The sequence below is a fragment of the Salmo trutta genome, chromosome 39 (assembly GCF_901001165.1).
Source record: "Salmo trutta chromosome 39, fSalTru1.1, whole genome shotgun sequence".
Classification (NCBI taxonomy): Eukaryota; Metazoa; Chordata; class Actinopteri; order Salmoniformes; family Salmonidae; genus Salmo; species Salmo trutta.
The window spans coordinates 3,900,110-3,958,495 of NC_042995.1; the positions used below are offsets into that span (position 1 = coordinate 3,900,110).

The 58,386-nt window shown below is 50.5% G+C and overlaps 1 protein-coding gene across 1 annotated transcript; it reads right to left on the reverse strand.

Moving 5' to 3' along the window:
• Window positions 1–16,082: 16,082 nt before the first annotated feature.
• Window positions 16,083–50,354, reverse strand: LOC115179264 (BCL-6 corepressor; the record flags this gene model as incomplete). Its single annotated transcript, XM_029740644.1, is given in 6 exon segments — window positions 16,083–17,406; window positions 21,743–21,896; window positions 24,949–25,026; window positions 36,276–36,421; window positions 36,627–36,793; window positions 50,156–50,354. Coding segments are annotated over 6 exon segments (939 nt in total). The 3' UTR covers window positions 16,083–17,096.
• Between the last annotated feature and the right edge of the window lie 8,032 nt (window positions 50,355–58,386).

Sequence of the window (58,386 nt, forward strand, 5' to 3'; positions counted from 1 at the left end):
TGTGTGTGTGTGTGTGTGTGTGTGTGTGTGTGTGTGTGTGTGTGTACAGTCTCTAAATGGAGGACGGGGAAACATAGGAGGCTCGACCAGGCTCGACATCTGTCAACAGGGGACTGTGGTGATGCATTATGACAAGACTGTACAAACACACACACACTCCGAATACTAACACACATAGCTCGAATGTTAGTCAGTCAAATCTCCCATTGAAACCATTGCTGGATTTCAGTGAAAGTCTGTGTTACCATGACAATACAGACAGTACCTTACTATTCCAACAAAAGGGACACATTAAAAGCTGCAAAGTAGTCAGGAGAAATGGTTCTAGGTCGAACGTGGAGCTAAGAATCAGGAGAGAGGAGAAACACCGCTCTGATGGGAGTAGTGAGAGAACGTGTCTCCACACGGAGTTACCTCAGCGGTAACGTTTTCCAGACGCTTCGGTTTGGCCCGCGGCCCACGGCCATAAACCCCTGGCAGTGCTGCGCTGCGTTCTTGAGTGGCGGCCCGGCTTGAGCGCCCGATAGCACCCGGCGCTAACGGCTCACACAGCAACGCGCCAGGCAGGCAGGCGGACAGCCCAGAGAGAGGCTATGAGTGCTGGCAGGCAGAGAGGCAGGCAGGGAGGGAGGCAGGGAGGCAGGCAGGCGGACAGCCCAGAGAGAGGCTATGAGTGCTGGCAGGCAGGGAGGCAGGGAGGGAGGGAGGCAGGGAGGCAGGCAGGGAGGGAGGCAGGCAGGCAGGCGGACAGCCCAGAGAGAGGCTATGAGTGCTGGCAGGCAGAGAGGCAGGCAGGGAGGGAGGCAGGGAGGCAGGCAGGCGGACAGCCCAGAGAGAGGCTATGAGTGCTGGCAGGCAGGGAGGCAGGGAGGGAGGGAGGCAGGGAGGCAGGCAGGCGGACAGCCCAGAGAGAGGCTATGAGTGCTGGCAGGCAGAGAGGCAGGCAGGGAGGGAGGCAGGGAGGCAGGCAGGCGGACAGCCCAGAGAGAGGCTATGAGTGCTGGCAGGAAGAGAGGCAGGCAGGGAGGGAGGCAGGGAGGCAGGCAGGCGGACAGCCCAGAGAGAGGCCATGAGTGCTGGCAGGCAGGGAGGCAGGCAGGGAGGGAAGCAAGGAGGGAGGCAGGCAGGCGGACAGCCCAGAGAGAGGCTATGAGTGCTGGCAGGCAGGGAGGCAGGCAGGGAGGGAGGCAGGCAGGGAGGCAGGCAGGGAGGGAGGCAGGGAGGCAGGCAGGGAGGCAGGAAGACAGCTAGGGAGGCAGGCAGGGAGGCAGCTAGGGAGGCAGGCAGGAAGGCAGGCAGGGAGTGAGGCAGGCAGGAAGGCAGGCAGGCAGGCAGTCAGGCAGGCAGGACCCCCCTTCTTCTCTCCTTCCCTTCCTCCACATCACTCTTCCTGACAGTCATATTGATTGTTTTCCCTTGCTGTGCTCATGGCAGCGCAGCGCGCTGACTTGTTTTCCCAGGGGGAAAGAGGGGGAGAATGCATTTTCAAGTCATAACAGCTCGTAAAAGCAAGGGGGGTTGGAGGGTGGGGGTTTAGGGGGCGAAGGAGTGGGATGTAGGGTGCGAGCTGGCTAGGAGGAGACGTGAGGTCAGGTGTATAGAGTTGAGAGAGAGGAGACATGAGGTCAGGTGGGTTGAGTTGAGAGAGAGAGGAGACATGAGGTCAGGTGGGTTGAGTTGAGAGAGAGAGGAGACATGTGGTCAGGTGGGTTGAGTTGAGAGAGAGGAGACATGAGGTCAGGTGGGTTGAGTTGAGAGAGAGAGGAGACATGAAGTCAGGTGGGTTGAGTTGAGAGAGAGAAGACATGTGGTCAGGTGGGTTGAGTTGAGAGAGAGGAGACATGAGGTCAGGTGGGTTGAGTTGAGAGAGAGGAGACATGAGGTCAGGTAGGTTGAGTTGAGAGAGAGGAGACATGAGGTCAGGTGTATAGAGTTGAGAGAGAAGAGACATGAGGTCAGGTGGGTTGAGTTGAGAGAGAGAGGAGACATGAGGTCAGGTGGGTTGAGTTGAGAGAGAGGAGACATGAGGTCAGGTAGGTTGAGTTGAGAGAGAGGAGACATGTGGTCAGGTGGGTTGAGTTGAGAGAGAGAGGAGACATGAGGTCAGGTGGGTTGAGTTGAGAGAGAGGAGACATGAGGTCAGGTGGGTTGAGTTGAGAGAGAGAGGAGACATGAGGTCAGGTGGGTTGAGTTGAGAGAGAGAAGACATGTGGTCAGGTGGGTTGAGTTGAGAGAGAGGAGACATGAGGTCAGGTAGGTTGAGTTGAGAGAGAGGAGACATGTGGTCAGGTGGGTTGAGTTGAGAGAGAGAGGAGACATGAGGTCAGGTGGGTTGAGTTGAGAGAGAGGAGACATGAGGTCAGGTGGGTTGAGTTGAGAGAGAGAGGAGACATGAGGTCAGGTGGGTTGAGTTGAGAGAGAGAAGACATGTGGTCAGGTGGGTTGAGTTGAGAGAGAGGAGACATGAGGTCAGGTAGGTTGAGTTGAGAGAGAGAGGAGACATGAGGTCAGGTGGGTTGAGTTGAGAGAGAGGAGACATGAGGTCAGGTGGGTTGAGTTGAGAGAGAGGAGACATGTGGTCAGGTAGGTTGAGTTGAGAGAGAGAGGAGACATGAGGTCAGGTGGGTTGAGTTGAGAGAGAGGAGACATGAGGTCAGGTGGGTTGAGTTGAGAGAGAGAGGAGACATGAGGTCAGGTGGGTTGAGTTGAGAGAGAGAAGACATGTGGTCAGGTGGGTTGAGTTGAGAGAGAGGAGACATGTGGTCAGGTGGGTTGAGTTGAGAGAGAGAGGAGACATGAGGTCAGGTGGGTTGAGTTGAGAGAGAGGAGACATGAGGTCAGGTGGGTTGAGTTGAGAGAGAGAGGAGACATGTGGTCAGGTAGGTTGAGTTGAGAGAGAGGAGACATGAGGTCAGGTGGGTTGAGTTGAGAGAGAGAGGAGACATGAGGTCAGGTGGGTTGAGTTGAGAGAGAGAGGAGACATGTGGTCAGGTGGGTTGAGTTGAGAGAGAGAGGAGACATGAGGTCAGGTGGGTTGAGTTGAGAGAGAGGAGACATGAGGTCAGGTGGGTTGAGTTGAGAGAGAGAGGAGACATGAGGTCAGGTAGGTTGAGTTGAGAGAGAGGAGACATGAGGTCAGGTGGATTGAGTTGAGAGAGAGAGGAGACATGAGGTCAGGTGGGTTGAGTTGAGAGAGAGAAGACATGTGGTCAGGTGGGTTGAGTTGAGAGAGAGAGGAGACATGAAGTCAGGTGGGTTGAGTTGAGAGAGAGAAGACATGTGGTCAGGTGGGTTGAGTTGAGAGAGAGAGAAGACATGAGGTCCGGTGGGTTGAGTTGAGAGAGAGAGGAGACATGAGGTTAGGTAGGTTGAGTTGAGAGAGAGGAGACATGAGGTCAGGTGGGGTGAGTTGAGAGAGAGAGGAGACATGAGGTCAGGTGGGTTGAGTTGAGAGAGGAGACATGAGGTCAGGTGGGTTGAGTTGAGAGAGAGAGGAGACATGAGGTCAGGTGGGTTGAGAGGAGACATGAGGTCAGGTGGGTTGAGTTGAGAGAGAGAGAGAGAGAGGAGACATGAGGTCAGGTGGGTTGAGTTGAGAGAGAGGAGACATGAGGTCAGGTGGGTTGAGTTGAGAGGAGACATGAGGTCAGGTGGGTTGAGTTGAGAGAGAGAGGAGACATGAGGTCAGGTGGGTTGAGTTGAGAGAGAGGAGACATGAGGTCAGGTGGGTTGAGTTGAGAGAGAGAGGAGACATGAGGTCCGGTGGGTTGAGTTGAGAGAGAGAGGAGACATGAGGTCAGGTGGGTTGAGTTGAGAGAGAGGAGACATGAGGTCAGGTGGGTTGAGTTGAGAGAGAGAGGAGACATGAGGTCAGGTGGGTTGAGTTGAGAGGGAGGAGACATGAGGTCAGGTGGGTTGAGTTGAGAGAGAGAGGAGACATGAGGCCAGGTGGGTTTTAAGATATACTTTATTAGTTCACACGAGATGGAAATGTCTTCTGCTTTTATCCCTCTCCCCCGATACACAAACACACACACATTAGGTTGGAGAGGCTGGAGCAGAGGGCAGCTGCAGTGCAGAACCCAATGAGCAGTGTAGGGGTTAAGTTCCTTGCTCAAGGGAACATGGGCTGAGAGAGGACAGAGGTAAGAGGGGATCAAAGGGCTCTGCCGCTGGACTGAGGTTTCACATTTCAGACTTTTCAAGCACCTCCCCACCCTCCACACACACACTCCGCTGCATATCCTCAGGGGGCTCATCAAGCCCAGACCAAACACCTGTGCGTATGCATGCGTGCATAGCCTACTCTGGGGCCCTGGAGAGGGAGCGTGTATATGTGTGTCAATGTACATGTTTACGTATTCTGGGGTTGTGTGTGTGTGTGTGTGTGTGTGTGTGTGTGTGTGTGTGTGTGTGTGTGTCGGGCGGGCGGGACCTGCATTAACATGGCGCTTGCGGTCGCTGTGTCTCCAGAGGATAATGAGGACAGGCGCTGGCTGGCGTCAGGTCGCTGTTCCATCACACACACACACACACACACACACACACACACACACACACACACACACACACACACACACACACACACACACACACACACACACACACAACCTCCCCTTGCCACTCGTCAGCGGGACAGGAGCCCCCTCTCCATGTGCAGCCAGTCTAATATCATAGTTTTTTTCTGCCCAGAGATCCTCTGATAAGCAGGCAGCCTCGTAAACACAGCACTTTGTTACGCAGCCTGGCTCTCTCTTTCTCTGAGAAAAGAGAGGGAGGGCGGGGGAAGGGGAGGGAGAGGAGAGGAGGAAAAGGAGAGGGGGGCTGCTGCGAAATTGTCTCTGAGAGATTACCCTGGCGGCGTGGCTGTGGAATCAGATTATGCGGAGAAGAGGAAGAGGAGAGAGAGAGAGAGGGAGAGAGAGAGCTGAAGTTTGTGTATCTGGAAGGTCTAATCCTCGTCCTTTCCTCCTCAGCAACATATGAATCTGCCTAATTTAACTGTCTCTTTCTTTACCTCTCTCTCTTTAACTCGCTCTCTTTCTCTTCTCACCGTCCATGTTTTATCATCCGTAACCTACATCTCAAACTGGCAAAGGTAGTTACTGCCAACCATCTACACCTCTAACAGAGACCCATGCTTCACATTATGTTAGTTAGACCAAGTTTTATATAAAGGAACATTTAGAATTTGACTGTATATTTGTTGTACATTGTTCACGACCTGTCATACTTGAGCACGTAGCACTTTGGTTCTTGTTAAGATGTTGACAGAGTAATGAAGACTGATAGCAGAGCTCAACCAATAGATGAGGACTGATAGCAGAGCTCAACCAATAGATGAGGACTGATAGCAGAGCTCAACCAATAGATGAGGACTGATAGCAGAGCTCAACCAATAGATGAGGACTGATAGCAGAGCTCAACCAATAGATGAGGACTGATAGCAGAGCTCAACCAACAGATGAGGACTGATAGCAGAGAGAATGTGTTATGAGACTACCTGGGTGTATTTTACATTTGTGTGTTTCTAAATGTTTGTGTGTGTGTTTTCTCACATGGTGCAGACAACGGTTGGAAACACACTTCAGTGAGGTGACAGTGAACAGATAAGGCAAGAGTGTGTGTGTGTGTGTGTGTGTGTGTGTGTGTGTGTGTGTGTGTGTGTGTGTGTGTGTGTGTGTGTGTGTGTGTGTGTGTGTGTGTGTGTGTGTGTGTGTGTGTGTGTGTGTGTGTGAGAGAGAGAGAGAGAGAGAGAGGTTGACACAGACGGACTGCTCACCCTCCCCTGACCAGACTCAGGAGGACAGGGACCCCCTGGGGGAACAGGGGGTTGAGAGGGACGGATGGTCTCTGGAGAGGGAACAGGGGATGGATGGAGAAAAGACAAGAGCAATAACAGAGAGAGGAAGAGAGAGCAGGACAAAGGGAGAGAAAGAGAAAGGCCAGGGAGTGGCCTTTGTAGAACAGCGCACACTCATCCGTGTGTGTGTGTGTGTGTGTGTGTGTGTGTGTGTGGCAGCAGAGCCAGGCAGACACTGGGGACGAGCTGTCAGACTCCATTATTCATGGAAGCCTTTTAATATTTAATATCATCAAACTGCAGCTCCCCACGCTACCGCACAGCCATCACACACACACACACACACACACACTCCACCATCAGACATAGAGGACACATCACCATCACACCCAGAAAGAGAGAGAGAGAGAGAGAGAGAGAGAGAGAGAGAGAGAAAGATGGGATGATCCAGCAGAAGCCTATTCACCTATTCACAGGGCCGTCAGCGGACACCTTGACAGACCCTACAGCTGCTGCTGACTGACAGGCTGTTAGAGAGAGGGGGGGGGGGGGGTGTAAGACAGGAGGTAGGAGGAGAGGAGGGACAGAAAGAAAGCGAGAGAGAGAGGGAGAGATAGAGGCTAAGCCCTTATTGAGAGATACATCCTCAGATATCCCTCATTGGAGAGATTTTCCTACAAAGAACGCTGTTTTTCACTCAGAATAAGCAAGGCGTTGCGTATGGAATAATCACATCTAGCTGTCACAAAGAAAGAGTTATTCCTTCCGTATCGCTGCATGTGCTGTAATTGGATACAATTGAACATTCGCGGCAATGCGCCTGTCTGCACACACACACACCACAGATTCTATGTACTTTGCACTGATGCTGAATTATAGGAAGCATTGAATAGTTTTTTAGGCTCTCTTGTCGCACACGCTTTTACTAAGTAGCTCCCTTACCTTAGCTGAACACACTTTAGTCGCTCTGGATAAGAGCAGCTGCTAAATGACTAACATGTAAGTCCGTGTCGAGAGAATGGTCTGTATGAGTCTAAAGCTCAGGAATTACACTCCTCCCCCAAAGAATTCCACTCCCGGCCTCTGCTTCCGCAGCAAGACATGCAGTCACGGGCAGATTGGAAAATGAGGGGGAAGGAAGGGATCTTCTGAAAGCAGCGGCAAGGGAAAAAACAAAGTTGTATAGAAGCTCTTCAGGAGACTAATAGGCTAAGCTGTGCCATCCTCCCATATCTCCTTTGAGTTGATGACACTCCAGCTAACACATTTGGTTCCTTGGAAGTTGTGAGAACATACGTTTTTGGTTACCTGTTGGTTCTGGGAATGAAACCAGTAAAATGGAATGTTTTAAACATTCCGAGAACGGAAGTGTACATTTCGCTTGTTCTGGGAATGTTTTACTATGGTCCCCTGAACATTTAGCCTGTTTTGGGAATGTTTTACTATGGTCCCCTGGACATTTAGCCTATTCTGGGAATGTTTTACTATGGTCCCCTGGACATTTAGCCTGTTCTGGGAATGTTTTACTATGGTCCCCTGGACATTCAGCCTGCTCTGGGAATGTTTTACTATAGTCCCCTGAACATTTAGCCTGTTATGGGAATGTTTTACTATGGTCCCCTGGACATTTAGCCTATTCTGGGAATGTTTTACTATGGTCCCCTGGACATTTAGCCTGTTCTGGGAATGTTTTACTATGGTCCCCTGGACATTCAGCCTGCTCTGGGAATGTTTTACTATAGTCCCCTGGACATTTAGCCTGTTCTGGGAATGTTTTACTATAGTCCCCTGGACATTTAGCCTGTTCTGGGAATGTTTTACTATAGTCCCCTGAACATTTAGCCTGTTCTGGGAATGTTTTACTATGGTCCCCTGAACATTCAGCCTGTTCTGGGAATGTTTTACTATAGTCCCCTGGACATTTAGCCTGTTCTGGGAATGTTTTACTATGGTCCCCTGGACATTCAGCCTGTTCTGGGAATGTTTTACTATGGTCCCCTGGACATTCAGCCTGCTCTGGGAATGTTTTACTATAGTCCCCTGGATGTTTAGCCTGTTCTGGTCATGTTTTACTATGGTCCCCTGGACGTTTTGCCTGTTCTGGGAATGTTTTACTATGGTCCCCTGGACGTTTTGCCTGTTCTGGGAATGTTTTACTATGGTCCCCTGGACATTTAGCCTGTTCTGGGAATGTTTTACTATGGTCCCCTGAACACTTAGCCTGTTCTGGGAATGTTTTACTATGGTCCCCTGAACATTTAGCCTGTTCTGGGAATGTTTTACTATGGTCCCCTGAACATTTTCCTGGGAGGTTTTATTTACATTCTGAAACAGAATATATGGGATATTTGGAGGTCTTTGTATAACTTCCTTAAAACATTCACTGAATGTTTCAGCAATAACTCTGCTAGCTTAGGTTAACTTGTTGAACTGATAGGACACATGGTTAATGTATTTGCTTAGGCATTAATCATGCAAACGCATTTCTTTATTTATTGTGGCACGGCATCAGTGAGATTCAAACCTATGATCTTCTGTTCTCTAACCATGGAATTAGTTCACTACACCACCAGGAGGCAGCTAGCATGCAATATTTATTACTCATACAAGCTGTTCATTTTAGCCTATTCAAACAGACTCCACTTTAAAGGAAACAAGAACTCATTAAGACGAGGTGTGGCCAAATATTGGCCAACACACCTAAACACAATTAACAAGGTAGAGGATAGAGTTTTGCTGACGCTGAGAACCAAAAGTATACATTTTTAAATAACATTCTTTGAACGTTACTAATGTTTTCATAATGTTCTGAGAACATGACATTAAATAGAACCATGAGGAAAATCCCACAGAAGAGCATTGTTTCTTAACGTTCTCTGAACTATTCCCAATGTCAAACCAGTTGGAGAAAGTTCCTTGAACATAACCAAAAAATGTATTACATTTAACCAGGTTTACATTTTTAGGAAACACTCTGTTAAAGAAATGAAATACCAATAAAATACATTATTTTGTCAAGTTCCTTAAATGTGCTGAGAATGTTCCAAAGCCAAGCAACTATCTTGCACCAGTCCCAGATCTTTGTGGGAAGGTTGTATGCAAAATAACCATGAGACAACCACGCTCTCACCAAGCTCTAAGAAAAGTATGGTTCTCAGAACGTTATGTGCTAGCTGGGACAGGAGGTGGAGGAGGACTGTTTGCCTACTCAGCATATGACCCACTCTGCTGTCATATGACCTCTGAGAAATGCAGTGTTTAGTAATTTGTAACCACTTTCTCTTCCAAAGAGAGGTCAGAGCTGAAGGTTGTGTGTGTGTGTGTGAGTGAGAAGCGGAGGTTGTTCGGTGTACTATGCTCGAGTGATGAGTAGCCCAACCTTGCGTGAGAACTGAGAAATTGTGTTAGCTCCTAGACCTAGGCTTTAACTCAGTAGGCTAATACTACAGTGCCTTGCAAAAGTATTCACCCCCTTGGCATTTTTACTATTTTGTTGCATTACAACCTGTAACTTAAATTGATTTTTATTTGGATTTCAATGTAATGGACATACACAGAATAGTCCAAGTTGGTGAAGTGAAATGAGAAAAATTACTTTATTACTACAAAATAAAAAACAGAAAAGTGGTGCGTGCATATGTATTCACCCCCTTTGCTATGAAGCCCCTAAATAAGATCTGGTACAACCAATTACCTTCAGAAGTCACATAATTAGTTAAATAAAGTCCACCTGTGTGCAATCTAAGTGTCACATGATCTCAGTATATAGACACCTGTTCTGAAAGGCCCCAGAGTCTGCAACACCACTAAGGAAGGGGCACCACCAAGCAAGCGGCACCATGAAGACCAAGGTTCTCTCCAAACAGGTCAGGGACAAAGCTGTGGAGAAGTACATATCAGGGTTGGGTTATACAAAATATCAGAAACTTTGAACATCCCACGGAGCACCATTAAATCCATTATTAAAAAATGGAAAGAATATGTCACCATAACAAACCTGCCAAGAGAGGGACGCCCACCAAAACTCACGGACCAGGCAAGGAGGGCATTAATCAGAGAGGCAACAAAGAGAGTATCTGTCCATAGGACCACTTTAAGCCGTACACTCCACACAGCTGGGATTTACGGAGGAGTGGCCAGAAAAAGCCATTGCTTAAAGTAAAAAATAATCAAACACGTTTGGCGTTTGCCAAAACGCATGTGGGAGACTCCCCAAACATATGGAAGAAAGAACTCTGGTCAGATGAGACTAAAATTAAGCTTTTTGGCCATCAAGAAAAACACTATGAATGGTGCAAACCCAACACCTCTCATCACCCTGAGAACCTCATCCCCACAGTGAAGCATGGCAGTGGCATGCTTCCAGCAGGACAATGACCCTAAGCATACTGCTAAAGCAACACTTGAGTGGTATAAGGGGAAACATTTAAAGGTCTTGGAATGGTCTAGTCAAAGCCCAGACCTGAATCCAATTGAGAATCTGTGGTAAGACTTAAAGATTGCTCTTCACCAGCAGAACCCATCCAACTTGAAGGAGCTGAAGCAGTTTTGCCTTGAAGAATGAGCAAAAATCCCAGTGGCTAGATGTGCCAAGCTTATAGAGACACGCCAAGAGACTTGGAGCTCTATTTGCTGCAAAAGGTGGCTCTATAAAGTATTGACTTTGGGGGGGAGAATAGTTATGCACGCTCAAGTTCTGTTTTTTTTTGTCTTATTTCTTGTTTGTTTCACAAAAAATATTTTGCATCTTCAAAGTGGTAGGCATGTGTAACGACTGTCGTAGAGAGGGGACCAAAGCGCAGCGTATTGAGTGCTCATGATGAAATTTATTTTAACACAGAACACTAAAGAAAATAACAAAAGCAAAAACGATCAGCTCACAGTTCTGTCAGGTACATAGACTAAACAGAATACAACTACCAACAAACACAGGTGGAAAAAAACCCTACTTAAGTATGATCTCCAATTAGAGACAACGAGGACCAGCTGCCTCTAATTGGAGATCATCCCAAAAAACAACATAGAAATAGAAAACTAGAACTAAACATAGAACTACAAAACATAGAAAACACCCCCTGTCACGCCCTGACCTACTCTACCATAGAAAATAACATTTTACTATGGTCAGGACGTGACAGCATGTTGTGTAAATCAAATGATACAAACTCCCAAAAAATCTATTTTAATTCCAGGTTGTACGAAATAGGAAAACTACTTTTTCAAGCCACTGTACATGTAGGTGTGCAGAGGACCCAGGTGTACACTCATTGGCCTTCCAATAAATGATATCACAATCATGCTGAAGAAAACTTTTTCAGCAAACATAAGGAACCTTTTCAAATGACCAAACCCATTATTGCTTAGCTTTAGGCAGGAGTTAAGGTGAAGCGACCATCTATTGCAACTACTTTCAAGTTGCTGTTGCCGATCTTTGTTCCATTCTGCAGCAGTTGAATCAGTCCAAGGCTCTGCTTTTATTCGCTCAAACGCATGTAAATGCAAGCACACACACACACACACACACACACACACACACACACACACACACACACACACACACACACACACACACACACAGTCGGAGCAAGCGTAGAGGAGAGAGCGGGTGGTGGCGCTGTGTATTCAGTGCTGGCACTCGCATTATCACAACTCCCCCTCCGGCCCTCTTTCCATTTCCCCCTCGATCTGCCGCGTTTCTGATTGTTTTTGAGCACAGAGGAAGCCGAGCCAGCGTTATCTTGAAGACGGAAAGAGATGCCTGCGCTAACTTTCTTATAAATGCTGTTGTTTCTGAGGTGCCTGTAAACCGCTGCTGCTGAACAGTCATTCATATCAGTATGGTTGTCCAACGCAGCTCTCAAAGAAAGACCTTTACTGACCTTGTCCTATTCACATAGAACACCCTATTGGTAGACGATCAGTAGATTAATATAAAATAGCCTTGGTTAGAACACAGTCTGTGAAGAGAGAGACAAGGAGAGATGATATGGGGGGCAGTAAAACAAAGGGGGACAAAAGAGGGAGCTAAAGAGATGGATGAGGGAGCGGGAGAGAAAGAATGAGTTAGTGAGTGAGAGATCACGAGTGTGTGAGAGAGAACCCTTACTCACATATCATTACCCCTACTGCTACCACCACCACCACCACTACTACTACTATTACTACTGTTGGTCCCACCATGGTTGTTATATGTGGACTTTGACAATGTAAGTAATTTAACTTGCCATGACAATAAAGTCCTCTAAATTGAATTGAGTAAATTAAAGAGAGGGATGTAGAGGGGAGACTGGTCCTGAATGCATTAAGGGGCTTGTGATGACTGACAGAGGTCAGAAGGTCACTGGGATTAGGGTAATGGTCCATTGATAATAACATTATTACAAGGTTATAATAGCGAATAAGCACAGAGCCTAGCGTGGCCTATTGATGGGGCTGACTGGCGCTAGGGTAGGTGGAAGGATGAGTCATCACTAAGGCCTTAAGCCTTTCCTTAATTAAAAATACCTGTCGAATGAATTCAAATCAATCCAAATGACTACTGCCACCAACACATTTAATTAAGGTAGGCTTTTAATCATACACTGCCCCTGTTGAATCTGCGTTGGACTAGTCTTTGGAGGCTTCAACAGAACAGGCACAGATCCTGAAGTTTCCTTCGTTTTCTCGCACCTCTTCCCTCCGATCCTCTCCCATCCCATTATCTCCTCTCCTGTCCCCTCCTCTAGACCTCTCCCATCCCATTATCTCCTCTCCTGTCCCCTCCTCTAGACCTCTCCCATCCCATTATCTCCTCTCCTGTCCCCTCCTCTAGACCTCTCCCATCCCATTCTCTCCTCTCCTGTCCCCTCCTCTAGACCTCTCCCATCCCATTATCTCCTCTCCTGTCCCCTCCTCTAGACCTCTCCCATCCCATTATCTCCTCTCCTGTCCCCTCCTCTAGACCTCTCCCATCCCATTCTCTCCTCTCCTGTCCCCTCCTCTAGACCTCTCCCATCCCATTATCTCCTCTCCTGTCCCCTCCTCTAGACCTCTCCCATCCCATTATCTCCTCTCCTGTCCCCTCCTCTAGACCTCTCCCATCCCATTCTCTCCTCTCCTGTCCCCTCCTCTAGACCTCTCCCATCCCATTCTCTCCTCTCCTGTCCCCTCCTCTAGACCTCTCCCATCCCATTATCTCCTCTCCTGTCCCCTCCTCTAGACCTCTCCCATCCCATTCTCTCCTCTCCTGTCCCCTCCTCTAGACCTCTCCCATCCCATTCTCTCCTCTCCTGTCCCCTCCTCTAGACCTCTCCCATCCCATTATCTCCTCTCCTGTCCCCTCCTCTAGACCTCTCCCATCCCATTCTCTCCTCTCCTGTCCCCTCCTCTAGACCTCTCCCATCCCATTCTCTCCTCTCCTGTCCCCTCCTCTAGACCTCTCCCATCCCATTCTCTCCTCTCCTGTCCCCTCCTCTAGACCTCTCCCATCCCATTATCTCCTCTCCTGTCCCCTCCTCTAGACCTCTCCCATCCCATTCTCTCCTCTCCTGTCCCCTCCTCTAGACCTCTCCCATCCCATTCTCTCCTCTCCTGTCCCCTCCTCTAGACCTCTCCCATCCCATTATCTCCTCTCCTGTCCCCTCCTCTAGACCTCTCCCATCCCATTATCTCCTCTCCTGTCCCCTCCTCTAGACCTCTCCCATCCCATTATCTCCTCTCCTGTCCCCTCCTCTAGACCTCTCCCATCCCATTCTCTCCTCTCCTGTCCCCTCCTCTAGACCTCTCCCATCCCATTCTCTCCTCTCCTGTCCCCTCCTCTAGACCTCTCCCATCCCATTATCTCCTCTCCTGTCCCCTCCTCTAGACCTCTCCCATCCCATTCTCTCCTCTCCTGTCCCCTCCTCTAGACCTCTCCCATCCCATTCTCTCCTCTCCTGTCCCCTCCTCTAGACCTCTCCCATCCCGTCCTTTCCCGTTCTCGTGCCTGTTAGGGGGAGCAGATGGTAGCTGTTACCTACCAGAGAGAGCAGCGATGTGTGTGTGTGTGTGTGTGTGTGTGTGTGTGTGTGTGTGTGTACGTAGCCATACGTAAAGCCTTCTGTCTCACACCCTAGCCTACCCTCTGTGTCCGACAATGTGTGTGGAAGGGTGTGTGAATACCAATTGGTAAGTCATAAAGATTCTAGACTTCCAGAAGTCAATTTGTGTATTGGATATCATTCTATAGGTTAAACCATGTATGGCATTAATGTCAGTTTACTATCTGGCAGCTAAATCATGGAGATGCACACCAGAGGTGTGAGACAAGGACCCCCCCCCCCACACTGAGACATAGACGACCCCCCCCACACACACACACACACACATAATTCACACTTCAACTCAGAATCCCTCTCTGTCTGCTTCTCTCTCTCTTATAATATGCAGCCAAAGGCCCCTAGAGACGGCACTCTCCGATTTCCTTTGTAGAGCAGAATAATGCGATCCTTTCAGTGAGGCTCCCTCCCCCGCTTTAGTCTGCGATTGATTGCAAACACCTTAGTCCTGCTTCGTACTCCCTCTCTCTCTGTAGGCCTAGTGCTTCCGCACCGCATTGCGTAGCGTCCTGAAAGGCCTCCGCTGAATTTATTAGTTTCGAGGTTATTTAATCCACCTGAAAGTTTTTTTCCCCCCTCTCCCTGCCCAAACTAGAAATCTGTGCGTCTCCACTACAAGCACTTTGCTCACACAGCCCGACCTCCCTCTTGACAGACACATGCACATAAATACTGTATATAAGCCTAGGTTCGAGAATGTGTGTGCGCGCACGTCTTTATGACAGCAGTAAAAAATGTTTGTAGAGAGCGTGCAGATCCCCCTCCCTTCGCCTCTCAACAGATGCGCCCGGGCACTGCCGCCAAGGCTTCCTTTATCTCTCCCCCTTTATCTCTCCCCCTCACTCTCCCTCACTCTCCCCTCTCTATACGCCCCTCCGCGCTCCAGAGCCTCCAATGTCACAGCTAATAGATAAACGGGGGATTAGCCCACGTGGTAGCACCAATCTGATGACGGGAAGGAAATAATTACCCCACTAATGTAATTTATAGTTTTTTAATTAAGTAGTTTACACACGTTTCACCCCAAAAAAGTCCAGGAGAGGGAAAATCTTGCCAAACCTCGCTAATTGGTGTGGCAGAAGAGAAAACGTTACCGGTTCGCTTAATTGATGTTAGCCTACATCAAAACGGTTGGATTATTTCTAATATTGATGGCTGATTTTGGATATAGCCGTTAGCCTACATTTCAAATAAGCATACTTTATCGGACCATGCTAGCACACGAATACATTTGGGCTATACATATAGTCATTATTTTTGGAAATCAAATATGACGGGGAAACGTGTGTTGCCTAGGGGATACTTTCATATCCGTATACTTAGGACATAAAACACCGGAGGTAAATCAACAAGACCCACAAGCGTCAGAGCAAAGGTTTATTTTGATGAGCTAGAAAAGGACAACAGATTAAACAACATGCATCTGGCGCAAACAGGCTTTCCTGCGGATAATCAGGCGCTGCTTTGCAGGGGTAGATTGTGTCAATTTGTTGACGGTGTTTGTTAGTCTGCCTGGCTTTGTAAAACACTGATCTGGATATTACGCAAACACAAACCAGGAGATATGACTAGCAGCACACCACACAGATAATTCATCTTTCGCTATTTCAAGGCCAACAACAACCACGGAATAATAGGATAGGTCCTATTTCCCCCCACATTCTGACAGACTTCTACAGAGAGCGGTGTGTGAAGGGAAGGGCGTAGTAAAAATGTAAGCGTTTGCGATCCTGGGGACAAGGGTTAGCCTACTTAAGACTCGAACCAAAATATTCCTGCTGGCAAAAAGTCGCATCTTCTTAGTCTTTATAAAACAAGATCAACAAGGATGGAAAGTATAGTGAGCCGAGTGGAGCGAGAGAGCCAGCGTGGCAAGTTAAAACCAGGATTCAATACAAACAAACCACCAAGCCGACTGTAAGAGAAAAAACTGAAAGCTGTGTGGGAGCACTGTATTTCCAGACTAGATTATTCAAAATTGAGAGGTAGGTTATTCATAGCGGCAAATGTGAATAGTAAAGTATTTTTCAGACCAAATAAATAGGTGACAAACTGTTTTTCCATAGCCCTTGTTGGAAGAGTCCCAGAACAGGGACGAATCCTACAACCAGAATTTCTGGAAAAACTGGGAATTTGGGGAAAATTACCGGAATTTCACAAACCTAAAAAGGGAAATGATTAAGATTAATAAAATACGATAAAGGTTAACTTTTATTGCGATTTATTTAAAGGAACTTTTTTGTAAAATATAAATACAAATAGTGTATTTAATTACAAAGTTTAAACACTTACATTGCCAAAACAAACAAATCAATCAAACACCCCAGTCAGAAAAACAGTTACTGAAATGGTCATCTTATTTACAAGTTCAAGCAAGAATCTCACTCTTCAATTGACATGTCATGTAGTATCTTACATTTATATTTGACAAAAAACCCACATCAAATATCTTAATTCCTCATTGTCATAAATAAGAGACAAATAAAGCTAGGTTTTTAGACACAATGTCGAAAATAAAAATCCCCAAATCTTTGGGATGAGCCATGAGTGCTAAAATGTTTTTGTCACAGTTCACCTCTATATATATCTATCTAACACCTGACAAAGTCCGATGGGTCGGTAAAGCTCAAATCAAGTGCACTGCCATGATCCAAAGTCAAACAATAACCTTCACCTCAGAGGTCCACATTCGACTCACATTGCTCCTGACCTGTTCACTAGCCTAGTCAACCCAAACAGTGTCAAAACCGACAACCTGACCACAACATGACAACCAAAGCAGCAGATATACAGTATGGATATACATACATACATATATTTATATATATATATATATAGAACAAATAAAATTGGCTGTTAATGTATACATATATAATATATTTCTTTTAAAAATGCAGTTTGTGTGGTGCTGGGGTCTGTTTCCTCTTTGAAGGGATATTGTCCAGTATTCAACGTCCAGTCCTCACAGGGCATGGGAACGTACACTAGATACACATGGAGCATGTGTGTGTGTTGGCTACGTCCCAATACTCTCTCCTTCCTCCCAAAGTGTTCACTTCCCTTCACCGATTTGAAAGGAAAGGACTGGTGTAAGAAATATGGTGGAAAACTACCACTAGCCAAATAACTGCACCAGATTTGTGGGAACTAGTGAAGGAGTGCCCACTTCAGGAGAAAGTAGATCTTATTGAGTCACCCTCTGTGTGTGTATCTCAGGGTCACGAGCGGGCTTTAGCTTTGACCCGGGCCCCTTTGGGCTCCCATCGGTTGTCCAAACACTCTAGCGAGGAGCCCAGCAGCGCAGCCAGCTCCGAGCTGGTCTCAACCAGGTCCAGCAGCTCCTTGCTGTCGGGGAGGAAGGCGGCGAGCTCGTCGGGGCACAAGAAGAGCTGCGACAGTGACGCCTGCTTGTAGAACTCTGCCTCGGCGATGGTTGCTACCTCCAGATGGGCGAAGGCTGCCCTGAACGCCCTGGAGGACATTCTGAGTCTCTTCAGGACGTCTGATAGGAGCAGCCAGTTTCTGGGACTGAGGGGGGGGGGGGGGGGGAGAAGGAGAGAGAGAGAGGGAACGGGTTAGCACGGCTCTACACTTGTGATGTGACACCAGTGGCTCCAGCTTTTCAACACTTGCTGTAATTATGGGCTGTAGCACCGTGGTTGGGGTTTTCAACATCTGTCACACACATATAAACACAAAGGCTTTTAAGGGGGCGCTCTGTGAATTCAGTTGGTGTGTGAATAATCCTTATGTGAGAATGGATGTGTGTAACCTCCCCCTCTCTCACACACACACACACACACACACACACACACACACACACACACACACACACACGGTAGGGCATGTGACGAACAACAGGCGCTGTTCAATCGATAGCACTTGAAATGGTTAGCTGTGTAGCGCTGCGGCTGGGGAGCAGCTGAATGGGGAGAGGAGTGTAAATGCAAGCGCTGCCGAGAGCCTCCGTGTGTGTGTGAGAGAGAGAGAGCGCAGGCCGGCCTCACAGCCCAGGAGATCCATTAATACTGCATCAGCCAGAAGAGCAGAGCGAGCCGAGAGAGACAAGAGGAGAGAGAGAGAACGTGAGCAGAGCGAGAGAGAAAGAAAGAGTGGGGGAGGGGAGCTCCGCTGAGAGAGAGAGAGAGGAGCGGTGCTCAGACTGAAGATTACACAGAACAGTGCTCTGCAGCCAAGACGGAGAGAACGAGAGGGAGGGGAGGAAGAGAGGGAGGGGAGGAAGAGAGGGAGGGGAGGAAGAGAGGGTGAGTGACGAGGCCGGGAGGAAAACGGTGTGGGAGGCAATTAGCGCTGTCTGCATTCACACACGTCTCCAGCTAACGGCAGCCTGCCGTGCTGTGTAGCGTCAATCTCCATCTTCTCCTCTATAGTTCTCTCTACCATCCTTCTACCAAACCTCCTCTCTCTACCATCCTTCTACCAAACCTCCTCTCTCTACCATCCTTCTACCAAACCTCCTCTCTCTACCATCCTATCAAACCTCCTCTCTCTACCATCCTTCTACCAAACCTCCTCTCTCTACCATCCTTCTACCAAACCTCCTCTCTCTACCATCCTTCTACCAAACCTCCTCTCTCTACCATCCTATCAAACCTCCTCTCTCTACCATCCTTCTACCAAACCTCCTCTCTCTACCATCCTATCAAACCTCCTCTCTCTACCATCCTCTCTTTCTCTACCATCCTACCAAACCTCCTCTCTCTACCATCCTCTCTTTCTCTACCATCCTTCTATCAAACCTCCTCTCTCTACCATCCTCTCTTTCTCTACCATCCTTCTACCAAACCTCCTCTCTCTACCATCCTATCAAACCTCCTCTCTCTCTCTACCATCCTATCAAACCTCCTCTCTCTCTCTACCATCCTTCTACCAAACCTCCTCTCTCTCCCTCTCTACCATCCTCTCTTTCTCTACCATCCTTCTATCAAACCTCCTCTCTCTACCATCCTCTCTTTCTCTACCATCCTTCTATCAAACCTCCTCTCTCTACCATCCTCTCTTTCTCTACCATCCTTCTATCAAACCTCCTCTCTCTACCATCCTCTCTTTCTCTACCATCCTTCTATCAAACCTCCTCTCTCTACCATCCTCTCTTTCTCTACCATCCTTCTACCAAACCTCCTCTCTCTACCATCCTATCAAACCTCCTCTCTCTACCATCCTTCTATCAAACCTCCTCTCTCTCTACCATCCTATCAAACCTCCTCTCTCTCTCTTCCATCCTTCTACCAAACCTCCTCTCTCTCCTCTCTACCATCCTCTCTTTCTCTACCATCCTTCTATCCACCCTCCTCTCTCCATCCTCTCTTTCTCTACCATCCTTCTATCAAACCTCCTCTCTCTACCATCCTCTCTTTCTCTACCATCCTTCTATCAAACCTCCTCTCTCTAACCATCCTCTCTTTCTCTACCATCCTTCTACCAAACCTCCTCTCTCTCCCTCTCTACCATCCTCTCTTTCTCTACCATCCTTCTATCAAACCTCCTCTCTCTACCATCCTCTCTTTCTCTACCATCCTTCTATCAAACCTCCTCTCTCTACCATCCTCTCTTTCTCTACCATCCTTCTATCAAACCTCCTCTCTCTACCATCCTCTCTTTCTCTACCATCCTTCTATCAAACCTCCTCTCTCTACCATCCTCCTCTTTCTCTACCATCCTTCTATCAAACCTCCTCTCTCTACCATCCTCTCTTTCTCTACCATCCTTCTATCAAACCTCCTCTCTCTACCATCCTCTCTTTCTCTACCATCCTTCTATCAAACCTCCTCTCTCTACCATCCTCTCTTTCTCTACCATCCTTCTATCAAACCTCCTCTCTCTACCATCCTCTCTTTCTCTACCATCCTTCTACCAAACCTCCTCTCTCTACCATCCTCTCTTTCTCTACCATCCTACCAAACCTCTCTCTCTACCATCCTCTCTTTCTCTACCATCCTTCTATCAAACCTCCTCTCTCTACCATCCTCTCTTTCTCTACCATCCTATCAAACCTCCTCTCTCTACCATCCTCTCTTTCTCTACCATCCTATCAAACCTCCTCTCTCTACCATCCTCTCTTTCTCTACTATCCTTCTATCAAACCTCCTCTCTCTACCATCCTCTCTTTCTCTACCATCCTTCTATCAAACCTCCTCTCTCTACCATCCTCTCTTTCTCTACCATCCTTCTACCAAACCTCCTCTCTCTACCATCCTCTCTTTCTCTACCATCCTACCAAACCTCCTCTCTCTACCATCCTCTCTTTCTCTACCATCCTTCTATCAAACCTCCTCTCTCTACCATCCTCTCTTTCTCTACCATCCTTCTATCAAACCTCCTCTCTCTACCATCCTCTCTTTCTCTACCATCCTTCTATCAAACCTCCTCTCTCTACCATCCTCTCTTTCTCTACCATCCTTCTATCAAACCTCCTCTCTCTACCATCCTCTCTTTCTCTACCATCCTTCTATCAAACCTCCTCTCTCTACCATCCTCTCTTTCTCTACCATCCTTCTATCAAACCTCCTCTCTCTCTACCATCCTCTCTTTCTCTACCATCCTACCAAACCTCTCTCTACCATCCTCTCTCTACCATCCTCTCTTTCTCTACCATCCTACCAAACCTCCTCTCTCTACCATCCTCTCTTTCTCTACCATCCTATCAAAAGCCTCCTCTCTCTCTACCATCCTTCTACCAAACCTCCTCTCTCTACCATCCTCTCTTTCTCTACCATCCTACCAAACCTCCTCTCTCTACCATCCTCTCTTTCTCTACCATCCTATCAAACCTCCTCTCTCTACCATCCTCTCTTTCTCTACCATCCTTCTACCAAACCTCCTCTCTCTACCATCCTCTCTTTCTCTACCATCCTATCAAAAGCCTCCTCTCTCTCTACCATCCTCTCTTTCTCTACCATCCTATCAAACCTCCTCTCTCTCTCTACCATCCTATCAAACCTCCTCTCTTTCTCTACCATCCTATCAAACCTCCTCTCTCTCTACCATCCTATCAAACCTCCTCTCTCTCTCTACCATCCTATCAAACCTCCTCTCTCTCTACCATCCTTCTATCAAACCTCCTCTCTCTCTCTCTCTCTACCATCCTTCTATCAAACCTCCTCTCTCTCCCTCTCTCTCTCTCTACCATCCTTCTATCAAACCTCCTCTCTCTCTCTCTCTACCATCCTTCTATCAAACCTCCTCTCTCTCTCTCTACCATCCTTCTATCAAACCTCCTCTCTCTCTCTACCATCCTATCAATCCTCCCATCGTTCTCTCTAAAATCCTCTATCCAACCTCCTCTCTCTGTCTCTTTACCCACCCTCTCTGTTCCTCTCCATCTCTCTAACCCCCTAATTATTCTCCTCCCTCATATCAGAGCAACCCACAGTATTAAAGAGTCTCCCTTCTTCCCTCCACATTAATCATTTCCTCCTGTGGCGAGCCCCCTGGCTAATGACCCCCCCTCCCCCCTCCTCCCCCCAGGTCGGTGTGACTAATGACCCTCCCCCCTCCCTCCCCCAGGTCGGCGTGACTAATGACCCTCCCCCAGGTCGGTGTGACTAATGACTTTATCGATACCCTGATCATAATGATCCCTCCTCTCGTCTGCTTAATAACACACTGGAACGGGGAGAGGAGGGACGGATGGATGAATCCAACATGCAGTGAAGTGTAGGGTTACTGGTGAGAACAGCAACACTGTTATAATGTAGCTGGGCTGGGTAACCGTGACAATACTGTAATATAATGGCGGTCACAGGTGGACAGACTAAAGCTCATTATTTTGCTTACTGCAGGACAGAAACCTATTCAAAACTAGAGTCAGAACCGGAAGGAAAAACTCCACACACACACTTACCCCTGTGAGAGGGACAGCTGAATGTTGTAGCAGGGCAGGAGGGGTCGGTCAGAGAACTCAAACTCAAACCCCTGCCTCGTGTCCTCCTCCTCCTCCTCTCCTGGGCCTGGGGGGTTAGCCAGGATGTCATAGGCTGCTGGGTCCTCACCTGACTCTGCAACACACACACACACACACACTGTTACAACACTATTCTGGAGCGATGACCAAACACACTGTTACAACACTATTCTGGAGCGATGACCAAACACACTGTTACAACACTATTCTGCATCAGTGGAGATGACAGGTGAGTAGTCGACATGCCAGGTTACAGAACTCAAACAGGTGGACACACAAACATTCCAAATGAAACGCACATGACTGTCTACACCTGCACCACCCCCCACAACACACACAGCCAGGGTTGAGCTGGAGATAAATGGCTGTGGCAGATAAGGTCAGCCTCGTCAAACAGGCACAGTCAGAGCATTGTACTGCTGGCTGCACCCCCCTCCCTTCCTCCCTCTCTCCAATGATCGCATGAAGCAGCCAGGTGTTGCCCTGGGGCGCCTAGCTCCACTCAGCCCACCGACCCGACCGCAGGGGGGGGTGTGTGTTTGTGTGTATCAGTGTGTTGAATAATGCAGGTGTGGAGAGATCCTAGCAGCCATCCACCCCCACTTCATCCACTGCTGCCTTCGCCGGACTAGCTGTAGTATTAGCATGGAATATCTAGTTGTGTTCTTGCGGGAAGAGGGAATGAACAATTAGCATTGTCCATCAGGCAACATCTGAAACGACCTTGAAGAATTTCCACAAAGTTGTCAACGGTGACACTCAAATCACAGAGAAAGATGAATTATGACCTTCAACTTCCGTTTGTAATATGATGCAGGAATGTAATGCGGTTGTCTGTCCTCTCCAGCTGGAAGTCCAACCTCTCCCTGCTGTTCTGTTCTAACACGGGGGTCGGCTGTGGTCTGAGGGACAATTCTCAATTTGGAGAAAGGGAGGGGATGAGGGGAGGGAGTGAGCAGAGGGGGATTAATTGGTAGTTTGTTGTGGGTCTCTAATAGACCCTCATGACTCACATTCCTGTGATTCCAGGACTGGAGAGAGGAGGACAGCGGGAGTGGCGAGAGGAGGACAGCGAGAGTGGCGAGAGGAGGACAGAGGGAGTGGGGAGAGGAGGACAGCGGGAGTGGGGAGAGGAGGACAGCTGGAGTGGCGAGAGGAGGACAGCGGGAGTGGCGAGAGGAGGACAGAGGGAGTGGGGAGAGGAGGACAGCGGGAGTGGCGAGAGGAGGACAGCGGGAGTGAGGAGAGGAGGACAGCGGGAGTGGGGAGAGGAGGACAGAGGGAGTGGGGAGAGGAGGACAGCGGGAGTGGCGAGAGGAGGACAGCGAGAGTGGCGAGAGGAGGACAGCAGGAGTGGGGAGAGGAGGACAGAGGGAGTGGGGAGAGGAGGACAGCGGGAGTGGCGAGAGGAGGACAGCGGGAGTGGCGAGAGGAGGACAGAGGGAGTGGGGAGAGGAGGACAGCGGGAGTGGCGAGAGGAGGACAGCGGGAGTGGGGAGAGGAGGACAGCGGGAGTGGGGAGAGGAGGACAGAGGGAGTGGGGAGAGGAGGACAGCGGGAGTGGCGAGAGGAGGACAGCGAGAGTGGCGAGAGGAGGACAGAGGGAGTGGGGAGAGGAGGACAGCGGGAGTGGCGAGAGGAGGACAGAGGGAGTGGGGAGAGGAGGACAGAGGGAGTGGGGAGAGGAGGACAGCGGGAGTGGGGAGAGGAGGACAGCGGGAGTGGCGAGAGGAGGACAGAGGGAGTGGGGAGAGGAGGACAGCGGGAGTGGGGAGAGGAGGACAGAGGGAGTGGGGAGAGGAGGACAGCGGGAGTGGGGAGAGGAGGACAGCGGGAGTGGGGAGAGGAGGACAGCGAGAGTGGCGAGAGGAGGACAGAGGGAGTGGGGAGAGGAGGACAGCGGGAGTGGGGAGAGGAGGACAGCGGGAGTGGCGAGAGGAGGACAGAGGGAGTGGGGAGAGGAGGACAGCGGGAGTGGGGAGAGGAGGACAGCGGGAGTGGGGAGAGGAGGACAGCGAGAGTGGCGAGAGGAGGACAGAGGGAGTGGGGAGAGGAGGACAGCGGGAGTGGGGAGAGGAGGACAGCGGGAGTGGCGAGAGGAGGACAGAGGGAGTGGGGAGAGGAGGACAGTGGGAGTGGGGAGAGGAGGACAGCGGGAGTGGCGAGAGGAGGACAGCGAGAGTGGCAAGAGGAGGACAGCGAGAGTGGAGAGAGGAGGATAGAGAGGGTGGAGAGGGGAGGATAGAGGGAGTGGAGAGGGGAGGATAGCGGGAGTGGAGAGGGGAGGATAGCGGGAGTGGAGAGGGGAGGATAGCGGGAGTGGAGAGGGGAGGATAGCGGGAGTGGAGAGGGGAGGATAGCGGGAGTGGAGAGGGGAGGATAGCGGGAGTGGAGAGGGGAGGATAGCGGAAGTGGAGAGAGGAGGATAGCGGGGGTTGAGAGAGGAGGATAGAGAGACGAGGATAGCGGGAGTGGAGAGGGGAGGATAGAGGGAGTGGGGAGGGGAGGATAGAAGGAGTGGAGAGGGGAGGATAGAGGGAGTGGGAGAGAAGGGAGTTTGCTTTCCTAACAGCTGGAGTGGGGCCCATTCTGTAGTAGCTCCTCCTCCCTCTCTCTCTCTCTCTTTGGAGCTCAAACCTCCATAGCATCACTAGTTAAAACCGGAGACCTTTCTGAGCGGCATTGAGATCCACGTATCTCAGTTGGTTGGAGCGCGGTGGGTGTCGGCAATGCAAAGGTTGCAAGTTGGATTTCCACATGGGCCATCAATATTGATCGTAAGCAATACATGGGAGAAACTTGTGGTTTGGAGGGAGGAGGTGAGTCAGGCAGGAGAGGAGGGAGGCAGGAGAGGAGGGAGGTAGGAGAGGAGGGAGGCAGGAGGGGAGGGAGGGATGAAAGCGTAGCTCGCTCCGTAGCTGGGAGGGAAAATCTATCGGATACAAGAGAAGCCACTGTTCTCTTTTTCTGATTTTGTCCTCCTGGATCAATGCTGGTCTACTCCGAGAAGACTCCCACAGAGATTTACCTGAGGGTCTTTCTCTGTCTTCTTTCTGCTGCTCCTTTCGCTCCCTCTCTTCTCCTGTCTGTGTGTGTGTGTGTGTGTGTCTGTGTGTGTCTGTGTCTGTGCGTGTGTGTGTACCCACCACACATGGCGCTGCCGTAAAACTCCCAGTAGATGCCTTCGTCAGTGTCTTCACGCCCCTTCAGGTCGGAAAAATACTCTAGAGAGAGATGGAGACACGTTACAGCTATAAACAGGGACAGAGCAGAGAGATGGAGACACGTTACAGCTATAAACAGGGACAGAGCAGAGAGATGGAGACACCTTACAGCTATAAACAGGGACAGAGCAGAGAGATGGAGACACCTTACAGCTATAAACAGGGACAGAGCAGAGAGATGGAGACACCTTACAGCTATAAACAGGGACAGAGCAGAGAGATGGAGACACGTTACAGCTATAAACAGGGACAGAGCAGAGAGATGGAGACACGTTACAGCTATAAACAGGGACAGAGCAGAGAGATGGAGACACGTTACAGCTATAAACAGGGACAGAGCAGAGAGATGGAGACACCTTACAGCTATAACAGGGACAGAGCAGAGAGATGGAGACACGTTACAGCTATAAACAGGGACAGAGCAGAGAGATGGAGACACGTTACAGCTATAAACAGGGACAGAGCAGAGAGATGGAGACACCTTACAGCTATAAACAGGGACAGAGCAGAGAGATGGAGACACCTTACAGCTATAAACAGGACAGAGCAGAGAGATGGAGACACGTTACAGCTATAAACAGGGACAGAGCAGAGAGATGGAGACACGTTACAGCTATAAACAGGGACAGAGCAGAGAGATGGAGACACGTTACAGCTATAAACAGGGACAGAGCAGAGAGATGGAGACACGTTACAGCTATAAACAGGGACAGAGAAGAGAGATGGAGACACGTTACAGCTATAAACAGGGACAGAGCAGAGAGATGGAGACACGTTACAGCTATAAACAGGGACAGAGCAGAGAGATGGAGACACGTTACAGCTATAAACAGGGACAGAGCAGAGAGATGGAGACACGTTACAGCTATAAACAGGGACAGAGCAGAGAGATGGAGACACCTTACAGCTATAAACAGGGACAGAGAAGAGAGAGAGATGGAGACACGTTACAGCTATAAACAGGGACAGAGCAGAGAGATGGAGGACACGTTACAGCTATAAACAGGGACAGAGCAGAGAGATGGGACCACGGTTACAGCTATAAACAGGGACCAGAGCAGAGAGATGGAGACACCTTACAGCTGATAACAGGGACAGAGCAAGAGATGGAGACACCTTACAGCTATAAACGGGACAGAGCAGAGAGATGGAGACACGTTAGCAGCTATAAACAGGGACAGAGCAGAGAGATGGAGACACGTTACAGCTATTAAACGGGGACAGGAGCAGAGAGTGGAGACACGTACAGCTAAAAACAGGAACAGAGAGCGAGAGATGGAGACACGTTACAGCTATAAACAGGGACAGAGCAGAGAGATGGAGACACGTTACAGCTATAAAACAGGGACAGAGCAGAGAGATGGAGACACGTTACAGTTATTAAACAGGGACAGAGCAGAGAGATGGAGACACGTTACAGCTATAAACAGGGACAGAGCAGAGAGATGGAGACACGTTACAGCTATAAACAGGGACAGAGCAGAGAGATGGAGACACGTTACAGCTAAAAAACAGGAACAGAGCAGAGAGATGGAGACACGTTACAGCTATAAACAGGGACAGAGCAGAGAGATGGAGACACGTTACAGCTATAAACAGGGACAGAGCAGAGAGATGGAGACACGTTACAGCTATAAACAGGGACAGAGCAGAGAGATGGAGACACGTTACAGCTATAAACAGGGACAGAGCAGAGAGATGGAGACACGTTACAGTTATAAACAGGGACAGAGCAGAGAGATGGAGACACGTTACAGCTATAACAGGGACAGAGCAGAGAGATGGAGACACGTTACAGCTATAAACAGGGACAGAGCAGAGAGATGGAGACACGTTACAGCTATAAACAGGGACAGAGCAGAGAGATGGAGACACGTTACAGCTATAACAGGGACAGAGCAGAGAGATGGAGACACGTTACAGCTATAAACAGGGACAGAGCAGAGAGATGGAGACACGTTACAGCTATAAACAGGGACAGAGCAGAGAGATGGAGACACGTTACAGCTATAAACAGGGACAGAGCAGAGAGAATGGAGACACGTTACAGCTATAAACAGGGACAGAGCAGAGAGATGGAGACACCTTACAGCTATAAACAGGGACAGAGCAGAGAGATGGAGACACGTTACAGCTATAAACAGGGACAGAGCAGAGAGAGAGATGGAGACACGTTACAGCTATAAACAGGGACAGAGCAGAGAGATGGAGACACCTACAGCTATAAACAGGGACAGAGCAGAGAGATGGAGACACCTTACAGCTATAAACAGGGACAGAGCAGAGAGATGGAGACACGTTACAGCTATAAACAGGGACAGAGCAGAGAGATGGAGACACGTTACAGCTATAAACAGGGACAGAGCAGAGAGATGGAGACACGTTACAGCTATAAACAGGGACAGAGCAGAGAGATGGAGACACGTTACAGCTAAAAAACAGGGACAGAGCAGAGAGATGGAGACACGTTACAGCTATAAACAGGGACAGAGCAGAGAGATGGAGACACGTTACAGCTATAAACAGGGAAGGAGCAGAGAGATGGAGACACGTTACAGCTATAAACAGGGACAGAGCAGAGAGATGGAGACACGTTACAGCTATAAACAGGGACAGAGCAGAGAGATGGAGACACGTTACAGCTATAAACAGGGACAGAGCAGAGAGATGGAGACACCTTACAGCTATAAACAGGGACAGAGCAGAGAGATGGAGACACCTTACAGCTATAAACAGGGACAGAGCAGAGAGATGGAGACACGTTACAGCTATAAAAAGGGACAGAGCAGAGAGATGGAGACACGTTACAGCTATAAACAGGGACAGAGCAGAGAGATGGAGACACCTTACAGCTATAAACAGGGACAGAGCAGAGAGAGAGATGGAGACACCTTACAGCTATAAACAGGGACAGAGCAGAGAGAGAGATGGAGACACATTACAGCTATAAACAGGGACAGAGCAGAGAGATGGAGACACGTTACAGCTATAAACAGGGACAGAGCAGAGAGATGGAGACACGTTACAGCTATAAACAGGGACAGAGCAGAGAGATGGAGACACCTTACAGCTATAAACAGGGACAGAGCAGACAGATGGAGACACGTTACAGCTATAAACAGGGACAGAGCAGAGAGATGGAGACACGTTACAGCTATAAACAGGGACAGAGCAGAGAGATGGAGACACGTTACAGCTATAAACAGGGACAGAGCAGAGAGATGGAGACACGTTACAGCTATAAACAGGGACAGAGCAGAGAGATGGAGACACGTTACAGCTATAAACAGGGACAGAGCAGAGAGATGGAGACACGTTACAGCTATAAACAGGGAAGGAGCAGAGAGAGATGGAGACACGTTACAGCTATAAACAGGGACAGAGCAGAGAGATGGAGACACGTTACAGCTATAAACAGGGACAGAGCAGAGAGATGGAGACACGTTACAGCTATAAACAGGGACAGAGCAGAGAGATGGAGACACGTTACAGCTATAAACAGGGACAGAGCAGAGAGATGGAGACACGTTACAGCTATAACAGGGACAGAGCAGAGAGATGGAGACACGTTACAGCTATAAACAGGGACAGAGCAGAGAGATGGAGACACGTTACAGCTATAAACAGGGACAGAGCAGAGAGATGGAGACACCTTACAGCTATAAACAGGGACAGAGCAGAGAGATGGAGACACTTACAGCTATAAACAGGGACAGAGCAGAGAGATGGAGACACGTTACAGCTATAAACAGGGACAGAGCAGAGAGATGGAGACACGTTACAGCTATAACAGGGACAGAGCAGAGAGATGGAGACACCTTACAGCTATAAACAGGGACAGAGAAGAGAGAGAGATGGAGACACGTTACAGCTATAAACAGGGACAGAGCAGAGAGATGTAGACACCTTACAGCTATAAACAGGGACAGAGCAGAGAGATGGAGACACCTTACAGCTATAAACAGGGACAGAGCAGAGAGATGGAGACATGTTACAGCTATAAACAGGGACAGAGCAGAGAGATGGAGACACGTTACAGCTATAAACAGGGACAGAGCAGAGAGATGGAGACACCTTACAGCTATAAACAGGGACAGAGCAGAGAGATGGAGACACGTTACAGCTATAAACAGGGACAGAGCAGAGAGATGGAGACACGTTACAGCTATAAACAGGGACAGAGCAGAGAGATGGAGACACGTTACAGCTATAAACAGGAACAGAGCAGAGAGATGGAGACACCTTACAGCTATAAACAGGGACAGAGCAGAGAGATGGAGACACGTTACAGCTATAAACAGGGACAGAGCAGAGAGAGAGATGGAGACACGTTACAGCTATAAACAGGGACAGAGCAGAGAGATGGAGACACCTTACAGCTATAAACAGGGACAGAGCAGAGAGATGGAGACACCTTACAGCTATAAACAGGGACAGAGCAGAGAGATGGAGACACCTTACAGCTATAAACAGGGACAGAAGCAGAGAGATGGAGACACGTTACAGCTATAAACAGGGACAGAGCAGAGAGATGGAGACACGTTACAGCTATAAACAGGGACAGAGCAGAGAGATGGAGACACCTTACAGCTATAAACAGGGACAGAGCAGAGAGATGGAGACACCTTACAGCTATAAACAGGGACAGAGCAGAGAGATGGAGACACGTTACAGCTATAAACAGGGACAGAGCAGAGAGATGGAGACACGTTACAGCTATAAACAGGGACAGAGCAGAGAGATGGAGACACCTTACAGCTATAAACAGGGACAGAGCAGAGAGATGGAGACACGTTACAGCTATAAACAGGGACAGAGCAGAGAGATGGAGACACCTTACAGCTATAAACAGGGACAGAGCAGAGAGATGGAGACACGTTACAGCTATAAACAGGGACAGAGCAGAGAGATGGAGACACGTTACAGCTATAAACAGGGACAGAGCAGAGAGAGAGATGGAGACACATTACAGCTATAAACAGGGACAGAGCAGAGAGATGGAGACACGTTACAGCTATAAACAGGGACAGAGCAGAGAGATGGAGACACCTTACAGCTATAAACAGGGACAGAGCAGAGAGATGGAGACACGTTACAGCTATAAACAGGGACAGAGCAGAGAGATGGAGACACCTTACAGCTATAAACAGGGACAGAGCAGAGAGATGGAGACACGTTACAGCTATAAACAGGGACAGAGCAGAGAGATGGAGACACCTTACAGCTATAAACAGGGACAGAGCAGAGAGATGGAGACACCTTACAGCTATAAACAGGGATAGAGCAGAGAGATGGAGACACCTTACAGCTATAAACAGGGACAGAGCAGAGAGATGGAGACACGTTACAGCTATAAACAGGGACAGAGCAGAGAGATGGAGACACGTTACAGCTATAAACAGGGACAGAGCAGAGAGATGGAGACACCTTACAGCTATAAACAGGGACAGAGCAGAGAGATGGAGACACATTACAGCTATAAACAGGGACAGAGCAGAGAGATGGAGACACGTTACAGCTATAAACAGGGACAGAGCAGAGAGATGGAGACACCTTACAGCTATAAACAGGGACAGAGCAGAGAGATGGAGACACGTTACAGCTATAAACAGGGACAGAGCAGAGAGATGGAGACACGTTACAAGAATACAGGGACAGAGCAGAGGAGATGGAGACACCTTACAGCTATAAACAGGGACAGAGCAGAGAGATGGAGACACGTTACAGCTATAAACAGGGACAGAGCAGAGAGATGGAGACACGTTTACAGCTATAAACAGGGACAGAGCAGAGAGATGGAGACACGTTACAGCTATAAACAGGGACAGAGCAGAGAGATGGAGACACCTTACAGCTATAAACAGGGACAGAGCAGAGAGATGGAGACACGTACAGCTATAAACAGGGACAGAGCAGAGAGATGGAGACACCTTACAGCTATAAACAGGGACCAGAGCAGAGAGATGGAGACACGTACAGCTATAAACAGGGACAGAGCAGAGAGATGGAGACACTGTTACAGCTATAAAACAGGGACAGAGCAGAGAGATGGAGACACCTTACAGCTATAAACAGGGACAGAGCAGAGAGATGGAGACACCTTACAGCTATAAACAGGGACAGAGCAGAGAGATGGAGACACGTTACAGCTATAAACAGGGACAGAGCAGAGAGATGGAGACACCTTACAGCTATAAACAGGGACAGAGCAGAGAGATGGAGACACCTTACAGCTATAAACAGGGACAGAGCAGAGAGATGGAGACACCTTACAGCTATAAACAGGGACAGAGCAGAGAGAGAGCAGAGAGAGAGAGGGAGTGAGAGAAAGAGATGCATATTTTTGTAGAGGCGTCTGGCTCTGCATTGGTGAGACAGACAGTGATAAAAAGAAAGGAAAAACCAGGATAGAGAAAGCCGCTGCTGCAGATGAGAGGAAAAGAGGCCGTATAAACCTTCCCCCGCCCCCCACCCTGGCCCCCCGCCCCCCACCCTGGCCCCCCGCACCCCCACCCTGGCCCCCCGCCCTGGCCCCCCGCACCCCCACCCTGGCCCCCCACCCTGGCCCCCCGCCCTGGCCCCCCGCACCCCCACCCTGGCCCCCCGCCCTCCCTGTTCCCTCTGACACACACTGCCTCACGGTGGAACAGGCGGAGCGCGGCAGTGTGTGTGCGCGCATGCATCTCTAATCAGATTCCACTCGGGAGCCTTCAAAGCCGCTAGAGAGCCATGCACACTCTCTCACACACACACACACTTAAATCACCGGGTGTTCATTCCACCGAGCGTTCATTTAAAAACGGCTCCGGCTGCTTGGACAGCAGGTCACTATGTTTGCATTCTGTGTGTGTGTGTGTGTGCTCCCACAGGGAGTGTTGTGGGAGTGGGGGCAGCTGTGCGGGGGCTTGGCGTTGGGTGGGTAGTGTGGCAGTGCCAGAGGCAGCAAGGGAGTGTTGTGGGAGTGGGGGCAGCTGTGCGGGGGCTTGGCGTTGGGTGGGTAGTGTGGCAGTGCCAGAGGCAGCAAGGGAGTGTTGTGGGAGTGGGGGCAGCTGTGCGGGGGCTTGGCGTTGGGTGGGTAGTGTGGCAGTGCCAGAGGCAGCAAGGGAGTGGTGTGGGAGTGGGGGCAGCTGTGCGGGGGCTTGGCGTTGGGTGGGTAGTGTGGCAGTGCCAGAGGCAGCAAGGGAGTGTTGTGGGAGTGGGGGCAGCTGTGCGGGGGCTTGGCGTTGGGTGGGTAGTGTGGCAGTGCCAGAGGCAGCAAGGGAGTGTTGTGGGAGTGGGGGCAGCTGTGCGGGGGCTTGGCGTTGGGTGGGTAGTGTGGCAGTGCCAGAGGCAGCAAGGGAGTGTTGTGGGCGTGGGGGCAGCGGTGCGGGGGCTTGGCGTTGGGTGGGTAGTGTGGCAGTGCCAGAGGCAGCAAGGGAGTGTTGTGGGAGTGGGGGCAGCTGTGCGGGGGCTTGGCGTTGGGTGGGTAGTGTGGCAGTGCCAGAGGCAGCAAGGGAGTGTTGTGGGAGCGGGGGCAGCTGTGCGGGGGCTTGGCGTTGGGTGGGTAGTGTGGCAGTGCCAGAGACAGCAAGGGAGTGTTGTGGGAGCGGGGGCAGCTGTGCGGGGGCTTGGCGTTGGGTGGGTAGTGTGGCAGTGCCAGAGGCAGCAAGGGAGTGTTGTGGGAGTGGGGGCAGCTGTGCGGGGGCTTGGCGTTGGGTGGGTAGTGTGGCAGTGCCAGAGGCAGCAAGGGGGTGTTGTGGGAGTGGGGGTAGCTGTGCGGGGGCTTGGCGTTGGGTGGGTAGTGTGGCAGTGCCAGAGGCAGCAAGGGAGTGTTGTGGGAGTGGGGGCAGCTGTGCGGGGGCTTGGCGTTGGGTGGGTAGTGTGGCAGTGCCAGAGGCAGCAAGGGAGTGTTGTGGGAGCGGGGGCAGCTGTGCGGGGGCTTGGCGTTGGGTGGGTAGTGTGGCAGTGCCAGAGGCAGCAAGGGAGTGGTGTGGGAGTGGGGGCAGCTGTGCGGGGGCTTGGCGTTGGGTGGGTAGTGTGGCAGTGCCAGAGGCAGCAAGGGAGTGGTGTGCCAGCTACAGCCATTCAGGGATTCAGCAGTTAAGCCTCATTAAAAACTCCACGGAATGAGAGAGAAAGAGAGAGAGAGGTAAAGAGAGAGGCAGAGAGGGAAAGGAGAGAGAGTGGTAGAGAGAGAGAGAGAGGTATTCGGGAGATGGAGAAAGGAGAGAGAAAGAACGAGGCGAAGGAAAGTAAGATAGTGTGTGTTGTGCTAGCTGCTGATTAGAGCGCCCAGGGAGAGGGAACACATTGGGGGAGGAGGTGGAAATCAGACTGGCAGACAGCACATCCAGACAAACCTGCCGATTTACCACGCCCCCCTTCTCTCTCTTCCTCTCTCTCTACTTCCTATCGCTCCATCTTTCATTCTCTCTCTAGCTCCTTCACGCTTGCTCAGCCTCGTTCCAGTTCTCTCTGTCACACTCCCCCCCTCTATATTTCATTCTCTCTCTCTAGCCCTTCACGCTCCCTCCATCTGTCTTTTAGTCGTACTCACTCTCTCTGTTTCACACTCTCACTGTCTCTAGCTTCCTTGCGCTTGCCGTGTCTTTCGCTCGCTCGGTCTCTCTCTAACGTGGTCTTACACAAAGCCTGAGAGTTGAGACGGAGAGAGGAAGGGAACGAGAGCACGGAAGGAAGGATGAAGAGGATATTACCCTGCAACGCCACTGACTGTGTTCATTTGTTAGTGCTGGCTTGTTGTATATATGCCTCTCTGCAGTGTGTGTGTGTGTGTGTGTCTGTCAGCAGGGTATAGCTGAGCACTGCGCTCCCAATAGCTCTAAACGTCAGGCTGGCTCTGTGGCCGTGCTGCTCTGTGGCCGTGCTGCTCTGTGGCCGTGCTGCTCTGTGGCCGTGCTGCTCTGTGGCCGTGCTGCTCTGTGGCCGTGCTGCTCTGTGGCCGTGCTGCTCTGTGGCCGTGCTGCTCTGTGGTTTGCGGGGGAAGCAGCCGTTTTAAATGCTAAGTGGGAAGTGGTGATTAGGGGAGGAGAGCGGAGGGAGAGCGGAGGGAGAGGGAGGGAGAGCAGAGAAGAGAAGAAAAGAGAGGTGCTGGGCTCTGATTGCTACCCCCGTCCACCCCTCCTCTCCCCCATCCTCTCCCCCGGCTCTGATTGCTACCCCCGTCCACCCCTCCTCTCCCCCATCCTCTCCCCCGGCTCTCTGCTCTCCCTGGGTAATGTGGGTCACGATATTGCAGCACTCAGCGCTCAGGGCAGTGTGTGTGTGTGTGTGTGTGTGTGTGTGTGTGTCAATGGAGATACGTCTCTCTACAGACACACACCGCCTCTGTATTACATCACCACCATACTTCCAGCTCCACACACAGACACACACGGCTATTTCAGCTGTTTTCTTGTTTCCCTGCTCAGTCCGCGGCATTCGAGAATAAGGGATCTACCTCGCAAATAAACAACAGGATTAGGAAACAAAATCCCAGAGAATCCCTGTAGAAGGCCTAGAGGCCAGGGAGGAGAAAGAGAGAGGAGAGTCCAGGGAGGGAGAGAGAGGAGAGTCCAGGGAGGGAGGAGAGGCCAGAAAGGCCAGAGGGAAGAGAGAGAGGAGAAGACAGGGAGGGAGAGAGAGGAGAGTCCAGGGAGGGAGGAGAGGCCAGAAAGGCCAGAGGGAAGAGAGAGAGGAGAGTCCAGGGAGGGAGAGAGAGGAGAGTCCAGGGAGGGAGGAGAGGCCAGAAAGGCCAGAGGGAAGAGAGAGAGGAGAGTCCAGGGAGGGAGAGAGAGGAGAGTCCAGGGAGGGAGGAGAGGCCAGAAAGGCCAGAGGGAAGAGAGAGAGGAGAGTCCAGGGAGGGAGAGAGAGGAGAGTCCAGGGAGGGAGGAGAGGCCAGAAAGGCCAGAAGGAAGAGAGAGAGGAGAAGACAGGGAGGGAGGAGAGGAGACGACAGGGAGGGAGGAGAGGAGACGACAGGGAGGGAGGAGAGGAGAGGACAAGGAGGGAGGGAGTGCTCCTAGAGGGTTCTGGGGTGCTCCTAGTGGGCAGGCTTATGTAAAATAGTATCAACTCATCAACACTTGAGGATTAGTGAGTGGAGAGAAGCAGAGAGGCAGAGAGGCAGAGAGGGCTGGAGCTGAAGCAGCACTGTGGGCCACCGTGGAATTCAACTGAAGGGGGAAATTCTAATCCCCCCTTTTGCCTAAATGAATTGGATTTGTTGTGCGTTCTCTCTCTCTCTCTCTCTCTGGGAAGCACAGATCAGGTTAGGTGAGTGGAGTGAACTAGGCACCGTTTGGCAATCGCTGCTGGAGTGTGTGTAAGAGAAGTGTGTGTGTGTGTGATAGTGTGTGCGCCAGAGCAGGGCTGATTAATAATGCCCTAAAATAGCCGGGGAGGAGAACGGATGGAGGGAGGAAGAGAGGGAGGAAGATAGGGAGGGAGAGAGAGGGAGGAAGAGAGAGAGAGGAAGAGAGAGAGATGCTAGCTCACTGCGGTTCTCTCAAGCACTCAATGGAGTCCTCTACTTCCCCTTGGTATATCTCCTCACCATCCATTTAAACTGTGTGGTGTCTGGGTGTGTGTCTGGGTGTGTGCCTGGGTGTGTGTCTGTGTGTGTGCCTGGGTGTGTGTCTGGGTGTGTGTCTGGGTGTGTGCCTGGGTGTGTGCCTGGGTGTGTGTCTGTGTGTGTGCCTGGGTGTGTGTCTGGGTGTGTGTCTGGGTGTGTGTCTGGGTGTGTGTCTGGGTGTGTGCCTGGGTGTGTGTCTGTGTGTGTGCCTGGGTGTGTGTCTGGGTGTGTGTCTGTGTGGTGTCTGTGTGTGTAATGAGGCTGTCAGTTCCCTGTCCTGGCCCCCAGAAGCCGCTGGGTTGGGCCAGAGTCAGAACACATGTAGGCAAAGCGGTGTTTTGAAAGTTCATCATTGGCTTTGATACACCGATTGGTTAGCGATGATCCAATTGCCGGTGACTTTGTTTTGTACAACAACCCTCATTTTGACGTCCCCAACAACGACCTCCCTGACGGCAGTCTCAGACTAAAGTATGTAGTGAGCATGGAACAGTGGCAGTATTCCGTTTGAGTCGTCAGGCAACCTCTCTCCCCCATCACTGCACCGCTCACAAGGGCCAGCCCTTAGAGGACGACCCCTCTACAGCTGTTGCTAAGTAACCTGATAGTGGGGTAACGCGGGGCAACTCCCGAGGATGATACTGTGTCCCCCACAGATGAGGAACACAAACACACACCATCTCTAAAGCGGTCTCACCAGAGAGGAATCCCTCCATGCCGGGGGAGTGTGTCATGCGGAGGAGGCTGCGGCCAGAGTATGTAGCCAGGGTGGGGTCAGCTCCGTAGGACAGCAGCAGACGGACCACTTCCAGATGGTCATTCTCCACGGCGTCATGGAGGGGCCTGGTGGGGGGGAGGAGACAGACACGCCACACACACACACACACACACACACACATACACACACACACACACACATCCACACACACACACACACATCCACACACACACACACACGTTATTTACAGAGCCTTGGAATGTAACTGCCCATGTCCATATGTCTGGCCTGTGTGTTAGTGAGAGAGTAAGTGAGTGTCCATGTGTCTACCTGGTGCCTTCCTGGGCGCTACAGTTGACGTCGGCACCGTGCTCCAGCAGGTGCTGAGTGATAGCAAGCCAGCCACGTGCACATGCCTCGTGCAGCGCACAGTAGCCCGCGTTGTCACGGTGATTGATGTCACACACCCTGTTCTCCAGGCAGTACAGCACTACGTCCTAGATAGGCCACAGAGGACAGAGGGGTTAGGGTCTCCAGAGACAGAGGGGTTAGGGTCTCCACAGACAGAGGGGTTAGGGTCTCCACAGACAGAGCGGTTAGGGTCTCCACAGACAGAGGGGTTAGGGTCTCCACAGACAGAGGGGTTAGGGTCTCCACAGACAGAGCGGTTAGGGTCTCCACAGACAGAGGGGTTAGGGTCTCCACAGACAGAGGGGTTAGGGTCTCCACAGACAGAGGGGTTAGGGTCTCCACAGACAGAGGGGTTAGGGTCTCCACAGACAGAGGGGTTAGGGTCTCCACAGACAAGGGACAGAGGGGTTAGGGTCTCCACAGACAGGGGACAGAGGGGTTAGGGTATCCACAGACAGAGGAGTTAGGGTCTCCAGACAGAGCGGTTAGGGACTCCACAGACAGGGGACAGAGGGGTTAGGGTCTCCACAGACTGGGGACAGAGGGGTTAGGGTCTCCACAGACAGGGGACAGAGGGGTTAGGGTCTCCACAGACAGAGGGGTTAGGGTCTCCACAGACAGAGGGGTTAGGGTCTCCAGACAGAGCGGTTAGGGACTCCACAGACAGGGGACAGAGGGGTTAGGGTCTCCACAGACAGGGGACAGAGGGGTTAGGGTCTCCACAGACAGAGGGGTTAGGGTCTCCAGACAGAGCGGTTAGGGACTCCACAGACAGGGGACAGAGGGGTTAGGGCCTCCACAGACAGGGGACAGAGGGGTTAGGGTCTCCACAGACAGAGGGGTTAGGGTCTCCACAGACAGGGGACAGAGGGGTTAGGGTCTCCACAGACAGGGGACAGAGGGGTTAGGGTATCCACAGACAGAGGGGTTAGGGTCTCCAGACAGAACGGTTAGGGACTCCACAGACAGGGGACAGAGGGGTTAGGGTCTCCACAGGCAGGGGACAGAGGGGTTAGGGTCTCCACAGACAGGGGACAGAGGGGTTAGGGTCTCCACAGACAGAGGGGTTAGGGTCTCCAGACAGAGCGGTTAGGGACTCCACAGACAGGGGACAGAGGGGTTAGGGCCTCCACAGACAGGGGACAGAGGGGTTAGGGTCTCCACAGACAGGGGACAGAGGGGTTAGGGCCTCCACAGACAGGGGACAGAGGGGTTAGGGTCTCCACAGACAAGGGGACAGAGGGGTTAGGGTATCCACAGACAAGGGGACAGAGGGGTTAGGGTATCCACAGACAGGGGACAGAGGGGTTAGGGTCTCCACAGACAGGGGACAGAGGGGTTAGGGTCTCCACAGACAGGGGACAGAGGGGTTAGGGTCTCCACAGACAGGGGACAGAGGGGTTAGGGTCTCCACAGACAGGGGACAGAGGGGTTAGGGTCTCCACAGACAGGGGACAGAGGGGTTAGGGTCTCCACAGACAGGAAACAGAGCGGTTAGGGTCTCCACAGACAGGGGACAGAGGGGTTAGGGTCTCCACAGACAGGGGACAGAGGGGTTAGGGTCTCCACAGACAGGAAACAGAGGGGTTAGGGTCTCCACAGACAGGGGACAGAGGGGTTAGGGTCTCCACAGACAGGGGACAGAGGGGTTAGGGTCTCCACAGACAGGGGACAGAGGGGTTAGGGTCTCCACAGACAGGGGACAGAGGGGTTAGGGTCTCCACAGACAGGGGACAGAGGGGTTAGGGTCTCCACAGACAGGGGACAGAGGGGTTAGGGTCTCCACAGACAGGGGACAGAGGGGTTAGGGTCTCCACAGACAGGGGACAGAGGGGTTAGGGTCTCCACAGACAGGGGACAGAGGGGTTAGGGTCTCCACAGACAGGGGACAGAGGGGTTAGGGAAGTTCATAGGGCTCTGAATGGAATACGGTGCTTTAGTCCACATCTTCCAGTTCCATTCAAAATTCCATTCAATGAAGCTGAAAAGAAACATGGGTACACACTGACAAGGGTGAAATTCATCAACAGCTGTAGGAAGTTAGATTTAGATCAAACCGACGACACATTTGAATGAGAACAATCTCTTGGGTTCATTAGGTTCATTCTAAGATCCAACTTAACCCTAGACCCCGTGTTATTCCTCAGTATAGTACGTACGACACTATCTGTATCAGACTGGCTCAACCCTACCTAGCCCCTCTTAGCCAGTCCTTCTAATATCAGAAGATGGTGTCCAAGAGAGATCGAACTGGAACTGGTCCAGAGAACTGGATCTGTGCGGTTGTCATCCCTCATCCTCTCAACCAGGGCAGTGGAAGGTAAGCCATTACAGGAGCCTCCGCTCTGATTCCCATCTCTATGCAAATGCTGTGGAGTGGTCGCCGAGCCTTTCATTTTTCAATAAGTCTTATCAAACGGCTGCCTGGGCGGCTCAAAATAGCCCAGTCAATCTGTCCCTCCTGAACGGTCCCATATATTTTCTACTAACATCTGGGTAATGGATTTGGATGGCTGTGTATGATGGCTCAGGCTGGCCAGTTATGGACCATATCCACAATGGCTGCGCAGTTGCTCCTAAAAACCTGGGATTCTGAGCCACTGGAGAGTATGTTTGAGCCGGAATGCCTCCTAGCAGAGAGATCCTTTAACCCAACAGCAGGGAAGCAGGGGCCATTAAATAGTTTCTCCCCACCCAACTCCATTCAGTAAAGGGGATTAAACCAAATTGAATTCATGTTTGGAATTTAAAAAAACTTCAAATTATTTTTCCATTGAGGAGGGATTCAATTTCAATTCACTTACTTTTACTTTCTGTGCCTGGCCTTAAGAGGATACTTCGTGATTTTGGCAATGAGGCCCTTTATTTACTTCCCCAGTCTCAGATGAACTTGTGGATACCATTTGTATGTTTCAGTCCATTATGAAGGAAGTTAGAGGTAGACACTTCTAGGCATTGCGATAACTCTAGTTAGCAATTACAATTGCGATAGTTAGAAACTTCGTGGTATCCACGAGTTCTGCTGACTCCTGGGAAACATTGCCAAAATCCTGAAATATCCCTTTAACGTGAGTCACAGTGGCAAAGAATTATAATTAATTGCATTTCTATAGACAGTTTGCTGACTCCAAGGCCTGACCAAAACAAGGTGACTGTGGCTAACACAAGGAGAATATTTTATTTATTTATTTAACATTTATTGAACTAGGCAAGTCAGTTAAGAACAAATTCTTATTTACAATGACGGCCTACCAGAAGGCAAAACGCCTCCTGCGGGGACAGGGGCTGGGATTAAAAATGTAAATATAGGACAAAACACATCACGACGAGACACCACACCACTACGTAAAGAGAGACCTAAGACAACATAGCATGGCATATGAATGTATATACCTAAAAAGTCCTCGATAACGGAAATATGTAGTCCTGTAGTATATTGTTAATGATAGAATCCAGTCAGAATGAGAGCAGCAGAATAAAGCCAAATAAACATCAAGTCAACAGCGGTCTCTCTTCTGTCTTGGTGCTCATTTACCTGTGTCAGACAGCGCTGCGCAGCGCGGCTAGCATCGTTAACAAACCACACACACCCTACCAGTCAGCCCAGTGTGGCTAGCATCAAACCACACACAACCCCAGACAAACAGAAGGAACCTGGGTAGCGAAGCGTGGAAAGAGAGACAGGTCCAGAGAAAGAGAGCGAGAAAGACAGAGACTAGCAGCAGCGCTCCACACATGAGCAGAAACAGACATTAGCATTCAGCTAGCGTAGCGCTGCTTTGACGTGCCCTCCCTCCCGACCCGTATTCATAGAATTCATTCACAGCTCCCCACCGCCGTGCTGTGAGCTGCGCGCACACACACAGTGTCTGTATCTAAAGATACAGCGTGGTCGTGTGGCTGCCGTGGCAACAAATGAGTCCAACTCCTGTTACAGCCAGTGCCGTGGCAACATAAGCGCTAAACAGCGAGAGCTGGCATTGCGGTTGGCATGCCTGGTGGACAACAAAATAGACCATAACACAGTACACAGTGTTCAAACGACCAGCAGCCCCCACTCATCTCAAATGGACTCTTCTCCAAAAAACAGCTCACCAACAGTACTCAAAAATAGGCCCTACAGTCCCTCTCCACTCAAACACACTACTTCAACTCCAACACTTCAGCGCTGAAAGCAAACGGTGTCCTCCGCCTTGTTGCTCAAGAGCTGCTTTATAGTTGTCTACTACTGTGGTGTGGTAGCCACTAGTCTACTACTGTGGTGTGGTAGCTACTAGTCTACTACTGTGGTGTGGTAGCCACTAGTCTACTACTGTGGTGTGGTAGCCACTAGTCTACTACTGTGGTGTGGTAGCTACTAGTCTACTACTGTGGAGTGGTAGCTACTAGTCTACTACTGTGGTGTGGTAGCCACTAGTCTACTACTGTGGTGTGGTAGCTACTAGTCTACTACTGTGGTGTGGTAGCTACTAGTCTACTACTGTGGTGTGGTAGCTACTGGTCTACTACTGTGGTGTGGTAGCTACTGGTCTACTACTGTGGTGTGGTAGCTACTAGTCTACTACTGTGGTGTGGTAGCTACTAGTCTACTACTGTGGTGTGGTAGCTACTAGTCTACTACTGTGGTGTGGTAGCTACTAGTCTACTACTGTGGTGTGGTAGCTACTAGTCTACTACTGTGGTGTGGTAGCTACTAGTCTACTACTGTGGTGTGGTAGCTACTAGTCTACTACTGTGGTGTGGTAGCTACTAGTCTACTACTGTGGTGTGGTAGCTACTAGTCTACTACTGTGGTGTGGTAGCTACTAGTCTACTACTGTGGTAGCTACTAGTCTACTACTGTGGTGTGGTAGCTACTAGTCTACTACTGTGGTGTGGTAGCTACTAGTCTACTACTGTGGTGTGGTAGCTACTAGTCTACTACTGTGGTGTGGTAGCCACTAGTCTACTACTGTGGTGTGGTAGCTACTAGTCTACTACTGTGGTGTGGTAGCTACTAGTCTACTACTGTGGTGTGGTAGCTACTAGTCTACTACTGTGGTGTGGTAGCTACTAGTCTACTACTGTGGTGTGGTAGCTACTAGTCTACTACTGTGGTGTGGTAGCTACTAGTCTAACTACTGTGGTGTGGTAGCTACTAGTCTACTACTGTGGTGTGGTAGCTACTAGTCTACTACTGTGGTAGCTACTAGTCTACTACTGTGGTGTGGTAGCCACTAGTCTACTACTGTGGTGTGGTAGCTACTGGTCTACTACTGTGGTGTGGTAGCTACTAGTCTACTACTGTGGTAGCTACTAGTCTACTACTGTGGTGCGGAAGCTACTAGTCTACTACTGTGGTGTGGTAGCTACTAGTCTACTACTGTGGTGTGGTAGCTACTAGTCTACTACTGTGGTAGCTACTAGTCTACTACTGTGGTGCGGTAGCTACTAGTCTACTACTGTGGTGTGGTAGCTACTAGTCTACTACTGTGGTAGCTACTGGTCTACTACTGTGGTGTGGTAGCTACTAGTCTACTACTGTGGTGTGGTAGCTACTAGTCTACTACTGTGGTGTGGTAGCTACTAGTCTACTACTGTGGTGTGGTAGCTACTAGTCTACTACTGTGGTGTGGTAGCTACTAGTCTACTACTGTGGGTGTGGTAGCTACTAGTCTACTACTGTGTTGTGGTAGCTACTAGTCTACTACCTGTGGTAGCTACTAGTCTACTACGGTGGTGTGGTAGCTACTAGTCTACTACTGTGGTGTGGTAGCTACTAGTCTACTACTGTGGTGTGGTAGCTACTAGTCTACTACTGTGGTGTGGTAGCTACTAGTCTACTACTGTGGTGTGGTAGCTAACTAGTCTACTACTGTGGTGTGGTAGCTACTAGTCTACTACTGTGGTGTGGTAGCTACTAGTCTACTACTGTGGTGTGGTAGCTACTAGTCTACTACTGTGGTGTGGTAGCTACTAGTCTACTACTGTGGAGCTCTAGTCTACTACTGTGGTGTGGTAGCTACTAGTCTACTACTGTGGTGTGGTAGCTACTAGTCTACTACTGTGGTGTGGTAGCTACTAGTCTACTACTGTGGTGTGGTACCGTACTAGTCTACTACTGGTGGTAGCTACTAGTCTACTACTGTGGTGTGGTAGCTACTAGTCTACTACTGTGGTGTGGTAGCTACTAGTCTACTACTGTGGTGTGGTAGCTACTAGTCTACTACTGTGGTGTGGTAGCTACTAGTCTACTACTGTGGTTGGGTGGAGCTACTAGTCTACTACTGTGGGGTAGCTACTATCTACTACTGTGGTGTGGTAGCTACTAGTCTACTACTGTGGTGTGGTAGCTACTAGTCTACTACTGTGGTGTGGTAGCTACTAGTCTACTACTGTGGTGTGTTAGCCACTAGTCTACTACTGTGGTGTGGTAGCTACTAGTCTACTACTGTGGTGGGTAGCTACTAGTCTACTACTGGTGGGTGTGGTAGCTACTAGTCTACTACTGTGGTGTGGTAGCTACTAGTCTACTTCTGTGGTGTGGTAGCTACTAGTCTACTACTGTGGTGTGGTAGCTACTAGTCTACTACTGTGGTGTGGTAGCCACTAGTCTACTACTGTGGTGTGGTAGCTACTAGTCTACTACTGTGGTGTGGTAGCTACTAGTCTACTACTGTGGTGTGGTAGCTACTAGTCTACTACTGTGGTGTGGTAGCTACTAGTCTACTACTGTGGTGTGGTAGCTACTAGTCTACTACTGTGGGTAGCTACTAGTCTACTACTGTGGTGTGGTAGCCACTAGTCTACTACTGTGGTGTGGTATGCTACTAGTCTACTACTGTGGTGTGGTAGCTACTAGTCTCTACTGTGGTGTGGTAGCTACTAGTCTACTACTGTGGTGTGGTAGCTACTAGTCTACTACTGTGGTGTGGTAGCTACTAGTCTACTACTGTGGTGTGGTAGCTACTAGTCTACTACTGTGGTGTGGTAGCTACTAGTCTACTACTGTGGTGTGGTAGCTACTAGTCTACTACTGTGGTGTGGTAGCTACTAGTCTACTACTGTGGTGTGGTAGCTACTAGTCTACTACTGTGGTGTGGTAGCTACTAGTCTACTACTGTGGTGTGGTAGCTACTAGTCTACTACTGTGGTCGGTAGCTACTAGGTCTACTACTGTGGGGTAGCTACTAGTCTACTAACTGTGGTGCGGTAGCTACTAGTCTACTACTGTGGTGTGGTAGCTACTAGTCTACTACTGTGGTGTGGTAGCTACTAGTCTACTACTGTGGTGTGGTAGCTACATAGTCTACTACTGTGGTGTGGTAGCTACTAGTCTACTACTGTGGTGTGGTAGCTAACTAGTCTACTACTGTGGTGTGTAGCTCCTAGTCTACACTGTGGTGTGGTAGCTACTAGTCTACTACTGTGGTGTGGTAGCTCACTAGTCTACTACTGGGTGTGGTAGCTACTAGTCTACTACTGTGGTGTGGTAGCCACTAGTCTACTACTGTGGTGTGGTAGCTACTAGTCTACTACTGTGGTTGTGGTAGCTACTAGTCTACTACTGTGGTGTGGTAGCTACTAGTCTACTACTGTGGTGTGGTGGCTACTAGTCTACTACTGTGGTAGCTACTAGTCTACTACTGTGGTGCGGTAGCTACTAGTCTACTACTGTGGTGTGGTAGCTACTAGGCCTAATTTTGCTATGAACGTGTACATGGTACAGTTCCACATATTAAAAGCACAGCGGGTTGTAGTGAGCTGTGGAGGTCTGTCTGTTTTCCAGCCGGCTGGTCGGTCAGGGGCATTAAACACATGATAAAGCACAGCTTTAATGGCCGCCAGAGGAGAGGAGTGCAGTGGAGAGCACAGGGTTGTTGATTTCTTTCCCGCCGCAGTAAAACACCCACCTCCCTCTCTCCTTTCATAGTTCCTCTTTAATCTCTTCCTCCTCAGGGTGGATGGCCTTCCAGCTCACTCCCCCAGCCCCCCCCCCCCCCCCCCCCCCCCCCCCACAGACTGTTAACCCTCTAGCTACTCTATCACCTAGAGAACACAACCACACACTACCTACCTAACTCCCTCACAAACTCACACATAAGGTATGATAGATAAGTCTCACAAAGAAGTGTTAGAATTTAAATGCATATGGAGGTTAGAGCGAGAGAGAGATTCCAACCTTGAGAATGCTGAAGCCTTGTTTCTCATCTACTAACACTTGACAGACTGGGACACACACGCACACTCGGACATACACACACGCTACACAGGCATACTGTCCATTTTTCACTGTGCCCTAAGCGTCATCTAGGCCGGTGCCGTTTAGATAATCAGGAAGTGAAAAACAACAGCGTGGTTTAGAGCTCTCTCTGATGCTGGTTCTAATTTTACCCTGCATTCACCAGCAGACAAAGACTAGGAGACCACACAGTGTATTACGATGGAGAGAAAAGAACAGAGGAGCAGGGAGAAGCGGGAAAAAAAGAGGGGGAGAGAGGAGCGTGAAAAGGCCGGGGCACACTAAGTGGAGCTTTTAATTGAGCGGGCGTGATCTCTCCTTTCTCCCTCTCGTTTCTCAGGCTTTTTTCTTGTACTCATTCAGCCAGTGAGTGGGAGTACAGCGTTGAAGGGGGAGTGTTGCGAGGGGGGGCGTCGAGAGAGCAGTGGGGGGCCTGGGGATATGGAGAGGGTGTGTGTGTGTGCGTGTGCGTGTGTGCGTGCACGGACTGGGGATGTGTCTGAACGGCTGTGTCTCTGAGGTCTGGCAGACAGACAAGAGAGGAGGATACAAGCTGCGATAACACCCTACAGCACTCTCACATCAGGGCCTGTGTGTGTGTGTGAGTGAGTGAGTGAGTGAGAGCGAGCGGGTGAAAGAGATGGCGTGAGCATGCATTTTTAGAGGGCAGAGCTATAGGTGTTTGTTAGCCTTTATGAGTGTCTGTATTGAATGTGCTGCACGTGTGTTTTTAAAGGTCATTCGTGTGAACTCTTGAGGAAGTAAAACCTACAGTGTTTTTTATGGATAGCATGTGTCAGGCCAATCAGTTACTTTGGACACGTAAGCATGCAAATGAGTACAATTAGGTGTGCCCATCCCGGTGTGTGTGTGTGTGTTATTAGTTCTGGCAGGTACAGGACAAAGCCTTGACTCATTTTCAACCCAGCCTCATTAACATATCCCATTGGCATCCTCGGCACGGCAGGATTGTGAAGAGAGAGAGAGAGGAGAGAGAGAGAGAGAGAGAGGAGAGAGAGAGGAGAGAGAGAGAGGAGAGAGAGAGGAGAGAGAGAGAGAGAGACAGAGAGAGAGAGAGAGAGAGAGAGAGCGACTACTCGTGTCGCGACACGCATCGCAAAGACTAAAGGATTCTGAAATATGCAGGAAGTGAGTGTTTGTGTATATGCATGTCAAAGGGCTTTTGGCTGGTCCCCGTGTGGGTTCTATTCCCATGGAGGACAAGTAAAATTAAAATACAAAAATATTATATTAAATGCATGTAAGTCACTCTGGATAAGCGTTTGCTAAATGACTAAAATGTAAAATGGAAGCGCGACAGCCGGCAGGGCTGTGTGTGTGTGTTGAGTGGAGACACACTGTGTCGAGTGTGTGTTTGTGTTGAGTGGAGACACACTGTGTCGAGTGTGTGTGTGTTTGTATGGCGCTGCTAGCTGGTCGGTGACAAGAGAGTGACAACACAAAGACAGGAGGACCAGTCTCAGTACTATGCACTTTCTATCCTTCCCTCACCTCCTTCCCTCACCTCCTTCCGTCCATGAACATTGACCTCACATACATGACAGAAGCAAGCAACATGGTGGATCCAATCGCTTATTTTAACGGCAAACAAAGTCACAAATGATCTAGATATTCCCTATTTAACAAATACACCCAATTCATCTGAATAAATAAGACAAAGCCAAACAGCTGAATAAAATCTAAATATTATTAGTGGTGAAATGATAGCTGCTCTCTCCCAGTTCTAATAATGAATACATGCTGTGATCAGAGAGACTATGGAAATGGCTGCATGACCAACGTCGACCATTCAAGCAGATAAAAACAACAGTCGCTTACAACCACAGTAAGAAGCATAAACCAACGCCATGCCTCACCACAGATTCTCATTCCACTCACAAACACTGCACTCCAAAGCCACACGCAAATACACAAGACTCACTGTAGATTTATACATCACACACACACACTCTCCAACCGGGAATTGAGATTCTGTACGGCTGCTGGAGTGATATTCCACAATCTGAGTGTGAATTTGCATGCGTGTGGTGTGAGTGAGTGAGTGTGTGCGCTGTGAGTGAGTGAGTGTGTGCGCTGTGAGTGAGTGAGTGTGCGCTGTGAGTGAGTGAGTGTGTGCGCTATGAGTGTGTGTAATTAAAGGCAATCCTAAGGCTAAGTGATACAAGTGTGAAGATTGCGGGAGAGATCGATCCAACGGAGCCTCCCCGTTTTGCACACTGACTGGGATTTGTTTTGGAGGGGCTGTGAAACGAAAGCAGGCGGGCAGGCGGCAAGCCCAGCGTGTGGAGTGGGGGGGAGGAGGAGAGGAAGTGAGGGAGGAGAGGGAGGGAGCGGCGCGTTGAAAGGCCCGGCCTCGCAGCCCTGTCGTATTTCACAGTCTTCCTCTCTCTCTTCCTCTCTCTCTCTCGCATTCTCTACAGTGCTCACTGTCTGCTGCGCTGTGCCGTGCTGCGCTGTGTGCGTGAGAGAGAGAGTGCGGGCGGCCCCAGGGAGCTGCTTGTGGCTTATCACACGCAGGCAGTTAGAAAAGCTTCCTGTCGGGGGCCTGCTGAAGGAGGGAGGGAGCCAGGGAGAGAGGGAGGGAGGAAGCGAAGGAGGGAGAGAGAGAGAGAGAGAGAGGAAGCGAGGAGGGAGAGACGGAGAGTGGGGAGGAAAAAAACCCTGAAGGCTAGAAAAACAAGATGCCGTTGGGTTTACGCTCAAACACAGCAGCCATGTCTAGCGGTGCCGAGCGGGGAACGAGGGAGGGAGAGAGGGCTCAGGGGCGGGCAGGCTGGCGGAGGAGAAGAAGAACAAGGGAAGGGAGGAGGAGAGTGGACGCTACAGGATTAAATCTGCCCTCCTCCTCCTCCTCCTCTCCTCTCGTATAAATCAAAGAGCTCCGTCTGGAGCGCATGCCTCACTGCCTCCAGTACACACACTACGGAGAGCACACACACACACACACACACACACACACACACACACACACACACACACACTACGGAGAGCGAGAGTAAGAAGACGGGATGAAGGGAGGAGGAAGGGAGGGAGAGTAAGAAGACGGGATGAAGGGAGGAGGAAGGGAGGGAGAGTAAGAAGACGGGATGAAGGGAGGAGGAAGGGAGGGAGAGTAAGAAGACGGGATGAAGGGAGGAGGAAGGGAGGGAGAGTAAGAAGACGGGATGAAGGGAGGAGGAAGGGAGGGAGAGTAAGAAGACGGGATGAAGGGAGGAGGAAGGGAGGGGGAGTAAGAAGACGGGATGAAGGGAGGAGGAAGGGAGGGAGAGGTAAGAAGAACGGAGTGAAGGAAGGAGAGGAGGAGGGGGAGTAAGAAGACGGGATGAAGGGAGGAGGAAGGGAGGGGGAGTAAGAAGACGGGATGAAGGGAGGAGGAAGGGAGGGAGAGTAAGAAGACGGGATGAAGGGAGGAGGAAGGGAGGGGGAGTAAGAAGACGGGATGAAGGGAGGAGGAAGGGAGGGAGAGTAAGAAGACGGGGATGAAGGGAGGAGGAAGGGAGGGAGAGGACGAGTCATGCGGTCCAAACAGCATTAATGGTTGGTTTCCTGCGAGCGGTGCCAGTCCTTTCAGGCAGCCCTGCTGGAACTAATCCACAGGCTCATTAATCTGGGGGACAAATTAGTCATGGACGGCCTTAATCCCAATGTTCCTAATATTCCCAGGGTTTAGACCAGGAAAAGGGAGAAATGGAAGAGAGAGAGACAGAAGAACAAACCAACACACTAGCACCCAGTACAGCCCTTCAAACCAACACACTAGCACCCAGTACAGCCCTTCAAACCAACACACTAGCACCCAGTACAGCCCTTCACATCAACACACTAGCACCCCACACAGCCTTCACATCAACACACTAACACCCCACACAGCCCTTCACATCAACACACTAGCACCCCACACAGCCCTTCACATCAACACACTAGCACCCCACACAGCCCTTCACATCAACACACTAGCACCCCACACAGCCCTTCACATCAACACACTAGCACCCCACACAGCCTTCACATCAACACACTAACACCCCACACAGCCCTTCACATCAACACACTAGCACCCCACACAGCCCTTCACATCAACACACTAGCACCCCACACAGCCCTTCACATCAACACACTAGCACCCCACACAGCCCTTCACATCAACACACTAGCACCCCACACAGCCCTTCACATCAACACACTAGCACCCCACACAGCCCTTCACATCAACACACTAGCACCCCACACAGCCTTCACATCAACACACTAACACCCCACACAGCCCTTCACATCAACACACTAGCACCCAGTACAGCCCTTCAAACCAACACACTAGCACCCCACACAGCCCTTCACACCAACACACTAGCACCCCACACAGCCCTTCACATCAACACACTAGCACCCACACAGCCCTTCACATCAACACACTAGCACCCCACACAGCCCTTCACACCAACACACTAGCACCCCACACAGCTCTTCACATCAACACACTAACACCCCACACAGCCCTTCACATCAACACACTAGCACCCCACACAGCCCTTCACACCAACACACTAGCACCCCACACAGCCCTTCACACCAACACACTAGCACCCCACACAGCCCTTCACACCAACACACTAGCACCCCACACAGCCCTTCACACCAACACACTAGCACCCCACACAGCCCTCACATCAACACACTAGCACCCCACACAGCCCTTCACACCAACACACTAGCACCCCACACAGCCCTTCACACCAACACACTAGCACCCCACACAGCCCTTCACACCAACACACTAGCACACCACACAGCCCTTCACACCAACACACTAGCACCCACACAGCCCTTCACACCAACACACTAGCACCCCACACAGCCCTCACATCAACACACAGCCCTTCACACCAACACACTAGCACCCACACAGCCCTTCACACCAACACACTAGCACCCCACACAGCCCTTCACACCAACACACTAGCACCCCACACAGCCCTTCACATCAACACACTAGCACCCCACACAGCCCTCACATCAACACACAGCCCTTCACACCAACACACTAGCACCCCACACAGCCCTTCACACCAACACACTAGCACCCCACACAGCCCTCACATCAACACACAGCCCTTCACACCAACACACTAGCACCCCACACAGCCCTTCACATCAACACACTAGCACCCCACACAGCCCTTCCACATATGTTATCAAATCATCTTACCTCGTATCCTAGGCGGGAAGCCCTCTGCAGCAGGGTCTCTCCTGCGTTCTTGTTGACGATGAGCCTGCGGGCCTCGGGAGGCATGGGTCGGCTGGCAGGGGTAGAGGTGGGCACCGGGGGGTTGGAGGGGGTTGGCGTGCGGTCCTGGGTCTCTGGAGGGCTGGGCAGAGGGCTGAGCAGAGGGCTGAGCTGGGGGGGCGGGTGAGAGGGGGGGCGGGGGAGGAGTGGGAGTAATCCGACAGGGATGAAGACCTCCTCCGCTTCTCGCTGCAGTGCTTTTCCTTGACCTGCTGTGTGTGATGGGGGAGGGAGAGAGAGAACGTATTAAGAGTCTGCATGACAGATCTTCCATAGAAATCTTCCACACACACATACTGAGATAACGCTATCCTCTTTCCTGTGTGTGTGTGTGTGTGTGTCTCTCTCGACAAGACGCTGCCCAACAAGCTCGTCCCATACTGACACACCTGACACATGGCCGTGGAGTGGGGGAACAACAGAACAGAGAGAGGAGGAGGAGAGGAGAGAAAGAGTTTGAAAGAGGAACATGATACTGAGGTTATCAGAGTGCTGTCCCTCTTTCAGACTCCCCCTTCCCTCTATTTTTACAGTCTGAGCAGCTCTCCTCCATCCCTCCCTCTCTGTCCTCACCCTCTCTGCAGAGGTTATCCTTTATGCTGTCCTCCACTTCCTTTTCTTCTCTCTCCCTCCTTTTTTCCTACTCCTTCTTTCTCTCCCTCTATGGAGATTAGGGTCGCTGGTCTAGTCTAGGGTGAAGTGCTAATTATTCCCGACCACAGGTTGTGTGTGCACTGCGGCCCCACACACACACACACACATACACGGTGGCTGCGCGGTGGCGGGGCTAATAAATGTCAGCTCTTCTCCAGGGGCCCTGGCCGTGGCCTCGCAAAGTCATTTATAACCATGAGCACTGGCTTGTCAGAGAGAGATGGGGGGGAGCGAGAGCGTGACTTGACTGCCCACCGCCAGAAATTCCCCAGGAAACACACGCGCACCCAATTGTTACTCCAAAATGTAAAGCTCCTAACAAAAAGCTGATTTTCTCAGACGCTACCTTTGTAACACTGTTATAAATTAAAGACAGCCATTATTGCAACACACATTTCTGGTTGGTAATCCAGTTAGCATCAATAGTTGATGGTTGGTAATCCAGTTAGCATCAATAGTTGATGGTTGGTTATCCAGTTAGCATCAATAGTTGATGGTTGGTTATCCAGTTAGCATCAATAGTTGATGGTTGGTTATCCAGTTAGCATCAATAGTTGATGGTTGGTTATCCAGTTAGTATCAATAGTTGATAGTTGGTTATCCAGTTAGTATCAATAGTTGATAGTTGGTTATCCAGTTAGTATCAATAGTTGATGGTCGGTTATCCAGTTAGTATCAATAGTTGATGGTCGGTTATCCAGTTAGTATCAATAGTTGATGGTCGGTTATCCAGTTAGTATCAATAGTTGATGGTCGGTTATCCAGTTAATCAATAGTTGATGGTCGGTTATCCAGTTAGTATCAATAGTTGATGGTCGGTTATCCAGTTAGTATCAATAGTTGATGGTCGGTTATACAGTTAGTATCAATAGTTGATGGTCGGTTATCCAGTTAGTATCAATAGTTGATGGTCGGTTATCCAGTTAGTATCAATAGTTGATGGTCGGTTATCCAGTTAGTATCAATAGTTGATGGTCGGTTATCCAGTTAGTATCAATAGTTGATGGTCGGTTATCCAGTTAGTATCAATAGTTGATGGTCGGTTATACAGTTAGTATCAATAGTTGATGGTCGGTTATCCAGTTAGTATCAATAGTTGATGGTCGGTTATCCAGTTAGTATCAATAGTTGATGGTCGGTTATCCAGTTAGTATCAATAGTTTGGTCGGTTATCCAGTTAGTATCAATAGTTGATGGTCGGTTATCCAGTTAATATCAATAGTTGATGGTCGGTTATCCAGTTAGTATCAATAGTTGATGGTCGGTTATCCAGTTAGTATCAATAGTTGATGGTCGGTTATCCAGTTAGTATCAATAGTTGATGGTCGGTTATCCAGTTAGTATCAATAGTTGATGGTCGGTTATCCAGTTAGTATCAATAGTTGATGGTTGGTTATCCAGTTAATATCAATAGTTGATGGTTGGTTATCCAGTTAGTCAATAGTTGGATGGAGCGGTTTATCCAGTTAGTATCAATAGTTGATGTTGGTTATCCGTTAATATCAATAGTTGATGGTTGGTTATCCAGTTAATACATAGTTGATGAGTTGCTACATCTAGATTGTTACCCTGAGTGTGACAATGTTTTATGTAAATATTACATCCATGTATGAGATTATAAAATGCTATATTTTAAATGGATCTGAAAAACGCCTCCATATTTAGGCTCCGCATTCTGATTTGACACATTCTGAAGACACGTTAAATGAATGTGACGCTTCTAAAAGGAAAGTAACATGAACGACGTGACGATGCTTCCATGATACAGATCTGCACATTGTGTGTGTGTTTGGACACGTCTGTCAGCGACGGCGCTCGCAGCAGCCAGCGAACGGCAAACAGGATACAGCCACCGCGTCTGCCCCGGAGAGATCTGTGTGTGTGTGTGAGTGAATACCGCAGCAGGCGGAAGGAGGAAGGAGGAGGAGAAAGAGAGGAAAGGGAGCAGAGAGGCTCGGGGAGGAGGGCTGTGTGTGTGTGTGTGTGTGTGTGTGTGTGTGTGTGTGTGTGTGTGTGTGTGTGTGTGTGTGTACGTGGTGTGATTTTGCAGGTGCCGTGCTGACAGCTGCTGCGCTGGGTAATTCCTCAGGGCTGGACGGACAGACACGCCAGTACACACACACACACACAGCACAACTCCTGCAGTATACTCAGTATTGTGATGTGATCTACATAGCCAGAGACAAGGCTCTCACAGACATGACACACAAGCCGAGGCCCATTCCTGCTCCCTGGGGTTGCTGTGTTTTGTGGAGAATGTGCTTCCGTCACACAGTCCAGACCTCTAGAGCTCACTCACCCTCCGCCCTCTTTCCCTTCCTCACTCCCTCACTCCTTCCATCCCTCCTCCTCTTCCAGTCTGGGGCGGATTGTGTTCACAGGGGGAGGTCACAGCAGCGACACACATACACACACACACACTCGCGGTGACCCCAAGCACACCTCCCTCTGAGCTTTCCCAATGAGCTCCAATAAGCCCCATAATTGTAATAATCAACATGGTTGTGATTTGAAGCATATTTAAAGAGCTCTGCCCAGGGGGGTTCAGCCAATGGGAACACACAGTGGAACACAGAGGACTCGATCTCTCACACACTGGGAGAGGGGATGACAAAAAAACTAAGAGAGAGAATGTTTCCGCAAGAGTGTGTGTTCCACTCACCTTATTCTCCCTCTCTTCCCTCAGTTCTTCATTCCCCAGCCCCAGTCCCAGTCCCAGCCTCTCCCTCTCCCTCTCCCTCTCCCTCTCCCTCTCCCTCTGGCTGGTGTGTTTAGTCTTGCACTGCCGCTTGCCCTTGGGCTTGTCCTGGTCGCCGTGCCGACGGAGTCTGGGGGTCACCAGGCCCCCCGTTGGGTTGGGGTCATGGTCGGGGTGAGGGCAAGGGTGGGGGGGTCCCAGTCCCAGAGCACTGGTCCTGCGGTGTTCTTTTAGCCTCTGTCTCTTGTCTGACAGCCGTGGAGGGCTGGGGGTGAGGGTGATGTGGGGGTGTGCAGGGGCCAGGGAGTGAAAGGGGGTGAGGGCAGGGGTGTTGGTCTGGAGGGGTGGTCTTCTGACTGGGGTGTTGGACGGGGTCCGGGAGAGGCGGTCCCGATGCGCTGGGGTCAGAGGAACAGACGGCAGCACCACTAGACAGAGGGAGGGATGGGAGAGGTTAGCTGATCAAGTCCCGGAAAACAGAAGCATCTCCCACAGAGCAAATACAACCAGCTAATTAACTACAATACTACTTATCCCCTGGCACTACTGGGAGTGGAGGCTTTTGTTCCAGCCCAGCACCAACACACCTGGTGGACCTGATAAAGATAGAATGGACTATTGTTTGTTTCAAGGCCATGTGCAACAGCCAACACCAGAAAAAAAGTCTGTTCTTTTCCAAGTGTCTCTTTTTTGTAGGATGAAAACAAAACAAGCATGTACGTCGACTTTCCTCCAAGGTCTCGTTAGGGAATGAGATGGGACAGAGAGGGCTGGGGCTGAATGCTAGAGTGACGTTCTCACCAAGACGTCCGTGGTATCTGGGGATCTAGAGGGGGTTATGGGATACAGGAGGGATATATGAAATATGACAGAGAGGGAAAAAGAGAGGGCAAACAGAGAGAGGTGAGAGAGATCGGGTGGGCAAGAGATGGAGAGTGATTGCAAAAGGGCAGCTAGCCTGCGAGACAAAGAGCGCGCGAGAGAGAGAGCGCGAGAAAGAGCGAACGAGCGAGCGGGGGAGGGAGAACGAGCAGAACAAAGAGAGCGAGAGGGAGTGCAGGAGAGAGTGAGAGCGAGAGAAAACACGAGGGAGTGGGGGGAAGCGAGAGGAGGGTGTGTATCAGCTGTTTTCCATTGCGTGCACCAACAGCGCCATGAAACATACGAAATGACAGACCCTGGGTGCAGCTGCAATACACAGCGACACACACACACACACACACACACACACACACACACACACACACACACACACACACACACACGTGGTGAAGAGAAGGAGAGGCGGTTTCAGAGAGCCAGTGGGGAGGTTTAACTCGTCCATCTGGTAAATGATTTATCGTGCTGGGCGGGAGGCTCGCTGCAAATGGCCTTCCTCCTCCCCTCCTCCTCCTCTGAGGATATCCAGAGGGGAGAGGCCAATCCACCACACACACACACACACGCACTCGTTCTCACACTTACCTGGTCACACACCACAGCTCTTTCCTAGTGAATGGAGGAGGGGTTAAATGGAGGAGGGGCTAAATGGAGGAGGGGCTAATGGAGGAGGGGCTAAATGGAGGAGGGGCTAAATGGAGGAGGGGTTAAATGGAGGAGGGGCTAAATGGAGGAGGGGCTAATGGTGTGAGACATGTTCTATATTGTGTGCGTGTCTCAAGAACTCTATGGACAGACTAGGTACCATGACAACAATAGGCACATGTTCTGCTTACCACCAAACAATTCCTATCTGCAGAGAACAAACACACACACACTCGAGTGTGTCCCCTAGCTACCTCTGACGCCCCCCCTCCCCCAGCACAGGGAACAGTCCCCAGAGAGGTGTAGCGCACTAAAGCATGTGTGGTGTGTAAACCGCTTCCCTTCTCCAATAAGGAGTAATTAATACCCTGTACTGTTGTTTCCTCCAGGGCTTAGAGGACCCACTTTAAACATCATGCACCCTCATCTATTCAACCCATTTCACACCACTCAAGGTTTAACAGGCTCTTATCTGCCTGGGGTCAGCTGCACAATCTTCAAATTAGTCAACGCACCCTGACAAAACTGGACAACGTGGAGGGGCCTTGAACACACCTCTAAACGCCCTGACAAACCCTGGACCAAAACGTGGAGGGGCCTTGAACACACCTCTAACGCCCTGACAAACCCTGGGACAAACGTTGGGGGGCGTTGAACACACCTCTAAACGCCCTGACAACCCTGTGGACAGACGTGGAGGGGCGTTTGAAAACACCTCTAACACGCCCTGACAACCCTGGGACAACGTGGAGTTGGCCTGAACACACCTCTAAACACCCTGACAAAACCCGGGGACAAGGTTGGAGGGGCTTTGAACACAACCGCTAAACGCCCTGACAAACCCTGGGACAAGACGCGGAGGGGGCGTTGAACACACCGCTAAACACCCTGACAAACCCTGGGACAATGTGGAGGGGCCTTGAACACACCTCTAAACACCCTGACAAACCCTGGGACAACGTGGAGGGGCCTTGAACACACCTCTAAAACACCCTGACAAACCCTGGGACAACGTGGAGGGGTCCTTGAACACACCTCTAAACACCCTGACAAACCCTGGGACAACGGGGAGGGGCGTTGAACACACCTCTAAACGCCCTGACAAACCCTGGGACAACGTGGAGGGGCCTTGAACACACCTCTAAACGCCCTGACAAACCCTGGGACAACGTGGAGGGGCGTTGAACACACCTCTAAACGCCCTGACAAACCCTGGGACAACGTGGAGGGGCGTTGAACACACCTCTAAACGCCCTGACAAACCCTGGGACAATGTGGAGGGGCTTTGAACACACCGCTAAACGCCCTGACAAACCCTGGGACAACGCGGAGGGGCGTTGAACACACCGCTAAACACCCTGACAAACCCTGGGACAATGTGGAGGGGCCTTGAACACACCTCTAAACACCCTGACAAACCCTGGGACAACGTGGAGGGGCCTTGAACACACCTCTAAACACCCTGACAAACCCTGGGACAACGTGGAGGGGCCTTGAACACACCTCTAAACACCCTGACAAACCCTGGGCAACGTGGAGGGGCGTTGAACACACCTCTAAACGCCCTGACAACCCTGGGACAACGTGGAGGGCCTTGAACACACCTCTAAACGCCCTGACAAACCCTGGGACAACGTGGAGGGGCGTTGAACACACCTCTAAACGCCCTGACAAACCCTGGGACAACGTGGAGGGGCGTTGAACACACCTCTAAACGCCCTGACAAACCCTGGGACAACGTGGAGGGGCCTTGAACACACCTCTAAACACCCTGACAAACCCTGGGACAACGTGGAGGGGCTTTGAACACACCGCTAAACGCCCTGACAAACCCTGGGACAACGCGGAGGGGCGTTGAACACACCGCTAAACACCCTGACAAACCCTGGGACAATGTGGAGGGGCCTTGAACACACCTCTAAACACCCTGACAAACCCTGGGACAACGTGGAGGGGCCTTGAACACACCTCTAAACACCCTGACAAACCCTGGGACAACGTGGAGGGGCCTTGAACACACCTCTAAACACCCTGACAAACCCTGGGACAACGTGGAGGGGCGTTGAACACACCTCTAAACGCCCTGACAAACCCTGGGACAACGTGGAGGGGCCTTGAACACACCTCTAAACGCCCTGACAAACCCTGGGACAACGTGGAGGGGCGTTGAACACACCTCTAAACGCCCTGACAAACCCTGGGACAACGTGGAGGAGCGTTGAATACACCTCTAAACGTCCTGACAAACGAGACTAATGGAAAGGGTGGGGGGTATATGTGTAGTGTCTAGTCACTTACAAAGAGGATGTGTGTGTGTGTCTGACTGAGGGGTGTGTGTAGTACAGGGGATGCGAAGGAGTGTGTGTGTGTCTGGTGCAAAGTGGATATCTATTTGTGGACCGTTGAGTGTGTGTGTGTGTGTGTTTGCTTGTAGGTTCGTTAAACAACCATTAGAATGCAACATGGCCGAGAAGTGATTCAGAGAAGAGCAGTTTGACTGACACACACCTCTGCATGTTCCATACGTCAGAGGAGCCGTGAGTACTCACACAGTTAGACTCCTTACTGAAGACAAGGAAGAAGGATATGATATCAAGGAGAGAGAGAGAGAGAGAGAAGAGAGAGAGAGGAGAGAGACAGAGAGAGAGAGAGAGAGAGAGAGGAGAGGAGAGAGAGGAGAGAGAGAGAGGAGAGAGAGGAGAGAGGAGGAGAGAGAGAGAGAGAGAGAGAGAGAAGAGAGAGAGAGAGAGAGAGAGAGAGGAGAGAGAGAAAACCCCCCGAAAAAAGCAGAGAGAGAGAACTGCTGGTTGAACTACCAGTGTTATTAACGGTGGAATCTCACGGCTCATTATGCCCAGGCACGAGTTGCCACGGCGATATCGTTTAAGAGCCAGAGAGAGGTAGTGGGAGAGAGCGAGAACGCTGTGTGAGAGAGAGCAAGACAGACAGAAATCTAGAGAGGAGAGAGGTACAAGCTGTCTGTCACCCAGACAACCACTAACATGTCCCCAAAACGGCTGCCTACTGCCTTCGTTTCCACACCAACACCTCGTGTTTCACGTTCCCTGCTCAGCCCACTTCCCTGAGCTCTGTTCTCTCTGTAACCCCAAAGGGAACATAAAACATGTAGGCTACGCTAGCTAGCTGGCTACAGGCCAATCTTCAAGGTCGTTTAGCCAAGGCAACGAGCCCGTAGCCTACAGTGAAAAAGGTGGAAATTGGGAGCTAAGCTCGTCCCCAAAATGTTTCACTAATAAAATAGGTGCAGTGAAATGCA